Consider the following 72,089-nt stretch of genomic DNA (forward strand, 5'->3'; position numbering starts at 1 on the left):
CCCTTAAAGAAAGGCTTAGGCTTCAAGTCAAGCTTCAAGGAATTCCATGCTCAATGGAATTGGACACTGGATCAGCTCTGTCCATAGTTTCTCAAAGAACTTTTAACTACATTTGCAGTTACAGTGGCAAAAGAGTTAAACTCAAGCTGTCAAATCTAGTGTTAATGGATTTTCAAAATTCCCGCGTAGCAGTTAAAGGGGAAGCTACGCTTAAAGTACAATTCAAAGAGTTTGAGGGTTCCCTTGATGTCATGGTAGTCAAGGGTCAGCACACAAGCCTCATCAGGTTAGATTGGTTTGATGCCCTGGGCACACATGTGACTGGCATTAACTGAATGAAAACAGTGGACCTGATGACTGTCTGCCAGGAATATGCTGATGTTTTTAGCCCTAGCTTAGGAAAGTACAAGGGAGCTCCAATTGCCCTCCACCTTGATCCAACCATAACCCTAATCAGGATCAAGCCTCACAGAGTGTCTTTTGCCCTTAAACCTAAGATTGATGCAGAGCTAGATAAGTTGGTGCAGCAGGGTGTGTTGCAACCAGTAGATAGCAGTTTGTGGGAAACTTTCATAGTCACACCACTTAAACCCAATGGTGAGGTGTGCATCTGCGCAAACTATAAGTGCACTATAAATAAAGCACTTCAGCAGCATGCATATCTGGTACCTGTAGTAAGCCATATCTTGGCATCACTACAGGGAGGTCACATGTTTGCCAAGTTGGACTTGGCACAGGCGTACCAGCAACTGCCCATGGATGATGCCATGGTGGAAGCTCAAACAATAGTGACCCATAGGGGGTCATTTAGGTTTGTCGCCTGCAGTTTGGGGTCAGTGTGGCCCCAGGTCTTTTCCAGAGCATCATGGACTGCACACTCAAAAATATCCCAGGTGTGTGCCCTTATTTCAACGATGTTCTCATAGCTGGGGAGTCAGCAGAAATATTGGCCAAATGGCTCAGAGCCGTCCTTCAGTGTTTCTGCGAAGCAGGGCTGAAGCTAAAGAGGGACAAATGCCAAATAGGTGTAAACTCTAAAGAGTTCCTTGGATTTCACACTGATGCCACAGGCATCCACCCTGCTGAATCTAAGCTCAAAACTATTCAGCAGGCTCCCAGACCTAAGGCAAAAGGGGAGCGACAGGCATTTTTAGGGCTACTTAATTTCTACCATGCATTCCTTCCACATAAGACTGCATTGGCTGAACCTTTACACAGGTTCTTGGATAAAAGGGTACCATGTCAGTGGATGAGCATCCACAAGAAAAGTTTCAAAGCAGTCAAATCACTGCCATCGTCAAACTCCATGTTAACGCATTTTAATGAGAAACTGCCTATCAGTGTGAAGAAGAATTTAACAGCTAATCTAATTGAAGCTGATAAACAAGGAAGATATATTATAATTGAACTTTTAATAGAAGGCAAGAAAATACTTTTAGTTGGACTATATGCACCTAATCAACAACAAGGAGAATTTTATAACCTTTTACATAACAAAATAATTCAATGGGATTATAAATCATGCATTTTGATGGGAGATTGGAATGGAGTGCTGGACACACAGAAAGATAAAAAAAGGTCTTTTTAAAAGTACTCCAAATCATGCCAGATTGCCTAAATCTTTTTTTGAGATGAAAGATGATTTGGAACTGAGAGACGTTTGGAGAGAACGAAATTTGGAAGAAAAAGATTTTACCTTTTTTTCTGACAGACATCAATCCTTTTCTAGGATTGATTTTGTATTAACTACTAATGATTTTTTTCCTAGGGTTAGAAAGATTAAGGTATGTCCAAGAATTTTATCAGATCATAGTCCAGTATGGTTGGAATTGGATAAGGAGAGGGAAGATAGGAGGTCTTGGAGATTAAATGAAAATTTGTTTAAATATCAAGAAAATGTGGATGAATATAAAAAACAGATGAAAGAATTTTTAAATATAAATATGCATAAGGGTACTCCTATTGAAATGGTTTGGGATGCAAGTAAAGCCTATATGAGAGGAGTGTTAATATATTTGAATAATAAATATAGACGTAGATTGGAATATAAGCGTAAAGAGTTAGAGGAAGAAATTAAGAGGAAAGACAAGGCTCTAATTTTGAACCCATCTGATAAGAGGGTAAAAGAAGCAATTACTTTGTTAAGAGGTCAGTTTAATATGTTGATGGCAGATCAAGTGGCAACTAACCTACGGTATGTTAAACAAAGTCCAGTGCATATAAGGAGGATATATAATGCACTGATAGAAATAGATTCAGAAACGGAACTTGTTAAAGACTGTATGATAAAATGGGCCCAGAATTTTCAGGAGCCCATAACGATGGATATTTGGGAAAAGATATGGGTCAGAAATGTAAAATTTACACAGGCACAAAATTTAAGAGAGAATTTTTATAAAATGTTTTATAGATGGCATTTATCCCATATCCTAAAAAATTAGCATGTATGTATCTGAATTACCAGCCTAAATGTTGGAGGTGTGGTTGTGATGATGCAACATATTATCATATATGGTGGACTTGTAAAAAAGTTAAAGCTTTTTGGATTAAAATTTGGTGGAATATGCAGAACATATTTAAGAAAAAGATAAGGTTTTCTCCACAGTTATTTCTGTTGGGTATTATTACAGATTGTACTGTTATAGATACTAAATTGTTGTTGAATTTAACTATGGCAGCAAGACTTTTGGTAGCACAATATTGGAAGAAGGAGGAACTGTCTACTATAGAAGAGTGGACTTTAAAAGTTTCAAACCTGGCGGAAATGGCAAAGATTTCAGCATATTTGAAAGAACAATTGCAAAAGAGATATATTTTGGAATGGAGAAGATGGATCGGTTATATTCAGAATAAATATGGGACTAAAAAGTTTCATTTAGCATATGAATAAGTATTAGTATTATATGATGTATTATTAGTTACCGGTAGTTAATATTATTTAGTTCTTTAGTTATGTTTAAGAGGAGTTAAAGTGCGATAGAATTTAAAGTGTTTTTTTAGTTAGCATATTTTAGCTTAAGTTGGTAAAAGTTAATACCCTGTATTCAGCTCTGGGAAGTCGGGGGCAGGGGGAGGGAGGGAAAGTGGGGGGAGGGGGAGGGAGAGAGTTTATGTTTCTAAAATGTATTTTAAAACTTTTCAATAAAAAAAGAGAAACTGCCTATCAGTATTGCATGTGATGCTTCTTCATACGGGATAGGAGCCGTTTTGAGCCATTTAATGGCTGACGGGAGGCAAGCTCCCATAACATACTATTCAAGGACACTGTCACTGGTGGAAAGGAATTACGCCCAAATTGATAAGGAGGCATTGGCTATTGTGGCGGGCATAAAAAAATTTCATGATTTCCTTTATGGTCACTCATTCATGGTCTTTACTGACCACAAGCAACTTCTGGGTCTGTTCACTGCAGACAAGCAAACGCCTCAGATCCTCTTCCCAGGGATGCTGAGATGGTCAATCTTTATGGCAGCCTATAGTTACAGGCTAGTCCATAAGCTGGGTAAAGAAATGGGCCATGCTGACACACTCAGCAGGCTGCCCCTGCCTCACTCAGAACCAGATCCCGCACCTGCTGCACACATCCTGGCAATCCAGGGCCTGCCAGAGTCTCCCCTTCATGTAGGGGATGTGGCTGCTGAAACAGCCACTGACAAAACACTCAGTCATGTTTTGAACTGGGTGCTGAGTGGGTTTTACTCCAGCCGCAGAAGCATTTGCCATACGGGAGCTCACCACCCTATTAAGCCAAAGTTTAAACTTCAGGTGGAGCTGCAAGGGGTCCCCTACAAGATGGAGCTGGACACGGGTTCAGCCATATCAGCCATATCCATTATTTCACATTTAATTTTGTCTGCAACCACAGCAAGAGATGGGCCAGGTTGAGGCCATCTGACATTATACTAACTGATTTCCAGAATGCCAGTGTCGCAGTCAAGGGTAAGGCCACACTAGCCATTAAATTTAAGGGGTTTTCTGGGCACCTGGACATTGTCGTAGTAGGGGGTCAGCGAATGAGCCTGATTGGGCTCGACTGGTTTGATGCACTAGGCATCAAAATAACCGGAATCAACTGGACGCAAGTCATGAGTCTAGCGACAGTATGCGAGGAATTCGCAGATGTGTTTGACTTAGCCCGGGGGACATACACGGGCCCGCCAATAACATTTAAAGTAGATCCTACTGTAATGCTGGTCAGGATTAAACCTTGTAGAGTGCCATTTGCTCTCAAACACAAGACAGACGCTGAGTTAGATAAACTTGTAGAACAGGGAGTACTGCAGCCAGTAGTTGGGGATGAATGGGAGACCCCAATCATAACGCCACTAAAAGCCAACGGGGAGGTCAGAATCTGTGCCGATTATAAATGCACAATCAATCATGCACTCAAACAGCATGCATACCTGGTACCAGTAGTAAGCCACATCCTGGCATCCTTGCAAGGTGGTACAATTTTTGCAAAATTAGACTTGGCTCGGGCATACCAGCAGCTTCCTGTTGATGAGACCACAGCCATGGAACAGAAAATTGTAACCCACAGGGGGGTGTTTAAAGTGAAACGCCTGCAATTCAGGGTCAGCGTAGCCCCCGGCATTTTTCAAGGCATTATGGAGCGGACACTCAAGGGCATTCCGGGGGGTTGTCCCTATTTTTATGACGTGCTCATCACCAGTGAGTTCAAGGAGGCTCAGAGCCGTCCTTCAAAGGCTGTGCGAAGCAGGCCTCAAGCTTAAAAAGAATAAGTGTAGTATTGGAGTTCCCTCAACTGAGTTCCTGGGGTTCCATATAGATGCCAATGGCATCCACCCTGCTGAGTCAAAGGTTAAAGCCATTCAGATGGCACCCAGCCCCAAAACAAAGGGAGAGCTTCAGGCATTCCTAGGCCTCCTAAATTTTTACCATGTGTTCTTTCCTAACAAGGCCGCAGTGGCAGAGCCGTTACACCGGCTCTTGGACAAAAATACTGCATGAAAGTGGATTAGTGTTCACGAAAGAAGTTTTCAGGAATTGAAGGCTCTTCTGTTGGTCAGTTCCACGATCACTCACTTTAAGGAATTGATGCCGGTATGCCTTGCATGTGACGCGTCCCCATATGGGGTGGGGGCTGTCCTAAGTCACTTGGAGAGCAATGGAGCTCAAGTTCCAATTGCTTTTTATTCAAGGACACTGTCCTCTGCTGAGCGTAATTATGCACAAATTGACAAGGAGGCATTGGCAATAGTAGCTGGAATAAAAAAAATTCCATGACTACTTATACAGCAGGGACTTTACGGTCTTCACAGACCATAAACCGCTATTGTGGTTATTCACTACAGACAGACACCCCACATCTTATCCCCTAGAATGTTAAGATGGTCCATTTTTTTATCGGCTTAGAGTTTTAAGCTAATTCACAAACCCGACAAGGATATGGGCCATGTAGATGGCCTGAACAGGCTTCCACTGCCTCAAATCGAGCCAGATCCGGCTCCAGTGGCCTGTGTTTTGTCTATTCAGGACTTGCCAGAGTTTCCTCTCCATGCGGGGGACATAGCCACAGAAACGGCAGCAGACAAGACTCTAAGCAGAGTGCTATCTTGGGTCCACACGGGGTGGCTGGAGAAAAGCCCAGGTCCTGAGTTTCAGAGCTACTTCACAAGGAGGCATGAGCTCTCAGCTCATAAGGGCTGTATTCTTTGGGGGAACAGGGTCATTGTTCCCACCTCATTAAGGGACAGGGTATTGCAATCACTTCATGAATGTCATCTGGGTATTGTTCGCATGAAAGCTTTGGCATGAACCTATTTATGGTGGCCAGGATTAGATAAAGCCATTGAGGCTCAAGTACATGGGTGTTACACATGCCAGCAATCTAGGCGTGAAATGCCACATGCTCCCGTCCACAGGTGGGAGGAGACACCCCCCCCGGTCGAGGATTTATATAGACTTCACTGGGCCCTTTCAGGGACAGCTCTTTCTTATAATGGTTGACAGCCTCTCTAAATGGCTGGAAGTTATACCAGTCACAAATATGACTACTGCTAGGACCATCCAGGTGCTTAGGAAACTCTTTGCAATGCACAGGCTACCAGACATCTTAGTGTCCGATAACAGGGCCCAATTTACTGCGGCTGAATTTCAGGCTTTTCTGAGGGCAAACCTCATTAGGCATGCGACATCGGCTCCATTCCACCCATCTAGTAATGGTCAAGCTGAATGAATGGTTCGCACCATGAAAGAATAATTGAAACACATAGTGACCGGAGACTGGCACCACGACTGGCCAATTTTTTGCTCTGCCAACATTCCACACCATGCACGGCAACGGGCAAAAGCCCAGCAGAGCTGTGCTGGGGGAGGCGATTAATCACAAAACTGGACAGGTTGCACCCCAACCAGGTGGCAACTGGGGCCTCTTGCCCAAAACCCCAGAGGGGGCTGCAAGTGGGCGATGGGTTGTGGACCCAGAACTATGGGCATGGGAACTTGTGGGTGACAGTGAAAATCACCAAAACATTGGACCCTCTCTCATATGAAGTGGGCCTAGAGGACGGGCAAGTCGTCCATCGCCATATCGATCAGCTTAGAAAGCATTTTCCAGAACGACCACAAAGTGAGGACTTCATTCCAGGTCCCGGTCATGGACCGCAAACCGGCAGCCAGGCCGATCAATCCATATGCTCTGAAGTCCCAAGCAGTCAGAGCAACGGGGAGGTGGTCATAGGGGGGCAAAGCCCAGGAGTGCAATATGAGGCCCCTGATGGAGAAAGTCATCCAGAACACTACAGCCGCTGTGCTAACTCTGCAGAAGGATTGGATTCTGGGTGGGCAGACCTGGAATGTCCAGCCAGAGAATTCCAAGTCAGCCAGATTTATTTGAACTTATGGACCCTGGTTTACCCAGCCCGGTGGACAAGCTGGTATGCCAGGGAGTGCCTAGTTCTCCCAGGTGCTCCACGAGGTTTTGCAAGCCTCCTGCATATTTATAAGATTTTGTTCGAAAATAACGAACCTATAATGTTGTATGTGTCATTGATTTGCTGCTAGCCAGGAGAGCTTCTGTATTAGCAAGTACGGAAAATGTGTACATTTGCATACTACTTCTGTATCGCTGTAAAATTTGTAATTGCTGTAATTATTCCCTTTGTTGTTACAATGTGTGTACATTCTAGGGGGGAGGGGTGTAATGTATTGGGCTTTGTCTTGCTTTGGAATATCACCTGGGGTTAATTGCTGGAAGGTTGCTTAAAGCAGGGAAGCTGGCTAACGGCTCCCAGCTCCTCAGACAACCTGTCTCCAGCGGCACCATTGGCTACCTCTAGGGCGGCAATACTATTGGTTGCTTCAAACTTATTGGCCACTGCCTAAAGGCCAGGGTATAAATTGCTGCATTCACAGCCCTGTTCCCCAGTTCAGTTCCTGAACCAAATAAACAATAATCTTTGCTGAACTCACTCGCCTCGTCTCATCAATCAAGCAATGAACCCAGTATCTTAACAAAAAGAAGCTGGAGCAGTACCAGATCCTGAAGGAGGAACTAAAGAGGAAGTGGAAACTCAAAGGGAAAGTGGCCTCAGTGGAGCAGGAGCACTCACCGCTGTAATTGTTGGGAGAGTGGCTGCAACCTAGTTCAGGAATGAAAGCTCAGAATGAGCTTTCTGTTCAGCTGGCTGCGCAGAACCCTGAAACTCCCAGGACCCTAACAGAGGGCCTGAGATTGAGGTAAACACATCCAGCAATAGGGTAATATGGAAATTTGAGGTGAGAGAGAGAGAGAGAGAGAGAGAGAGAGAGAGAGAGAGAGAGCAGTTCTACTATTACGTATTTTATTGTATCAGGCCTTAGGATTGTAGTAACTGATTTGCATTTGAGTTTAAGCTTTCATGAGCAACAGCTGTGTTTCACAAAAAATGTATGCTTTTCTTTATTTTCTCATATGTTTCTAGAGCTATTATAATAGAAATGTTTGATAAGTGCAAAACATTGTAGTTTCAGATTTGTATTTCTGGTGAGTTAGTGCCTTATCAGTCTTTTTGCCTCTTGGGGACTTGCAGGCTCATAGATTACATCAAGAGGATGCTAATGCAATGTGCCTTATACAGAGAGAGACATATACTTTATCCCAAGCATGAGGTATTGTAGCTATTTTGTATGACCTCTATTTAAATTTAAATATGGTAGAATAGAAAATTTCTCAATAACATCTGGCCTAATTGATGAAAAAATTGGGCAAGTATTAATCTTATCTTGAACATGAAAGTTCCAGGTGATTTTGCTTGCTATAGACTAAACCCTATAATTTTCTACACTATGACTGCAAAACAGAAATTGACTAAAAGGGAATTTAATTCATTTCATATGAATAACACAGATGCACCCTATGCATGTGAGCAATATTGAGAGATTTGTGGGAAGTCATCCCCCCCGAGAAGGAAATATTAAAAGAACAGAATATTATATTTCCTCAAAGGATCTTAAAGAGGCAGAAAATCATGCCCAGTTCTTCTTAATAGCCCCAAGTCTCCCTCCCCCAAGCAGAAACCAGCTCTGTAAAAATGCAGATGTAATAATCCATTCAGGAAGGTTGGAGCCTAAAATCTACACACCCCACCCAAACTCTAAGACAGGACATAATAGGATTAACCCACAGATACCAAAGGGGCACAGTCAGACTCAGGTCAAAGTACATGACACAGGAAATACAAAGCCTCAAACAGGAACAGGAAACAACTCCAAACCAAAGCCCAGAGGGTATAAAAACCCACTCCCTACTACATGTGCTCTCTCTCTTTTCTTCCAGAGCCATCTTTCTGTCTGGCTCTTCTCTTCTTCAATAAACTGCAACCTTCTTTCTAAAGCATTCGCCATGTTATTTATTCCTGGCTTGGATTGGATCCTGATGAAGACTTTTCCTTCAACACATTCAAATGCAAAGATATCATCAGCTTTATGATTTATTTACATTTATATCTCATGTGCCTATTCAGAGAAACGAACAGCATACCTGGGAGAGAGGAACAGCAGACTCCTAATGAAATATTGAAAATACAATAGCATTTTAAACAGTTGCAAAACTAAAATGCTTAAAGGAATTGGATTCCATGTGGGTTGAGAAGGCCAAGATTAGCCAATTTTGTAACATAAAAAGAATGCCTTTGTGCATTCTTTAACCATTCATACTATTTTACATTAAGCGTGTTGCATTTTTTGTGTGTGGGGGTGGTAATGGAAAGATTAGTGCAAGCACAAGAACAATACACAACATATCCATTTCCTTGGCTGATCCAAAGGATTCACTAATTGGAAATCTGAGCCACAGCAATTTGACATAGATTTTATTCTTCCAGATTATTTTTTATACTTGTTGCAAAGACAGAATAAAGAACATTTTGTCAATGAATTGTGAACCTATTTGATTATGCCCATTTGAAAGGCAATAATAATAATAATAATAATAATAATAATAATAATAATAATAATAATAATGATAATGATAATAATAATAATAATAATAATAATAATAATAATAATGATGATGATGATGATGATGATGATGATGATGATGATGTTGGAAGGGACCTTTGAGGTCATCTAGTCCGGTCTCTTCTTAAAAACTTCTGGTGTTGGAGCATTCACAGCTCCTGGAGGCAGGTTGTTCCACTGATTAATTGTTCTAACTGTCAGAAATTTTCTCCTTAGTTCTAGGTTGCTTCTCTCCTTGGTTAGTTTCCATCTGTTGCTTCTTGTCCTACCTTCAGGCGCTTTGGAGAATAGCTTGATTCCCTCTTCTTTGTGGCAGCCCCTGAGATATTGGAACACTGCTATCATGTCCCCCCACATCCTTCTCGTCATTAAACTAGACATATCCAATTCCAGCAATTGTTGCTTATATGTTTTAGCCTCCAGTCCCCTGATCATCTTTGTTGCTCTTCTCTGTACTCTTTCTAGGGTCTCAACATCTTTTTTACTTTGTGGTGACCAAAACTGGATGCAGTATTCCAAGTGTGGCCTTACCAAGGCATTATAAAGGGGTATTAACACTTCATGTGATCTTGATTCTATCCCTAAGAAAACCTTTCTTAGGAAGTAAAGGCTTTCCTTTCCTTGGCATGCTACACTTCACTTGCATTCCGTATTTACTTGTATTAATAAACTTTTTGGTCTAATTTGACTTTGACAAAAGGGAAAACATTCTGCTGTATTTCAGATGTTAACAACTACAACTCCCATCAACTGTAGCTAGTTTAGCCAATTACAAGGATTTTGGGAGCTGTACTATGGTCTCTCTCATATGTCTCAGATTACCTATTCCTTCTTTTGATTATAGTATCCATATAATCCAAGTCATGATGGCTAGACTTTCAATATCAGGAACAGTCATATGCTCCCTGCATTGCAATTGTAATATTATAAGTTCTAACATACAATCTTTGCCATTATTTGATTTCCAAATACAGGCTTTATGAATATGCATTTCGTTCAAGTACATCTCAGGAATCTGATGTGCATAATAGTGGCGCCCTTTTCTGTCTCCTGAATTAAAACACCGTGTGTCCCAGTGCATTTCTTCTTTTACTGGTTATGAATCCATATGCTTTATTTTGCAACAGACAATTGACATATAGAAGCACCCAAGGATTCAGAACAAGCAGAATAAACACCCACACTGCCTGTTTGTTGTGGGGCTTGGCATGTTGATTATGCTGTGAAGGAAGAGACAGCTGGCTGTTTAGTCATGCCAATCATGTGGATCACACAGGTGTAGAAAGTACAAATGTATCTCAGTTTGAATTGCAAACAGAATAAAATCTGCTTTGATGGAAGTCAGAGCTTATTATGCATTCAAGATTTTCACACCTACTAAATTTGATTAATGAACTGTTTAAATTTGAGTTTTGAAAGCATCTGTCTTCATCAATAGAACACAATTGTATTGATGCTGTTAGCTAACATTACCTCCCTGTTCTCCAAAGATCTGTATCTCTGTTTTTGCAACTGGATACTTCGGCATTAATATTTGCAGGCAATAACATCTTTCCCTATATCAAAATGAAAGGCTTACATTTACTATGGATAGTTTATTATCTATAGAACATCTGCAAAGCTTAAGTAAGGATTTGGATAAGATTCCTGATCGAACGTTAGGGAATAAATAATTCTAAATGTAATCACTGAATTAAAACATGGTTTGTTAAACATCCTTACTTTGTTCACTCATACTGCTTTAGAACTTCTCCAACTGTGGGAACAATTTACAAAGCAGTTTCATTTATTTTTTTCAGCAGATCAGGTGTATGCAAAACCATTGCCAAACCCATCCCCATCTTGTCTAGGCAAGCCCAGGGCAGACTTACTCAGGTAAAGCAAGAAACAAAGCCTAGAGTGAGTTTTGTCACCGTTGCAATTTTACTTTGGCAAAACTGACCAAATATGTATAGGCAAAGCAGAAGCACTGTCAAAATTTGTCCTGGTTTGCCATATTCGTGTATTACACAAATTCTTTATTATTTTAGGGAGCTGTGGTATTACAAAATAAGGACTCCTGTATTAAGCCATAAGCTAAGCCAAAACTAAAAGAAAAAGAAAAAAGCACTAAACCAAATGAAAACAAAAACCTATACCATGATTGAGGGCACTGTGTGATCCAATGAAATAGCCTCTATATTCTCAGGACCATTTCTTCTATATTTTTCTGATCACTGTAGTTTCCATTTTCTCTCTTCCTGGTATGCAGTGGTAGCTGAAAATAATTGCTACCTAAAGCATGAGAACTTATTATAAGTTACCATCCCTGTAATGTATTGGGCCTAGTTTTGCTTGAACTGTACCAGGTGGGTTTTGAATGCTGTGAGATTGCTTAAGCAGGGAGTTGGGTAACGGTCGCTGGCTCCTCAGACAAGCCGTCTCCAGGACCACCATTGGTTGGCTCTAGGGCAGCAATAGGTTCCTTTAAATCTATTGGCTGCTGCCTAGTGGCCAGAGTATAAATAGCTGCATAGAAGCCTTGGTTAACAGTTCAGTTCCTGCATTCAATAAAGCATGTTCCTGCCTGAACTCTCGCCTCGTCTCCTGCTTCCTGCAAAGAACTCAGTACACAACAATCTCCTTTGGTTTCATCACATTCCAAGTTATAGCAGCTTCCTGGGGGCTGCTGGCGTCATAAGTTATGAAACTTTTCCTTGTAATTTGTCATCCATTTATAACCTTCATTTATAAATCTATTTATCACATTTATGTTTGTTCCTGGTAAAACCAGCCCAATAATTTTTCAAGAATTTTTCTCAACTGCCTGAGGTTTCAGCAGCAACACTCACTGATAATGACTTTATTTATAATAGAAGTACAAAAAAAAAGCAAGGTTAGTTGGGAACAGGATACCCTGTTCCCAGTTTAGTTGCTAGTTAAGCAGCAAATAAGTTTTGAGGCTTATATCTATTTCCTGGGAAACCATGATAGGGTTTGTTGTTTCTTTATATGAACCCAGATACCCTCTAAGGTCAGCTATGAGAGGCCCAATAAAAATAATTGCAGATGAGGGTGTTTTTTTCCACTGCTGGCTTTCATTCCCTGTAATTGTCATGGATAGGAGGGGCTGCGTGATTCAACCCTTCAGTTCAAGGTAAGCAGTCACTTGATTCATAAAAAAAATCCCTGATCTGGTATTTTGGAGTCCATCATCTATATAATTTAGTCATTAGCTTTTTGTATTTTGTTGGAATTACTACAAATGGTAATTTTAACATGCTTATTAGACCTTTAAATATCTTTGGGATTTAATAGTCGCTCCCAAAAAGAAATAAATGCAAATTAGCTGGGGAAGATCAGCAGAGTGGCCTCTGAGAATTTGAGATAAATGTTGCTGTTTCAGCCATTTCTACAGGTGTTGTATGCATGCAAAGTATACTGTTACTTCTACACTTTGTGCCAGCATAATTCTGATGCTAATGAACAAGCTGTGTGGAACAAATGTGAAACAGAACTCATACATATGGCTATATAAAAGTATGTAACTACTACTGCTATCAAATGTGCAGCTTCCTTCCCTTCTGATTGCTCACATGCAATAAATTCATAAGCATAGTACAGCCAAAGCCTGAAAGCTGCTTCAGACAAAAAGCTATTATGCCACAACACTATGAAATAAATGAATAATGGAATCATGAGAAATTATTTCACTATTTGCGGTTGATTGTGCAGCCAGCTGTTTAAAGATGTCAATGCTTCATTGGCACAACAGAAGGAAGTAAAGATAGAATTGTATACTATCTGCATAATAACAATTTTTTTATCCCAAATGTCCATGTGTCTTTTCTGATAAGTTTCATGAAGATAGTCATTTTAAAAACATGGAAAATTAAATAGAGTCATGCAGTACAAGTACCCTTGAGGACAGCTCAGATGTTGTCACCTTCTTGCTAGAAAAAACGACAACTGTCAAGCAGTCCTTCTAATATCTAATCATCACAATAGTAGAGAAATGCACCATACTTAAATCCTGCTCGCACCCCAGAAAAACTAATACAGTTTGGCTCACATATTGTGGTATGCCATAATGTGGTTTGCTTGGATTTTGTCTGAATATATTTTGTGAATAAAATCATCATGATTTCTAATGTTATATGATTTGACCAAGTGGTGGGATTCAGCCAGTTTGCACCACTTCAGCAGAACCGGTAGATAATTTTTTGTTGCCCAGGCCCAGAATGGACTTCTGGTAGTGGCATCCACACAGAGAAACTATGCCTTTCTATAATGTGAGAACCAGGCCATCATCTCGGAATGGTCCATAAACAAAGAAAGGAAAGGTGAGGACATCTCCATTGGCCATAATGTAGCCACTCTGTCTTTAATTATACTTTTCATTTCAAATATTTATGAATAGTACTGTGTTTTCAAATCTAAGTTATTTTTGAAGATCTTTTGAGTGAATTTCTTCAAATAACCATTTTCAGCTGCTGTATTAAATTCCTTATCTTTCATGATCCTAAATTATGCAATGAGACTGAATCATCTGCTTTAAAAGGAGCCTTTTTATAATGTCTCCATAGCCAAAAGTCACCAGGTAGGATCCAAATTAAAATGCCTGACAATTCACAGATTATTTTGCAATGAGTCAACATGGAAAAGACAATACTGCAAGCTCAATTTCTTCATGGTTGGTGTATCAAGTTAACTTATCTCAGATCATAAGGACCAGCTCAAGAATATTTGTTGCCTGAGGTCAGAAAAGCAAGTCACATACTAAATGTATATTCTACAGTCAAGGTGATTTGTACACAAGGGTGATCAAATTATTTTGATCCTAGAAAGCTAAGCAATTTCCCTCATCCTAGTAGTAAAAATTAGAGCTGTCATTATTTAACCAATAAAAATCTAGATGACCCACTAATGGAATTAGAGATTTCTGCATGTCTTATTTGCCCAGGTTTGGTGACCCAAGTAAAAATAGAATAGGTTAAATCCAAACCATTTCATACTTAGAGTAGACACAATTAGTTTTATTGAAAGTTTTTAAAACAAAGAAAATTGCATACAAATTAATAAAGAAGAAAAAATAAATAAATAAAAAACTAAGAGTGGAAAAAAGAAAAAGTAAAAGAAATAGAAAGATACAAAGAAGTAGCTTCTGACCCTTTACAGCAGTTATAAGTAAAATTATAAGTTTACCTTTTTCTCTAAAGTTACATCAAATCTATCTTCTTTTTATAATCTATCCTATCTAATTGTCAAAACCATAAATCATAAGTTTATTTTTTCTGTTTTAGGCAAAAGGTTCTTAAAGGATTTCCAGCTGGCAATAAATATTGTCGTCATCATCATCATCATCATCATCATCATCATCATCATCAAGTTGGAAGGGACCTTTGAGGTCTTTTAGTCCAACCCCACTGCTCAGGCAGGAAACTCTATACCATTTCAGACAAATGGCTGCCCAGTCTCTTCTTAAAAACGTCCAGTATTAGAGCATTCACAATTTCTGGAGGCAGGTTGTTCCACTGATTAATTGTTTTAACTGTCAGGAAGTTTCTCCTTAGTTCTAGGTTGCTTCTCTCCTTGACTAGTTTCCACCCATTGCTTCTTGTCCTGCCCTCAGGTGCTTTGGAAAATAGCTTGACTCCCTCTTCTTTGTGGCAGCCCCTGAGATATTGGAACATTGCTATCATGTCACCCCTCGTCTTTCTCTTCATTAAACAAGACATACCCAATTCCAGCATCCGTTTTATGTTTTAGCCTCCAGTCCCCTGATCATCTTTGTTGCACTTCTCTATACTCTTTCTAGAATCTTAACATCTTTTTTACATCGTGGTGACGAAAACTGAATGCAGTATTCCAAGTGTGGCCTTACCAAGGCATTGTAAAGTGGTATTAGTACTTCACGCGATCCTGATTCTATCCCTCTGTTAATGCAGCCTAGCACTGTGTTGGCTTTTTTGGAAGCTGAAGCACACTGCTGGCTCATATTTAAGTGATTGTCCACTAGGACTGCAAGATCCCTCTCAGAGTTACTACTATTGTGCAAGATACAACCTATATGTGCATTTGATTTTTCTTGCCTAAATATAGAACTTTACTTTTTTCATCACTGAATTTCATTTTGTTAGATAGCGCCCAATGTTCAAGTCTGTCAAGATCATTCTGTATCTTAAGCCTATCTCCTGGAGTGTTGGGTATTCCTGCCAGATTGGTGTTGTCTGAAAATTTGATGAGCTTCCCATCTATCCCCTCATCCAAATAATTGATGAAGAAGTTGAAGAACATTGGGCCCAAAACAGAGCCCTGGGACATCCCATTGCACACTTCCCTCTATGTAGATGCAGTTCCATTGAGGACCGCATGCTGAGAACAGCTGGTCAACCAGCTACGAATCCATCTGGTGGTGATGCTGTCTAACCCACATTTTTCTATCTTATCAAGTAGTAGGTTGTGATCTACTTTATCAAATGCCTTACCGAAGTCCAAGTAAATTATATCTACAGCATTCCTGTGGTCCGTTAATTTTGTCACTTGGTGAAAGAATGCAATAAAATTTGTCTGGCATGATCTGTTTTTGACAAACCCATGTTGGCTTTTTGTTATTGTAATGTACTGGGCTTAATTGTAACACCACGTGGTAAGTTGGAGCTAGCTAATGGCTCCCAGCATCTCAGACACCCCATCTCCAGGGCTGCTATTGGTTGCCCCTAGGCGGCAATAGGCTGCTTTAAACCTATTGGCTGCCACCTAGGGGCCAGGCTATAAATTGCTGCAAGCTACAGCCCAGTTCTGTAGTTCAGATCCTGCAAGCAAATAAACATGTTCATTGCTGAACTCACTCGCCTCGTCTTCATTCCTGTGCAACGAACTCACTACACAACAGTTATGACTTTATTTGCCCCTAGGTATTCACTGATTCATTGCTTGATTATCTTTTCCAGAATCTTCCAAGGTATTGAGGTCAGGCTGATAGGTTTGTAGTTTCCTGGATCTATTTTTTCCCCTTTTTTGAAGATGGGAACTACATCAGCTCTTTTCCAGTCCTCTGGTAGTTCACCAGTGCTCCAGGATCTTTGAAAGATATAGTTCAGTGGTTCTGAGACCATGTCTGCCAGTTTCTTCAAAACCTTGGGATATAATCCATCTGGTCCTGGTGATTTGAACTCGTCTAGAGTGGACAGGTACTCACTTATCATTTTCTTGCCTATTTTAATTTGTTAATTTGTGTTTCTAATCTGTTTTTATGGTATTGTTTTTGATAGGGTTTATTAAGGAATTTGTCGTGCAGAGGTCTCCTTGTGCTACCAAAGAGTTGCACAGACAAGGAATGGTACTGAGAGTAGAAAAAGTCACACAAGAATACACTGAGTTATAAAAACAAAAAGTAGTTTACTTTTGAGGTGGTGTAAGAACAAAAATGCACAGTCAAAAATAAACAGTTCAGGTCATAAACAATAGCAACAGTCCAAGCAACAAAGTCTTCTTACCGGTCCAGAGGTCAATACACAGTTCAGGTTTACAACAGTAGTAAACCAACAGCAGAGCAAAAACAGTAACAGTAGAGATCAGTGAATTCAGAGAGAGAGAGAAGCTATGTTCCTAGCTTCCTCTTATGGCCATGAGAACACTTACACACCCATTGGTCAATTAACTTCTTAAAGACATAGCATTATGGTTAATATATTTTCAACCCAACATTGTAGGCTAACACCATATGCCTAACATTCTCCCCTTTGGGTAGAATAATATATAACTCTTACAATCTTATGCACATTCTTTCACAATTAGCATTGTGTTTCACAGCACTTTGTACCTTCGTAAAATGGTCTGCAATATTTACATCAGATGGGCAATACTCTAGCTGTATTAATTTATCTTTAACACATTGTCTGACATTTAAATAACGAAGATCAGTATGTTTAGATCTTGTTCTTACTGCAGCATTATTAGCCATCTTTATCGCAGCTTGATTGTCCTCATACACAATAAATGGATCATTTACATCTAAACCCATATCTAACAATAATTGTTTGTACACTAGCAGTTCTGTACATAACACTGATAGACATGACTGCAAAGACTTTAACTCCCTGTTCATTGCAGCTTTCCATGATGCCTGTTCCTTTTCAGGATACATCCTGATCTCATCATAGTTAGATGGCTCTACACTAACTTGACATATACTAGCTTCATAGCGATCAGGTGGATGTCTGATACGCGTTGAACGCCAAGGAATTACAGGGCTTTGAATTCCTGACTCCTTTCCTTCCTCTGACTCTGATTCATCTTTAATCTCCCCTATCTCCTCTTCATCTTTTATAGGAGATGTATTATCATTGCTAGTTACGTTATCAGAGGAGTCCTCAAACACTAGAGGATCAGTATTAACAGTTTCTTGCTCTAACCTATCCCAACCAACGTGCTCAAGGAATTTTGCACTCGCACTATTATATACATTAGTTGTGCCCCATTCCCAGAAACGATAGGATATGTGGTTAGCTTCGTAACCTACGAAGTATAATTGCCTAGCCCTATGTTGGCCTTTACTCCTGAGTTGTGCAGGAATGTGGACCCAAGCTGGGGTGCCAAACGTGTGCAGGTAATCAAGGTTTGGTCTTCTACCATGCCATATTGTATATGGTATTTTACCAGTAGAAGTATTAACAACTATATTCAGAACATGGTTTGCACATTTTGCTGCCTCCCCCCATAGTCTATCTGTTAAGCCTGAATCTCTTAACATGGTTCTCATCATGGCTTGTAACGTTTGCCCACGTCTCTCAACAAAAGCATTATGTTGAGGCCTATATGGGGCTGAACGTTTATGCTCAATGCCAGCAGATTCTAACATATCAACAAAACGCTTGTTTGTAAATTCAGTACCATTATCAGTAATTATGCACTGAACCTTTCTCTTTGTTTTTCTCTCCACGAACTTCAGCCAGTTTGCAAATTGTTGGAAAGTGTCTGCCTTTGACTTAAGCAGATAACAAAAACCATAACGAGAGTAGTGGTCCAATATACTTAAAATATAACATGATCCTCCTAACTTGGTTTCATGGGTCCAATTAAGTCAGCAAACACAACTTCCAAAGGTACTGTTGTTTTGAAGCTGTTTATCCTGTTTGCAGGAGTTGCCTTGCTCTTTTCCTGATTACAGGCATTGCAATTCAAATACTTACTACATGGCTTCAGTTTAATTCCCTCTACTAACTCAACTGTTTTACGTAGTGAGTTAAAGTTTACATGCCCTAATCGCCTATGCAATAAATGTATACATTCATTATGTGGCTTCTTGTTCTCACATATTGAGTTAGCTTTAACTGAACTAACCTGGTTACTTGTGAGAACGAATAAACCATTTTTCAAATTAGCAGTTACACAGGTTCCATTCCTCTCAATAGTGCATTGCTCCCCTCTGAATGTTACCACAAACCCAACTTCAACCAATTCCCTTACAGATAACAGGTTGAATCTTAGTTTAGGTATATATAACATAGGTAACTGTTCATCAATGCATGGACAATAGGAATTACCTTCACCAGAGGCCTTCATCTTCCAACCGTTTGCCAGTGAAACATATTGGTTGCTGTTTTTCATAGTAATAAACCTCTTTTTCACTTTAGTAATGCATTGTGAAGCCCCACTATCAACAACCCACAATTCATTATTTCTGGATGTTGGTTCACCAGAAACAGCCAAACCAACGCCCTTCTTAGCCTTTCCACTGCTATTCACATTCTGTTTTCTACCCTTCCTACAGAATTTGGCTATATGCCCTCTAGCCCCACAAGAATAACATTTCTTGACGTTGTAAGCAGTGGTAAATGGCTGCTTCTCTCGTGGCTGTGTCTCTCTCAGCTGGTCTCTGTCACGCCTTCTTCTGGACTCTTCCAGCAGTCTCCCAGTAATGTTAGTTAATGTCAGTTCCTCTCTGGTCAGGACTTCCAAAGAAGAAACATACCCATCATAACTCTCATCCAAAGATGACAGAATAATGTAGACCTGATGCAACTCTGAAAAAATCAGCTCCTTTTCATGAAGCTCTTGAAAAGCTGCCTTCATGTAATTTAAATGGGTCAGCATATCTCCATTCTTCTGCAGACGAGCCCTAAACAGCTTACGTGTAAGGTGTATATGTGCACCCACACTGTCACGAACATAAAGCCTTCGCAAAACATCCCAACACCTAGCAGCAGACTCCTCACCACGAATATGGACAAGCTGCTGGTCATTCAGTGTTAGTCCAATAATGCAAAGTGCTTTCTCGTTGCTTCGTTTAAAGTTGTCTAACTTCTTTGCATCCTCTTCATCATCTGGATCCCAAGCAGTAGTATCTGGTGGGTTATTTACAACAGTCCATAGTCCTTCCTTGCGCAAAAGCAAGCAGCATTTCGTGGACCAGGAAACATAGTTTGTCCCATCCAACCGGGTTATCCAGGAGATGCCTGACAACAGTTCTTGTGCCATTTTACACCAAATATAACTAACACAAACTCAGCTAGGAATACTGTGTGTACTAACTCTCAGTACAGGCCTGGGCCCATAACCAATGTTAAGGAATTTTATTTGCAGAGGTCTCCTTGTGCTACCAAAGAGTTGCACAGACAAGGAATGGTACTGAGAGTAGAAAAAGTCACACAAGAATACACTGAGTTATAAAAACAAAAAGTAGTTTACTTTTGAGGTGGTGTAAGAACAAAAATGCACAGTCAAAAATAAACAGTTCAGGTCATAAACAATAGCAACAGTCCAAGCAACAAAGTCTTCTTACCGGTCCAGAGGTCAATACACAGTTCAGGTTTACAACAGTAGTAAACCAACAGCAGAGCAAAAACAGTAACAGTAGAGATCAGTGAATTCAGAGAGAGAGAGAAGCTATGTTCCTAGCTTCCTCTTATGGCCATGAGAACACTTACACACCCATTGGTCAATTAACTTCTTAAAGACATAGCATTATGGTTAATATATTTTCAACCCAACATGTTTCTTCCCATTGTGTAAAGACGGATGCAAAAAACAAATTCAGTAGTTCTACTTCCTCCCTGTTGCTTTATTGTTATTGTCTTTTCTCTAATCAAACAGGTCAATTTGTCTATTTCACAAATTATATCATCTTTCCCAACTATTCCCTCATTGTAGGTATTGCCAGCATAGACAAAATTAGTATGAAAAGTATGGAATCTATAGCAGTCTGCTTGATAATACAGTTGATTTGTGGACCATGTTAATGTCTTTTTTTTAGATGGAAAAAAATAGGAATAGAACTGGCAACACTGCATTCCATCAGATTTTATTGAGCAATGACTCCCAACCACAGCAATAAGGAAAACCAGTAATAAAAAGGTTGGCTGTCTTCTAACTTTTTTGAGAAAGGGGAATTTCGCTTCCCAGTTATAGTGAAGGCAATTGTACTAGAGGACTACTCTTTCCCTACTTCTGCTCTTCATTTTTAGTATGTCTTTAGTTTGGATCCCCTTTTTTGGGTCAATGGCTCCTGCTGTGTTCCAGCCCTGCCTCATTCCTCAGCTGTCTTAATTCCTGCAATACATTTCTTTTTTCAGTGAATTTATCCTCTGCCCAACCAGCTCATTCTGCTTAACTGTTTATTAGAGACTAGTGAAGGGATGCTGCACACATCATTCTTGTGATTGTTCTAATAACTGGTATTATGTAAGAACACTACATTCATTCCACAAATTCTCTAAATGGATATAATTACAAGAGGTTAAAATAGCTTACTATAAATTAGGGAGCAAGTGTGGTTAAAAAAATCAGTAGCCCATTTAAAGCCTTCCACAGTTTAATGCCCTTAAGATGTTGTTTGGTTGCTATTCTAATCTTCTTGATTTATCGACGCCAAGCATATATTAACTGAGGAATGATGGGGGTTGTAGTTCCACAAATCTGGAATATATTACCTTTTGTTGTTAGTTGCGAAGTCGTGTCCGACCCATCACGACCCTATGGACAATGTTCCTCCAGGCCTTCCTGTCCTCTACCATCTTCTGGAGTCCATTTAAGCTCATGCCTACTGCTTCAGTGACTCCATCCAGCCACCTCATTCTCTGTCGTCCCCTTCTTCTATTGCCCTCGATCTTTCCCAGCATTAGGCTCTTCTCCAGTGAGTCCTTCCTTCTCATTAGTTGGCCAAAGTATTTGAGTTTTAGCTTCAGGATCTGGCCTTCTAAAGAGCAGTCAGGGTTGATCTCCTCTAGGACTGACCGGTTTGATTGCCTTGCAGTCCAAGGGACTCGCAGGAGTCTTCTCCAGCACCATAGTTCAAAGGCTTCAATTCTTTGGCGCTCAGCCTTTCGTATGGTCCAGCTTTCACTGCCATACATTGCAACTGGGAAGACCATAGCCTTGACTATACGCACTTTTGTTGACAGGGTGATGTCTCTGCTTTTTAGCGTGCTGTCTAGATTTGCCATGGCTTTCCTCCCCAGGAGCAAGCGTCTTTTAATTTCTTGGCTACAGTCCCCATCTGCAGTGATCTTGGAGCCCAGGAAAATAAAATCTGTCACTACCTCCATTTCTTCCCCATCTATTTGCCAGGAATTGAGAGGGCCAGATGCCATGATCTTGGTTTTCTTAATGTTTAGTTTCAACCCAACTTTTGCACTCTCCTTCTTCACTTGCAACAAGAGGCTCTTTAGTTCCTCTTCACTTTCTGCCATTAGAGTGGTATCATCTGCATATCTTAGGTTGTTGATGTTTCTTCCGGCAATATTACCTTTAGAAGAGTGGAATTACGTAGAAGACTATGTAATCTGGAGCCGGAGTCCTGGAAGCAGTTCGTGACTGTCTACAACCACGTTCTGGTAACTCCTGCGATGCAGCTGGAACTAATTGTAGTGGCTTCGCCATTCCATTGGACTATTTTCAGTGATGTGGAGAGGGGGGATCTGCTGCTTAAGCTGGGCAGCCCTCAGCCAGTAAGGTGCTGCCCTGCCATGGTCTGTTAACCTCACAGGGTGTGTGGGGTATAGGGTCAAAGCCGACAAGCAGATCGACAACTCTGCATCATGCAACAATCATAAAAAAAAATTAGCCCTAAAGTTGGGCATTTGCAATGTTTGGACAATGACCCCTGGCCTTTTTGATGATTTGCAAGAAATAGATGACGTATGTAAGACAGCTGTCATCAACATGGAGCTGAGCAGACTTCAGATAGACATCGTTGCCCTTCAAGAGACAAGGCTGTCAGACTCGGGATCTGTTAAGAAGAGAAACTTCTAATTCTTCTGGCAGGGAAAACCATCGAATGAGACTAGGGAATATGGGGTTGGCTTTGCGATCAGAAACACCCTACTAGGATTCATTACTCCACCTGCCGCAGGAAGTGAAAGAATTCTGTCCTTGCAGCTCCACTCATCAGCAGGGCTGGTTACTCTTATTAGCACATATGCACTGACATTATCATCCTCAATAGATCCAAAGACAAATTCTACGACGATCTGGCTGCTACTATCAAGAAAACCCCTGAGAAAGAACTACTGTTTGTCCTTGGTGATTTTAATGCCAGAGTTGGGGCTGATTATAGCTCTTGGCCCACTTGTTTAGGTCAGTTTGGCATCGGGAAGATGAATGAAAATGGCCAACGCCTGCTGGACTTTTGCTGCTACTACGGTTTTTGTGTTAGCAATACATTCTTTAAAACAAAGCCTCAACACAGAGTCTCTTGGAGACATCCAAGATCATAGCATTGGCACCAGCTCAACTTGATTCTTACCAGGTGCTCCAACCTTTCCAGTATTACAATCACTCACAGCTATCAGGATGCTGATTGCAATACAGACCACTCCTTGCTGTGTAGCAAAATAAAACTAAAAACAAAGAGATTCCATCACTAGAAGAAGGAAGGAAGACCACAAATCGACATCAGCAAGACCTGTAATCAGGGCAAAGTAGAGGAAGTTGTACAAGCACTCAAGGAAACTCTCCCAGACCTGGCTGAAGCAAATGCATCTGAACGATGGGAATACTTCAAGAATGCTGTTTATAACACTGCCTTGTCAGTATTTGGTAAAGAGATCAGAAAGATAGCAGATTGGTTTGAAGCCCATTTGGAGGAGCTGATGCCAACCATTGAGGAAAAAAGGAGAGCTTTAATATTATATAAAGCCTGTTCCAGTGAGCGCAACCTACAGGTTCTGCAAGGTGCTCGTAGCAAAGTCCAACAGACCACTGGGAGATGTCCTAATGATTATTGGCTGCAGCTTTGCTCTCGGATCCAGATAACAGCTGACGCAGGCAATATCAAGGGGATGTATGATGGCATCAAGCAGGCCTTAGGTCCAACACAGAAGAAATCTGCCTCTCTGAAGTCTGCTACAGGTGAGGTTATCCAGGACCGAGCACAGCAGATGGCACGCTAGGTGCAGCACTACTCTGAGGTATATTCCAGAGAAAATGGGGTAAATGAAGAAGCATCAAATAATATTGAGTGCCTGCCTGTCTTGGGGGAGCTTGATAGTGAACCAACTTTTGAAGAACTAAACATAGCCCTGGATTCCCTTGCCTTTGGCAAGGCACCCGAGAAAGATAACATCCCTGCTGAAATTCTGAAGTGCTGCAAAGAGAACATCCTCAGTGAAGTGCATGAAATCTTCTGTCTTTGTTGGAGGGAAGGTGGAGCACCACAGGATGTGAAGGATGCAAATATCACACAGTATAAGAACAAAGGTGACAGGGGTGACTGTAACAACTACCACGGCATCTCTCTTAGTGTTGTAGGGAAGCTGCTTGCCCATGTCATACTGAAGAGACTCCAGGTGCTTGCAGAGAGAGTCTAACCAAAATCACAGTGTGGATTCCGAGCCAACAGGCCCACTACTGACATGGTATTTTCCTTTAGACATTGCAGGAGAAATGCAGGAACAAAGACAGCCACTTTTCGTAGCCTTCATAGATCTTACGAAGGCTTTTGACTTGGTTAGTAGGGACGACCTTTATAAAATTCTCCCCAAGATTGAATTTCCATCTCAGCTCCTCAACATCATCAGGTCCTTTCATAAGGAAATGAAGGGCACTGTAGTTTTTGATGGCTTAACATCAGATTCCTTTGACATTCGAAATGGAGTGAAGCAGGGCTGCGTTCTCACACCAACTTTATTTGGGATCTTTTTTGCTCTCATGCTGAAACACACTTTTGGAACCACAACAGAGGGTATCTATCTCCGGACCAGATCAGATGGAAAACTCTTTAATCTCTTCAGATTGAGAGCAAAGTCTAAAGTCCAGCTGAAATGCCTACAGGATTTCCTCTTCGCTGATGATGCTGCCATTACTGCTCACTCTGCCAAAGACCTTCAACAACTTATGGACTGTTTTGGCAAGGCCTGCCAAGACTTTGGATTAACAATCAGCCTGAAAAAAACACAAGTCATGGATCAGGACGTGGATTCACCTCCCTGTATTACAATATCTGCACAAAAACTGGAAGTCATCCATGACTTTGTTTACCTCGGCTCTTGCTCAACTATCTCCGACACTCTTTCTTTAGATACTAAGCTGAATAAACGTATTGGTAAAGCAGCCACCACATTTTCCAGACTTACAAAGAGAGTATGGCTTAATAAGAAGCTGACAGAACATACAAAGATCCAGGTCTATAGAGCCTGCGTCTTGAGCACACTCTTGTACTGCAGTGAGTCTTGGACTCTTCATGTACAGCAGGAGAGAAAGTTGAACATCTTTCATATGCGCTGTCTCTGATGTATTCTTGGTATCACCTGGCATGAAAAAGTTCCAAATAGTGCAGTCCTGGAATGTGCTGGAATTTCTAGTGTATACACTATTGAAACAATGTCTACGCTGGCTTGGGCATGTCATGAGAATGGCTGATGGTCGGATTCTGAAAGATCTCCTGTATGGAGAACTAGTGCAGGGAAAGTGCCCCAGGGGGAGACCAGAGTTGCGATATAAGGATATCTGCAAGAGGGATCTAAAGGCCTTGGGAATAGACATTAACAGCTGCAAAACCTTGATGTCTGATCATTTGGCTTAGAGGCTAAAGATGCAGCATGGCCTTCTCCAATTCGAAGAGACACTTGTGTGGCAGGCTGAGGCAAAGAGGCAGTCCCAGAACCAGCGAAATCTGGGGGCTGGACAGGGGACAGACTGTTTCTGCCCTCAGAGTGGAAAAGACTGCCACCCTCAAATTGGCCTTTCTAGCCACACCAGATGCTGCTTTAGGACCTCTTTCGAGAGCACGATATCATAGTCTCTCAAGATTGAAGGATGCCAAGAAGAATAATATAGTTTCCTAATACTCTTATCCAGGGCTTTTTTTCTCATAGAACGCTCAGAACGGCATTCTGGCACCTTTTTTTTGAACAAAAAAAAAAGCTTTTCCACGAGCTGTGCTACTCCCTCTATTGGCTTTCGAAAGCCAATAGGAATTGCTGCTGAGCATGCCAAAAGACAAAGGCAAGTTGTCTGCAGTGAAGGCGAGTTGGCAGGAACTTTCACCATCTCAACTAGGTAAGTAAGTGAGGACCAGGAGGCAGGGGTGGTGGTGCTGCTGCGGGCAGGGGTGCGGGCTGCCCCCCACGGTTGGAGCAGCTGGTGCTATGGGAGCCATGGGGCTCGCTCTACATGGCATCGTTGCTGGTGGGGCGGCTGCGGGCAGGCGCGCGGGGGTGGTGGCAGTGGACTGCCTCCCGAGGCCAGAGTCAGTGCTGGAGCAGCTAGTGTTGTGGCAGCCATGAGGCCCGCTCTACACGGGGTGGGCAGCGCTGTCGGTGCAGCTGTGAGAAGGGGCGCGGGGGGTGCTCTGATGTATTATGTACTCAAATTGGAGAAAGAAGCTCTTCTCCAGTCCCATCCTTTGAAATCTTTAATTTATGCTTTAGCAAGTCCTTACAGCAGCTTACAGAACTTAAAGACAATATAAACTATTAAGAGACAGATCATAAGTCACAATAAAATAAATACTAAAATCATCTCACAGTTATGAGCCGAACTGAAAAAGATGCATTTTTATGGGTTGCTTAAAACCCGAGAGTGTAGGGCACGGGTGTCAATCTCGAATGTGTTGCGTGACATATGATGTTTTTTGCCTTTGCAGAGCTGGGTGGGTGGCCTCTACGTGACACATCCGGTCCACAGGCCACCAGTTTGATACCCCTGGTGTAGGGGCTAAACATAACTCTCGAAGTATTATATCCACAATCTGAGACAATGAACAAAAAAGAAACCCCCCTCATTTGTTTTTTTTTACCAACCTCACTAGCACAGGGGTTATTTGTGAGAGACCAGCACTTGTGCTACTCTTGTCCTGTCTCTTTAAGTCCTCTTTCTAGCCACTACAGTAATTGTTGCCTATAAAAGCTGAGCAAGGAAGCAGCTGAGGGTGGGAGTGTTGATATGTGAGAGAGAGGGAAGGAGGTGTATGTGTTATAAAGCAGCATAAAGCAGATATACTGATTTCCAGAAGTACGACTTGTAAGTAGTAGTTGGAGCAGTAATGTAGTAGAAGTGGGAAGGAATGGAGTAGTGAGCAGTGAGGACTAGCCTTTGAGTGTTTATGTGTGTGTTGCCTAAGGACCTGTGTGGATGTGTTGGCTCTTTTGGATTTTGGAACCCACTGACTTGGGTATATGTAAAGGAACGCATGACAGTGTCCAAAGTTACCTAATCTTGTTTTACACTTCATCTGTAATTTGACATACTTTCCTAAATGCAGCTTTCTCAGGCACGACAATTTATGCAGAGTTTGATAAGTTTGTAATTTTCAAGGGATTCTTAGGTTCCAAGCAGCTAAATGTCAGATTTAAGAAGGGAGAATTAGTGCTGTAAATTGCTATGAAAGATTGCCACGATATTAGAAAGCAAGCCAGAAACCGCTGTACTGAATGTAACAGAGTATTTCATCCGGCATGTTTGTGGCTTTGTAGTACCAATGCAGAATTTGATGTTGGAGGTTTATATAAAACCTGCAAATGCATGAATACAAATCTGGAATTTATTGGTGAATCCCACATATACCATGTTCCCATTGTAAATGACAAACCTAATAAAACTATGTACTTCTCTGTTTATCAATGAGTAGCCAAATAGGATGGCTGCTCTTTGTTTATGCATTGAAGGGTACCTCTAGGTTCTACTGAGAGAGACAACATTCATCTAACCTGCAATTTGTTTTGTTAATGAGCTTTCTAAAGGAAGTGACCAAGATAATTTTGAAGTTACATAAATTCCTTTATCCCTTAGAGTACTCTCTTGGCAACTTTTAAGACATGTGGATTTCAACTTCCAGAATTCCCCAGCCAGCTTCCACACCAACTGGAAACTTCTGAGAGTTGAAGTCTACATATCTTGAAGTCGCTATAGTTGAGAAACACCGAGAGTAAGCTGCCAAATGCAGCCCAATAGGTGAAGGGCGAGGTTTAAAATGGAAGTAAATCAACATAGCCCTAAGGATTACCAGTTGTTGTTGCAGCTGTAGCTTCTCTGATTAGCCTACCCCACATATTTGTTGGAAAGATCAGTGCTTTTTTTGTAAAAGAAAAAGGTGCCGGAACTCACACATGTCATACAACTCACCTTGCCTACCCTACAAGGTTCCATCCAAAAAAGGTGCTGGAACTCCGTTCTGAGCGTTCTAGGAGAAAAAAAGCCCTGGGAAAGATAATATAAAAAGTTGGAATAAAAATCATTTTGTGCTCCTTAGAAGAATGGGCAGAAACCAAACTAGCAATACAAACCAAAATTCAAATCAAATGCTGAAGTATAATTTTCATAAAGAGACCCAAATTTGGGTCATGAAAATACAAGGAGAATATAGAGAAGTGATCTTGCCTATAAAAAGCTAGATAACCTGAAAGATAACCTGAAAGTCACATGGGAGTTTGAGAAATTCAAAGATCTAGAATTATTTTTTTGCTCCTCCTCTGGAAAAAAACCCCAAACCACTTACATGGAAGTTTATAATAAGAAACAAGATTAAAGAGATTATAGAAGAATCTTTATCCTATGGCTCAATCTTCTCCAACTTGGTTTTTGCAAGATTTGTTTGAACCAAAAAGACTATAATTGGAAAAGGCAAGGGGGAGTGTCAGCGCTGAAGCAGCTTGTGTTGTGGTAGTCGCAGGGACTGCTCTACACGGTGGGGCAGGCAGCACTGCCGCTGTGGGCGTGGGGGGAGGCAGTGGTGGGCTGCCCCCTGAGGTTGGAGCGCCGGAGCAACTAGTTGTGTGGTAGCCACGGGGCCTGCTCTACAGAGCGGGGTGGGCAGTGCTGAAAGGGTAGCTGCGTGAGCTGGGCGCAGAGGTGACTCATGGGATGCGGCAGGTGGCTGACCTTCCATGGGCCAGGCCAAATGGTGGCCTATCCGGTGTTGGATGCTTGCCACCACCTCCACTGCCTACCCCGTGCAGCCCCGCCGTGTAGAGTGGGCCTCGCGGCTGCCACACCACTAGCTGCTCTGGCACTGACTCTGGCCTTGGGGGGCTGCCCACTGCTGTCACCCCCTGGGCCCCCACCCCACCAGGTAGAGTGGGCCCCACGGCTGCCACAACAATAGCTGCTCTGGCGCTGACTCTGGCCTCGGGGGGCAGCCCACTGCTGCCCCAACCTGTACCCCTGCCTGCAGCTACCCTGGCAGCGATGCCGCCCACCCTCCACAGCCCTGTGTAGAGCAGGCCCCGCAGCTGCCACAGCATCAGCCGCTCCGGCTCCAGCCCCGGGGGACTCCGCCAGCGATGCCCAGCCCAGCCTCATCAGCAGGTTCGTCAGACATCAGAAAGCAAGACAAAAAAGGGTTCCCTTGCAAGCAGAAGGGGAGGATATTCTAAATAAGTTCACACATCATATTATTAGGCCATAGTTTCCTGAGTATGCCCCAAACTGACTTATTTAGGACATACACTGTGTCATAAATGTTGCTTTGCAATGACTGGATTCAAACATCACTTTAAGCAGCAAATGAATGATCCACTTTAGCATGTTTGCTGAATCCAGATTAGATGCATAATTTATGGTATATATAAAGTATGAATAAATATAGTATACCTAGACTGTGGGTCCATATGTATGAATCCTGCCAATAGTGATTTATTACAGTTAAACGATATGGCTCAGCATAATGTGTGAATCCATAAAAAACCAGCATTATTTCAGACAAGGATTTGCCTGTTTTCAAAAATAATCTACAGTATTCAGTTTCAGAATACAGTAATAATGCAATAAAAGTACCACAATACAAGCTTCCCCCTTTTGTTCTGGTGTTGTGATGTAAGGGGTGGAATTTGTGTCATATTTTAATACATCCCGCTTCCCAGTGATTGTGCAGCTAAGGCTGAGTGACAAAAATCCAGATAATCAGTAAATATATAATTTTTAATTATATAAATAAATATATAAATAAAATTATATAAATAAAAGTAACAAGATGAGAGTTCCAGCACCTTTTTTTTTTTTAGAAAAAAAGCACTGCTGTTATCTTAAATGATATGTTCTACTGCTAGGTTGAGACAGACAAACATCTTACAAGTTTGGTAAGGAAATTTTAGTAACAATTTTTGTGTGTGTTTGCTTTATTTTTCTTCTTCTTCCAGATTTAAGAATAGGATGTGGAGTAGAAGATGTCTCACTGAACCTCCCTGTTCTCATACCAGCCTTTTAGAACATTTTTCAAGGGTCATTCCTCACTGTGTTCCTAAAGGAAATTAGCAGATCACCTGAAACCTACTCCTTTTATCTTTGATAACAAAGATAAAAGGAGCCCACAGGAACACCATGCTAAGCCTATCGAAGATAGAAAATACATGCAGTAAAAGAATATAATTAATAGTGCAGAAGATGAGCAACCAATTTTTCCATAATACTATAAATGACCACCTTGGCAGGATGTTTCAAAGCATCAGAAAGCAAGGGGAAAATGTCATATGAATGTTGGGGTAAATGAATTTGAATCTACCTAAATTGCATGTAGTTGCCATGGTCACAGAAACAAAATGGCTTATTTGCTTAGTTTTATATCCATTTTGCATCTGATCCTGTCATTTCAGTATTTGTAATTGAAAGCCTCAAATATGGCTAAGGCTACATTAAGGACAAGGGGAATTTGTCTCTTCTCCCAAGGTCTGGTTGCTGCTGCCAGGAGCACAACCGCAAAAATATTAAACCCAAAGGGCAATGGAGGCAGGAAGGTGTACCCAAAGCAGTTCAGAATCATCCTGATTGCATAAATGAAGGCGAGTCATTAGAGGAGGAAGAGGGCAGAGTGGCTGGCTATTTTTTGCTTTGTTACTCCTCTCCCCCCACCCACTTTTGGTTCTTATATTTCCTCTTCAGATGATCTAGACTAAAGCATGTAACTACAACTAGTTCTTGACTTAACAACCATTCATTTACTGACCATTTGAAGTTACAAAGGCACTGGAAAAAGTGACTTATTACTGTTTCTCACACTTGCAACCGTTGTAGCAGCTTTACAATCACATGATCAAAATTTGGACGCTTGGCAACTGATTCATATTTATGATGGTCACATTGTCCTAGGGTCATGTGATCCCCTTTTGTAACCATCTGACAAGCAAAGTCAATGGGGAAGCCAGATTCACTTAACAACTGTGTTACTAATTTAACAATGCAGTGATTCACTTAACAACTGTGGCAGGAAAAGTTGTAAAAAGGGGGCAAAGCTCACTTCACCATTGTCTTGCTTAGCAGCAGAAATTCTGTGCTCAGTTGTGCTCATAAGTTGAGAACTACTTGTAGTCTTCATTGAACCTGAAAAGTAAGGTTGGATAGATTTTCATCCATCAGAAATAATCTAATGCTTTCTTCACTGACCAGGATATATGCTTGATAATCTCCAACTTCCCTTCCAATCTATGATTCAGGCAGGACTGGATCTGATTTTTGAGTATGAGATCCCTAAATTAGATTTTTTAAAAAGAAACATATCCACACAAACAGCCTGGGAGAAGACAATGGCTAACAGCTTTTGTGCTAATAAAGGAAAATATTTGTAGCTCAGGGTTGAAATAAGGGGTCTGTTGTGTAGTGAGTTATTTGGAGGCAGTAAAGCGAGACGAGAGGTTGCAAACAGGAACATTGCTTTACTGAGGCAAACAGGAACAGAACGGAACACAGAGGCTTCTGCGCAGTTACTTATATGGTTGACCACTAAGCGGCGGCCAATAGGTTTAAGGGAACCAATTCCCCCCCCCCCAAATCCTCCAATGATCTTCTTGGAGACAGCTTGTCTGGCAAGTCAGTGACCGTTACACAGACACTCCAATTGAGCAACCTTAAGCAGAAATCAAAAGACACGTAAAAGCAGTTCAAGTAAATCCCAATACATTACAGGGTCCTTGATACTCTCTGAGCTTGGTTGTTTTCTTGCAGGCATTTCATTACCCAAGCTATCACTGATGATGCTACCTAGTTTGGGTAATGAAATATCTGCAAAAAAAACAACCAAGCTCAGAGAGCACCAAGGACCCCTCAACTTTTATGCTATTGCCAAGAAAATTGCATGAATGTGTTTATGCATCATCAGAAGTTAAGTTGCACCTGAGATCATCTTTATTTTATGTATTCTTATACATAACGCTATTTATTGCTAACTAATATTCGTTTTCCTAAAAACTGTTAGAATGCAGAGAGACATGAGAGCTGTAGAATGTATCAAAGGAAAAGAAGCCTAACATTGTTCCATTCACATTGTAAATACTGGTAACACTTTTTAAAGCTGTAGGCGTCATTGTGAGACAGTAATAACAACAACAAAAAAAGAATAATGAAATTTTTCTATAGATTAAGGTCCGTGCTGTTTTAAAAAAAGAAAATTACTTTTTATGTAGCTTAATTTGTTACTTGCATTGTAGCTGTCAGAAGTATTTCCAGAAAGAAATTGTAGCAGGCTGTTGGCAGTTTAAAAATAGGATATTGTATCCGTTTTAGTATAATCCACCAGAAAGCAACCCATCTGTCCTACTGTAAGCTGTGTACTTAATTGTTCATTTTTATGAAAGGATACTTGGAATTATTGACTAAATGGTTATCAAGGGCTTGCTGGGATCTTTGGCCTGAAAGTGTCTGAGGCATTACTTTTTTTGTGACAGATTGTGTGTACTAAAACTCCTGAGTGGTGCTCACAGATCCACTAACAGTGCTTATTGTTGACTGTGAACAAAGAGCTGCCTTTTAATGCTGGTCCTTTGTAACATTCCTAGGAAAGAACAGCTGCTGCGACCTACTCCCATTTGAGCCAATCCTTTCTTGAGAAACCGTTGCTATTATCTTTCTTTGTTCTGTCTGAGGGCATGTGATTTTGATTCATTCAGACATGAAGGGGCTTGAAAGTTCACACCCTCAAGAAATCAACAAATCAACAAGGATCTAGAACAGGGTTCCCCATGGCTGGAGAATTCTAGGAGTTGAAGTCCACACACCTTAAGGTTGCTGAGGTTGAGAAACACTGAGGGCCAAACAGATTAGGTGGGAATAGCTACACTTGCTCTTGCTTCTTCAAAAGATATCCCATTTTGGCTTCCGGTTCCAGACCACGGCACGGCCAGACGTGTGAAGCGATTGCTCCTTACGCCGTCTGGATTTCTTTTGCCAGGGGACCCCTGTAAAGGGGTCAAAAGTCACCCTGGAGGGGTGACGAGTGGGGCAGAGGATCCTCCAATCGATGGTGGAAGGGTGGTAGCCATCCCGTTGACCTGAAGCAGCTCTTCAGACAGACAAAGAAAGGATCGGCCACTCCCATGGCCCATCACTTCAGCTGTTTCCTGCTGAGGCCAAATTAACGAATTAGCACTTGAAAGCATAGCAGAGGAACTGGGTAAGAACTGCCTTCTCTTTATTCCAACTTTTTACTTTGTTCCTGTGAAAAGCCTTTTGAATCTGTTTTCCCTTGTGAGGAGAAAGGGAAGGGAACTTTTTCCCACCCTCTTAAATAGCGGCTTTTGAACACACCTGAAAAAAACCTGAAAAAATATTATTAACTAATTGGACCCACATCCCTTTCATTTTTGGTGACCCAAAAACTCCTATTTTCAGAGAAACTGGCTATTCTATTTCTTTGACCAAAAAAAGGGAAAAAAGGGAAAAAACATGTAGAATAATTTAAACCTGATAAAATTTACTCTGTCTGAAAAGGATTTTAAATACTCTGGGGACATCTTGTGGTTAAGCTTTGTACAGCAAATGAATATTACTGGCAAATTTATTTGTTTATAATTTGCAACTTAGTTTAGTTTAGTTTTATTGGATTTTTATACCGCCCTTCTCCCGAAGGACTCAGGGCGGTGAACAGGGCATATAATAAAAATACAAAAGTACAAAAGTTAAAAAAAGAATTAAATTAATGCCCAAAATAAAACAATAGGAATATACAAATAATTAAAACCCTAAATTGACTCCCCATCAGGCCAGGCCAGCTTGTTCGAATAAGTGGGTCTTTAACCCGCGCCGGAAGGAGCGGAGATCCGGTGCCATCCGGAGCTCAACCGGCAGTTGATTCCACAGAGCCGGGGTGCCCACAGAGAAGGCCCTCCCCCTGGGGGCCACCAGCCGGCATTCTCTGACCGGAGGCACCCTGAGGAGGCCCTCTCTGTGGGAACGCACAGGGCAGAGGGGAGTTGACGCCGGCAGCAGGTGGTCGCCGAGGTATTCCGGACCCATACCATGTAAGGACTTAAAAACCATCACTAAGACCTTGAACCTCACCCGGAAGACAACTGGTAACCAATGCAGCTCGCAGAGCAAAGGTGTAACATGGGAGTACCGGGAAACTCCCAAGACAACTCTCGCGGCCGCATTCTGTACCAGTTGGAGCCTCCGAGTGGTCTTCAAGGGAAGCCCCATGTAGAGAGCATTGCAATAGTCAAGACGAGAGGTCACGAGCGCATGAGTGACCGTACACAGGGCATCCCGGTCTAGATAGGGCCGCAACTGACGCACCAGGCGAACCTGAGCGAAAGCCCCCCTAGTCACGGCTACTATATGATCTTCTAAGGTAAGCCGTGAATCTAGGAGGACTCCCAAGTTGTGCGCCCTATCCACGGGGGGTAAAGACTCACCCCCCATAAAAAGCGATGGAACATTTTGAATGTCCCGGGATGCCGGAATGTACAGCCACTCAGTCTTGTCAGGGTTGAGTTGAAGTCTGTTCCTCCCCATCCAGACCCGAACCGCCTCCAGGCAACGGGACATCACAGCGAGGGCATCACTGGGGTGGTTTGGGGTCGAAATAAAAAGTTGGGTATCATCAGCATATTGATGATACCCAACTCCAAAACCACGAATGATCTCACCCAGCGGTTTCATGTAGATGTTGAACAGGAGAGGCGAGAGAACCGACCCCTGAGGAACTCCACAAACGAGAGACCTAGGGGCCGATCTCTGCCCCCCTGTCAACACCGACTGCGAATGTCCCAGGAGATAGGAGGAGAACCACTGAAGAACCGTGCCTCCCACTCCCAATCCCCTGAGACGCCGCAGCAGGATACCATGGTCGATGGTATCGAAAGCCGCTGAGAGGTCTAATAGGACTAGGACAGAGGAACATCCCCTATCCCGGGCCCTCCAGAGATCATTCACCAGAGCGACCAATGCCGTCTCCGTGCTGTACCCGGGCCTGAAACCCGATTGGTACGGATCCAGATAATCCGCTTCATCCAGGACCAGAGGGAGCTGATGCGCCACCACACTCTCAACAACCTTCGCAAGAAAGCGAAGGTTGGAGACTGGACGAAAGTTGTTCAACACAGCTGGGTCCAAGGTGGGCTTCTTGAGGAGGGGTCTCACCACCGCCTCCTTCAAGACGGTGGGGAAATTACCCTCACTCAAAGAAGCAGATATAACCGCCTGGAACCAGCCTCGTGCATAAACCAGCCAGGAAGGGCACGGATCCAATAAACATGTGGTGGAGCTCAACCTCCCCATAATCCTGTCCACTTCATCAGGGGTCACAGAATCAAACTCCTCCCAGATAACATTGACAAGCCCGCCCGTGTCCTGATCGTCAGACTCTGCCCAGCTGGAGTCCAAACCGGTCCGAATCCGAGCGATTTTATCTGACAGATGTTGACCAAACTCCTCGGCGCGACCCTGCAAGGGATCCTCCCTCACCTCCTGATTAAGGAGAGAGCGAGTCACCCTGAACAGGGCGGCCGGGCGATTATCTGTGGACGCGATGAGGGCGGAGAAGTAATTACACCTCGCCGCCCTCATCGCTGCGAGATAAGACCTAATATAGGTTCTTAACCGCAACCGGTCAGATTCGGATCGGCTGGACCTCCAGCAGCTCTCTAGGCCCCGTTTCCGACGCTTCATCTCCCGGAGCTCTGCGGAAAACCATGGAGCTCGTTGGGATCTGCACCGGGTCAGGGGCCGCAAGGGTACAACTCGGTCCAGTGCCTCAGTGGCTGCCCTTTCCCAGGCTTCCACTAAGGCATCCGCCGAGTTGTGAGCGACGGAGGCAGGTGGGGATCCCAGTGCTGCCTGGAACCCGTCAGGGTCCATTAAGCGCCTGGGGCGGTACCATTTAATTGGTTCCGCATCCCCACGGCGGGGGGTGGCAAGACGGAAGACCAGCTGCAGGAGGTGATGATTGGTCCATGACAGGGGCATAATAAATGGAGAGCCCCCACCAAGATCATCCAACCATCGTCCAGATAAAAAAACCAGGTCAAGGGTGTGGCCTCCCTCATGAGTTGGTTCAGAAATTACCTGCGTCAGGTCCATGGCCGTCATGGAAGCCATGAACTCTCGAGCTAACTCAGATGACCCTCCCAGGGATGGTAGATTGAAGTCACCCGAAACTAAAAGTTTGGGGAACTCAATCACCAAACCGGAGAGGACATCGAGTAGCTCAGGCAGGGCTGCCGCTGTGTGACTAGGCGAAACGTACACCAGCAGCAAGCCCAACTGCGCCCCCCGACCAAACCTGAAAAAGAGAGACTCACACCCGACTATCTGAGGGACGGTGGTCTCCCGCGGACATAAGGTCTCCCTGATAACTACCGCCACTCCCCCGCCCCTACCTTGAGCCCGAGGCCGGTGTAACGCTCGGAAACCTGGTGGGCAAAGATCAACCAAAGGGACCCCCACCCTCTGGACCCAACCAGGTTTCGGTGATACAAGCCAGGTCCGCACGCTCACCCTCCACCAAATCCCGCACAAGGGGAGCCTTGTTAACCACGGACCTGGCATTCAGGTAAACCAGCCGGAGCTCAGGAGGCTGCACATCCTCGCTCCCGGCACCTCAGGGAAGAAACAGAGGGTCAGAGCGCCTCACCGCTTGTAGACAGCGGAGACGGCCCACCCGGTAATGATACGGCCCTCTGTCCATACGCCTGCTGCCATACCCCAGTGTCGTGGGAATCGGTAATCCCACGACACGCTCCCGAGCCCCAGATGTAACCACACCCCGCTCCCCCCGAACGCAGTCGGACCCAGGCCTGGCCTGCACCACGGTTGTATGGCCACCCCCCATAGTCAGACAACCATTACCCCCCGCCACTCTCCCTAACCCCCTAAAAAATTTGACTAAAAAATTAACCAGGGGCCTCCTATTAAATTTATATCGAGAGCCCCTGGCCTTACCCGGCAACTGTCCTTGACACTAGCTAAAAACCTGAAACAACTGGGAGGCGAATTTAGTCTTTAAGATTTGTGGAGGTGAACATTTGCTGACTTTTGTTTAAAAATTAGCCTCCACTAAAGCAGGGCTTTTTAACCGGTGGTACATGTACCACTGGTGGTATGCGAGCACCAGGCTGGTAGTACAGGGCATTGCCTTCCTCCCCCCCTGCATCGCACCCATGCACCAGCCTTGCTGCATCGACCCACCGGGAGCTCTCCGTGGACTGGAGCCTGTTGGCAGAGGTCGGGGCCGGCCGTACGCACTGATCAGCTGGCAACTCCATACGGCTGGCCCCAACCTCCACCAATGGGCTCCAGTCCACAGAGAGCTCTCAGCAGGTTGATGGCTTCCCAGCGGCAGCCCCAGCCAGTGGGGAGGCTGGGAGGGAGATGGCGGCCCAGTGCTGGGGTTGCCAGGGCTCAGCAAGGATCAGCGCCACTTTGCAGCTGATCAGCACTTCTTCAGGGCTGTCAGGGCTCAAGCACCAGGATCAGCAGCGCTTTGCAGCTGATCGGCGCTTTTTCGGGACTGCCAGGGCTCAGCGGAAGCACCAGGATCAGCGCCAGGCTCCAGGTGGAGCTGCTGAGCCCCGAATAAGCACCAATCACCTGGAAAGCAGCATTGATCCCTGCTCTCTCTCTCTCTCTCTCTCACACACACACACACACACACAAACACGTGCGAGCAGTTACAGCTGAAGGCATTTTAGCCTTCAACTACGGCTCCCAGTCCTCCAACATTTGCAGAGAGAGAGAGAGAGAGAGATGCTCTCTCTCTCTCTCTCTCTCTCTCTCTCTCTCTCTCTCTTCATGCTGGCATGCCTCCTAGCAGGGCTCCTGATTGGCCCTGCGCCCGCTCCTCCCCCATCACCCTTTGCAGGACGTGAAGCACCCAGGGAAGGAGCTGTGGAGGCAGATACCTCCCTATCTTGGACTTCAGAAAGCTGTTTTCCTAAACCGGGAGTGCCTGATAGCAAGAGGAAATAATGGGGAAAGGAGACGAGGTGGGGTGGGAGAGTTGGACTCGTTGAAAGCACAATTGCTCAGAGAATGGAGGAGAAAAGAAGAGAAGAATCGACCCATAAATCTTAGGGAGGAACTCGGAAAATAAAAAGGTGACAAAAGAAGAAGCCCAGAATTGTGAACTGCTGAGAAGGTTGGTGGAGGAATAAAAAGAACTTCTTCAAATACGATCAAGTTAAAAGAAAGAAAAAAACAAGGAAGGAAGGAAAGAAGAAAACGAGGGAGAGTGGGAGAGAGGGAGGGAAGGAAGAAAGGAAGGAAAGAAGAAAGGTAGAGATATTTGTCCTTCAGAATATAAACAGTAACATGCCTACTGAAAAGTTTTGTTTCCCTCCTGCCCACTCACAATAGTAACCCATGGATTCCCCCCCCACACACACAGGCACCCTGCAACCTGAGGGAGGGAGGGAGGGAGGAAGGGACAAAGAAGGAGGAAAGAAAGTAAGGAAAGAAGGAAGGAAGGGACAATGGGAGAGAGAGAGGGAGGAAGGAGGGCACCCACCCCAGTCCCACCCCCCTCCACCAGAGACCCATGGATTCCCCCCACACAGGCACCCTGCAACCTGAGTGATGAGCTGCCCTCCCTGGCCATTGACTTTGCTTGTCAAAAAGTTGCAAAAGGTGATCACATGACCCTGGGATACTGTGACTGTCATAAGTATGAATCAGTTGCCAAGCATCCGAATGTAAATCACATGACCCTGGGGATGCTGCAACAGTCATAAGTGTGAAAAATGGTCATAAGTCACTTTTTCAGTGCTGTCGTAACTTCGAACAGTCACTAAGCAAATTGTTGTAAGTCAAGGACTACCTGTACTTTATCATTTTTCCCCCTAATTTTTTGGTCAAGTTTTTGACACCTTGCTAGGCGACTGGTGGTACTCGGACATTGCCTTATCCTAAAAGTGGTACAATGAGTGAAAAGGTTGAAAAGCCCTGCACTAAAGGACTATTTATAACTACTCTAGAAATGGAGGCAGACTAGCCACAAACCTTGCTTGAATATAAGCTCATACTTGAAAAAATCCATGAAGCCACTGAGATATTTTTTTTCGCCTGTTACTCATCCCAGCTTCTGCCAACCTAGCAGTTCGAAAGCACATAAAAATGCAAGTAGAAAAATAGGGACCACTACGGTGGGAAGGTAACAGCGTTCTGTGCTAGTCATGCCGGCCACATGACCATGGAGATGTCCTTGGACAAGCGCTGGCTCTTCGGCTTTGAAACAGAGATGAGCACCAGACCCTAGAGTTGGAAATGACTAACACACATGTGCGGGGGAACCTTTACCTTTTTAAGTATGAGGAGATTCTGCCTAAGAAGTTATTATTATTCAGACAGGTGATCATCATATGAAAATGGTCACAAGAGCTTATAATTTATCAATTGGGGCTTATCAGTTGATGAGATTACAGTATGTTTTAAATGTTGCTAAATAGGTTATAAGGAAAAGATGTGAGTGATTCTATAGATATTTACAGGAAATACCTTTTCTTATCCAACTACATTTCATTATGGGAAACAATAAAGTAAATTTAAGCTTTTCTTGTGGTTTGTCTTTTCATATAATCTACTAGGTTTTGCAAAATTTCATGTCTCTGTACAAATCAATTTGTGAGATAAATAAATGGAGTTGATATGGGCAAGTCATTCATTGTGAACCACTGACTCAGTTCAAAATATATCTCACTGAATAAATCAAGTCATCAGGAAAATTCAATCTGATTTTGAATCAGATATCCAGTTTGAATGGGGTTGAATCAATTTAGATTTGAGAATGGATTCGGGAAAGGTCTTTTTTTGTGCAGACATACAAAAACACTGAAATCATATGAAGCAATTTAGAGATGTTAAATTCAACTATTAGAATTTATTTCCTTATTCATAATTCAATTTAACTGAAAAATGTGATTGAACTGCTTACTAATTGGTTCTCCAAACTGAATATTTCCCAGTCCTCATGTGGAAGACCCATTTCACTGTAAAGTTCAAGATATGGATTCATTTGAATATTGTGGCTGAGAGGGAAATAAGAGAGAGGTCTTTGTATGTTCACATATATTTATAGAATCAATTATTTGCATAAAATGGACTTTTATTATATATCATCCCCAATGTAATATATATCAGGAGTGAGAAGAAAGTAATTAAGGATTTATTACTAAAACATAAATCAACATAGAGTTCTGACTTTCAGTTGCTTAATAAGCAATGCTTGAGCAGAGTCCGCAAGATTGCCTGGGACACTACACATCCACTTCACAACATGTTTTCCTTGTTACCTTCTAGGAGGAGGCTTTGTGGTATCCAAAGCAGAACATACAGAGTCAGTCACAGTTTTGATCCATATAGTATTAATCTTGTGAACTCTAAAGCTTCCTCTTTCCACTATGTATTCAACTGAACAGTAATTAATATTTATATGTTATTTATATGTAAAGATGTAGGTTTATACATATGTTTTATATAGCATGTTGAAATGTGAGTTATGTATGTGTATATTTTTGAGAGCAAGCAACAAAATTTAATGTTTAATGTGTGCCAATGTGCCCATGGTAACAAATGGCAATAAAGTTTATATAATATTAAGGGACGCAGTGGCTCAGTGGGCTAGGACGCTGAGCTTGTCGATCTGAAGGTCGGCAGTTTGGCGGGTCGAATCCCGAGTGCCGTGTAGCAGAGTGAGCGCCTGTTATTGTCCCAGCTTCTGCCAACCTAGCAGTTCGAAAGCACGTAAAAATGCAAGTAGAAAAATAGGGACCACTACAGTGGGAAGGTAACAGCGTTCTGTGCGCCCTTGGCGTCTAGTCATGCCGGCCACATGACCACGGAGACGTCCTCGGACAAGCGCTGGCTCTTCGGCTTTGAAACGGAGGTGAGCACCGGCCCCTAGAGTCGGAAACAACTAGCACACATGTGCGGGGGAACCTTTACCTTTACCTTATATAATATTAAGACAGGCCTGGAGGAACGTTGTCCATGGGGTCGCGATGGGTCGGACACGACTTTGCAGCTAACAGCAACATATAATATTAATAAAATAGCATACTATGCATGCACATAGTCAATTGTCATTTATACCTCTAAACAGTAGAAAGCTTAGGATAAGAAAGATTGCATTGGAAACATTATGCATGTTTTTAATCTCTTTAGTTCTGGAATACATAATTCTTTAATAATTACTGTGGGTTTCAAAATCTGGGTTTAAACCCCTTCCCGAATAGTATCTGTAAGCTTGAAATTTGTCTATCCTCATTACATCCCACATCTTGAAACTGTGAAAAAGTGTGTATGTGTCTGTGTGTCTGTGAATGTATATGTATATATAAAAACAAAGGTCTTTCTTTTCTGCTCTGTTGTTTTCAGCTTCATAGCTGCTGGTTTCTTCATGAATGTCTCTCTTGTTGAATGCAGAACACAAACATAGCAGAAGTCTCCCCATAAGTGGTGTCTATTGTTACCTAACTCCTAAGATTCTTGCCAGCAGCATCTTAAATATGCCTGTGTGGGAATGGAATATGGCTAATTAATATATAGAAAATTTAATCTTATACAGATCAGATGAGTTACTAAACAAAATGAAAAGATTATTTTTTTCTAAAAAATAAAATAAAATTAAAGCAGTTGTGGTGTTTCAGCCAGGTAGTGATCCAATTATCATTAAAAAAAATACCTCTAGAAAGGTACATTCTCTCTCTTTACATTTACAGAACAGGTCAATCTATGTACACAGAATGCCTCAATAAAAATAATCTTCTTACTTCTTCTATATGAAAACATATGCAACAACTGTTTGTGCCTCCTCCTTCACCTGGCATTTTCTGAATTTAATTATATAGCATTAAGACACAGTGACGCAGTGGCTCAGTGGGTTAGGACGCTGAGCTTGTCAATCAGAAGATCGGCAGTTTGGCGGGTCGAATCCCGAGTGCCGCGTAGCAGAGTGAGCGCCTGTTACTCATCCCAGCTTCTGCCAACCTAGCAGTTTGAAAGCACGTAAAAATGCAAGTAGAAAAATAGGGACCACTATGGTGGGAAGGTAACAGCGTTCCGTGCGCCTTTGACGTCTAGTCATGCCGGCCACGTGACCATGGAGACGTCCTCGGACAAGCGCTGGCTCTTCGGCTTTGAAACGGAGATGAGCACCGGCCCCTAGAGTTGGAAACGACTAGCACACATGTGCGGGGGAACCTTTACCTTTACCTTTAGACACAGTACAGAGGGGATATCATTACCAATGAGAAGATGAGAGTTGTTAATTTATCTCTACTCTCTCTACTCTATTTCTGTTGTGCTAAAGGTTGTTGTTTTGTTGAACAGACCACAGGTTTTTGATTCCACGACATGCTAAACTATTGAAAAATAGTTTATGAACACAATGGCTAGAGTCATATAACTAGGATTATGAGATCTGTACAATCATTAGATTGCAGCAAGGAGTTATGGAAAAGTTTACCCTTTGCTGTCATCCAATGGTTGTCTTAGCTTTAGCCCTTCCGCCTGAAACCAAAGCATTACAGCTTAGTATGATGTATGGATTCAATTTCTATTTAAGTGAATACAATTAAATATAGGAAATTAAATGGTGGAAAGTTATGAAGAGGAAGAAACACGGAGCAATCAATTGGGGCAGTTCTTGAATGACTAACAGGAACAATATAAAGAATGCCTTCCAAGATCAGTCCAAGATGTATCAAGGCCAGTGTTTTGTCTCCAAAAGTGCTGTCTTGAGAAGGGCAAGCAAGTTGAATATTTTTAGAAAAGCTATTAGACTAAGAAGAGGACTATAGCCCAGAGATGCAGCATGTGCTTTAAATGCAGATGCTATAATCCATAATCCAAGACCTGACATTGCCACATCAGAAGCTCAAGCACCAAGTGGTGGGAATGAATAAGAACAACCTCTACAGTTTTGGAGAACCACTATCTGCCAAGAAAATAACCTCATTACTTGAGGAACTAATGGTTTGATAGGACAGTTTCTAATAATTGAATGCGATACCCCAAGAATACTTACCTGTCCTACCAGACCAGATAAGATGGGCATGCTCCTAGTTCTGTGGTGGTAAACCTATGGCACGTGTGCCATAGGTGGCACACAGAGCCCTCTGTGTGGGCACACACGCCATCGCTCCAGTACTAGGCCTTCAGCTGGATTTTATAAAACCTTTTCGCTTTAGGCCTCCGCCGCCAGGTACAAAAAAAAAGTTTCAATCAATCAATCAATTTCAACCTTGCAAGAAAAAGATCTCGCAAAGTTGGAATTGATTGATTGAACTTTTTAGTCCTGCCCAGTCTGCCATTACCACCACAGCCATGCCCACCCAGTTGGCCACACCCACCCAATGGGCCATGCCCACCTGGCACCCGACGATACATAAGTGGGTTTTGCGTTGCAGTTTGGGCACTCGGTCTCTAAAAGGTTCGCTAGAACTGTCCTAGTTCCTTCCCTTAAACACTGTCTTCTTATGGGATCTAGAAAATGTGTCTTTTTTGTTGCATGCCCTCTCCTATGGAGCACCCTTCCTCTGAAATTTGGCAGCCCTCTATCCTCCTAGCTTCTGAAAAGTACTTAAACCTGGCTTTTCCCACAAGCACTAGGATAGAATGAGATTGATTGACTGCGTGTGAAAGTTTACTCAGTGCCAGGTTTTAATGTTGCTGGTATTAAGAGATATATGTAAGCATTGATGATATATTATGTTGTTTTTAGCACTTGGTTGGGAGCTGCCAAAGGTTTGATATAAGATAGGTGGCTATATAAATGTTCTAAACAAACAGTACAAGGCACTAGAGGTATGAAAATTGTTATACTGTATCTGCCATGGTTAATGCCACTATTAGACCCCCTCCTACATTCTCATTGTCCAAAACTAATTTAAGTTTATGGCTTTCAAGATATGGGTTCCATAATAAATGCTATTAATTTTTCATGTATTTATCCTGATTCCCCTATTCAATAACTTTATTTAATAAAAGAAATGTTTCTTAGTTCATGTCTTTTTATAATTTATTATACATAAATTAAAATTCCCATCTCATTTCTGCTTTCTGTCCCCAAACCAAAAATAAAATAAATCAAAATATCTGGTGACAACTTTCAAAACCATAAATCAGAGTGAGAAATCTATGAGTCCCCAAATGTTACTGAGCCAGAAGTTCAGGTCACTGTAGCCTAAATGTAAAATTTCAACAATGAATGCTGCAAATTGTAATAAAACAACATTGGTTACCATCTGTCTGACTTGATTATTTGAAAATTTGTTTGCATATGAGGCTACAGTCTCAGTACTCTTTCAAGATGAACCCCTCAACAAAGATTTCAGGTGGAAGCAACAGAGTCTGTTGGCATGGATAGCCATAATAAGTTTAATGAACTAAATAAATATTTTTATATATTGCTAGTCCATTGTATCACTCCTTGTGCATTGGAATTTCATTTTAATGTATGCCATTGTGTATACGGGAAAATGCTAATATAGGTTACCTAATCTAATCTTTGCTTGAAGGTGTGGACAAAGAAATAGCTACAAAGTAGTGGTTGTTTGTTAATCTGATTGTACAAGATATCCCCCTCCTTCCTGGGCTCACTGGACTTCTTCTTTCTCTATTTTGCTTCTTCTTGTACTTTTGTATTCATGAGTTCAGATCTCATCTCTTTCTTTTTTACATCCTCCAGAACAAGATGGCAATTAAGCAAGAAGAGACAATCCTGTGATCGGGATGGTACCAGGTGTTTTCACCCCTTCTTCATTTATATAGAACAGTGCTTTTTTTGTAAAAGAATAAAGGTGCCGGAACTCACACGTGTCATACAACCCGCCTTGCCTACCCTGCAAGGTTCCATCCAAAAAAGGTGCCGGAACTCCATTCTGAGCGTTCTATGAGAAAAAAAGCCCTGATATAGAAGGAGAGTGAGATGTATCTAGTATCCAGGCACACTTGCACCAAAAAACCTTAAATGTTCTCTGTTGTCCACCCCAGCTTACTCTTTTTCTCTATCTGTTTTTTTTTCTTTGCTGCTACTTTGCTAACCAGCATCTGTAGAATATCAAAAGAATGTTCTTGAGATGTTGAAGGTAACTTTTGATCAGGGCTCTCACAGACTTCTCTGAGTAACTTAAAGGAGAAGTTTACTAAATCGAATCTGTGCTACAAATCCATTGCAAATGCTCTGTGGTTTTTTTATATATTACTTAATATTTTTTCTTAAGAAAAATAAAAATCTGTGGGTTTTAAGAAAAAATAGAATATTTTTTATTAAATATTTTATTTAAAATATTCTGCTGATATTTTTACGTGGGTTCCAATACAAGAGTTTTGTATCAATTTGTAGTCCTCAGCATTATTTTTGTACTGTTGGTTTTTAATAGGATTGTAAATTAAAACATTCAGAGTACAAATATCTCTGCCAGCAGCACTTAGAAAGACATCCCAAAAGAAAACTATCAGACTAATGCTGTGAGAAATGCATTTCACCACTTTTCTATTGCCTTTGTAGAGAATATTGGCAAATAATTTTGTAAATAAATATCTTGATTTGTATTTGGCAGTAACGAGATCCAAGATTGTCCAACAAGATATTTGCAACTCTTTGTATGATCCTTGCCTGTCTATAAAGAGATCTGTCAAAGATCTGGCTTCTGTTAAATACTCTCTGAACAGCATTATATTGCAAGTTATGCTTTGATCCATTAGAAATAATGCAAAATTCATTATATTTGTGTATCCGAAATGTCATATATCAATAAGCAGGAATGAGCTTTGGAGTTTGGTAAAACTCTTCCAAATTCTGTCCTACATTTTATCTTTGATCTGGAAGACAATCTGCAGATCACCCAGGAGTACAAATGAAGCACATCACTGGATTCATTAAAGTAGCTGCTTTCCTTCATGTGATGTTGTAATTAGGGGTGACTGCTTTAACAAGGCACATTCTGATACATAGTATACAAACAAATGCAAAGCATTGCAGAAGTCCATTGTGCATGTTTCTGTGAAATTCATCCAATGTTGTTTTAAATGATATGGGAGATGGTTTGATATTGGGCCCCAACATTTGGCATATGAATTTGTCATCAAAACTTGCTGGATGAATATTTTAGAGAGCCCCAAAGGTCTATAATATGATGCTGGAACCCAGAAGTCTGTAATCTGAAAGAATTTCATTGCATTGCAGAGGACTTTAAGCAGATTTGCAACACATACTGTAAATATCTCACAAGGAGTGACTCTTGTTGAGCTTAATGGGTGCTACTTATTGTTGAATGTGTACATTATGCTGGGAAATTAGTAACCTACTAGATTATTCTTGGACAATTTTTCTGTTTGTTCCATGGTGAAAATTGCAATCCAGGCAACAGTTGAAAGGCAACTTATTCTCTATCATTCATCTATTGTACAAGTTTGGAGATTTAGGTTTAATGGGGTTTATTTCTAAGGAGATACTTTATGCATCAAGTTATGCTGTTGAATTAGAACCCCACTGTAAATTCTAATTTACTTATTAGATATTAAATTGTAGTGATAGCCATTGGGATGCTATAACAAAAACTGTCCTAATTCTTTAATTTTAGCTATATAAAACCATTAGGTAGCACTTCTAGATAAGAGCTTTTCTGCAGTGTCACTATAAAAAATAGCCTGTCAGCCTGAAAATTAGATGAAAATTGGGATACTTTTTCAGAAAGGCTGTGCTGTGGAACAACAGTTATTGTTACAAAAATTATATGAATAAGTCATTCTGAAGCTAATCCAATATTTTCAAGTCTGGACTTGCCATCAGATTTTTTTTTAAGTTAATGTTTGTTATCAGAATTGCTTATTGCTTTTTTGCAGCTTTTTGCCATAATGCATTAATGGTCTTTGGAGACTAGAATGTAGCTTTATTCTACTTGGGCAATTCATTTTTATGCAGGGTGCAAAATTAAGACAATTAAGACACATTTAGAATACACCATTTTGTGCTTTGCCAAAGAAATCTTATAAATGAAGAACAACTTCATGCTTTGTCCTTTTAGTTAATCAGATTCAATTCTTTCAAGTCGCATATATGAGCATGCGTACATATCACTGATTTACATGGGAATGTTGTTAAGGAATTTGTTGTGCTACCAAAGAGTTGCACAGACAAGAAAGGGTACTGAGAGCAGCAAGAGTCACACAAGAGTACACTGAGTTGTAAAAGCAAAAAGTAGTTTACTTTTGAGGTGGTGTAAGAACAAAAATGCACAATCAAAAATAAACAGTCCAAGTAGCAATCTAAAATACAAAGTCTTCTTACCGATCCAGAGGTCAATACACAGTTCAGGTTTACAATAGAAGTAAACCAACAGCAGAGCAAAAACAGTAATAGTAGAGATCAGTGAATTCAGAGAGAGAGAGAATTTACGTTCCTAGCTTCCTCTTATGGCCATGAGAACACTTACACACCCATTGGCCAATTAACTTCTTTTTTTTTTATTGAAAAGTTTTAACATACAATTTTTTCCTTAAAAATCCCCCCTCCCCCTCCCTTCTCCCTCCCCCCCTACCTCTCCCCCCTCCCCCCCGACTTCGCAGAGCTAAATACAAGGTATATATAAAAAAAACAATCATAAACAACCATATACTAGCAACCATAAACTCTAAAATCTATCACTCTCTAGCTTATATAGGATAAAACAAACCTTAGTAATATTAAATATATATAGAAAAACTGAGATAGAAAAAGAAAAAAAGAAAGAAGACTTATTCAAATGCTACATGAAACTTCTTAAGGCCAATTAACTTCTTAAAGTCATAACATTATGGTTAATATATTTTCAACCCAACATTGTAGGCTAACACCATATGCCTAACAAATGTGGTGGGAGAGAAGAGAAGGAGAGGAAAAGGACTCCTAAGGTCACTGCTTGCTGAAAATATATCAGGAGCTTCTTCCTCCAGGGTGCTGTTGCTTTATAACACTGTGACCAAACACCTACACTGCCTGCCAGTATTTAACTGCTTTTCAAAAGAATAAAAACAAGGAAAGGAGAAGTGCCAAGTTCTGCTCATAGCTAAACTCAGGGCTTTTTTTGTCATAGAACGCTCAGAACGGAGTTCCGGCACCTTTTTTGGATGGAACCTTGTAGGGTAGGCAAGGCGGGTTGAATGACAAGTGTGAGTTCCGGCACCTTTTTCTTTTACAAAAAAAGCACTGGCTAAACTGAACAGTTAGTTAAATGGGAAAAATTCTAGAATATATCACTGCAATTAATTAAGGAGCTCTCACTAAAGCTAAAAACACTGTATATGGTTTCTGGTGTTTTATTTATTACTAATTATGTTTTAGTCTTTGATGCAATTACTATCAAACTGGAGTTTGAGGAGTCCATAAAAAATATGAATGGCCAGGGTTGTTTGCCATGGTGGAGTGAGATTGATTAGTTAAGATGTGATTGCAGCCACAAGAACAAGATTACCCCTTTTCTAGTAGAGAATGCATGCACCACACATAAAAAAGGTTTTTGATCAATTGGTGGTAACTGCCATGTTGATTTTTTTTTTATCTGCCTGATGCCTATCCAATGGTCTCTGGAGCCCTGCATTTTGAATAAGATCACACTAGCTGCAATAAATATGTTAGACCTAAGATTGAAATTTTAGCTCAAGAATTAATATCTGCCTGAGACTGTTTTCAGAGTGCATTGGTTTATACATCCAGTACATTTGTTCCAACTATTTGCCCTATTATTGTACTTCGTATTTTTTTAAATGCCTAGAAATCCTTTATTTTGTTTTTCTGAGTTATATGACACTCACTACCAGAAAAGAATAATTTCCTCCAGAATATGGGCATATCTTGTTTTATTGTGCATTGCTTTACTGCATTTCACAGACATTGCAAGTTTTTTACACAACCCTCCACCAGCAAAAAGATTACAACTCTCTGAAAACTCAGATAATAATTAGCATTTTTTGCAATAAATTATTTTTAATTAAAGTATATATTTTGGGGGTTTTCTAAGCATAATGCTAGCACACACTTAATAGACTACAATATAGTTTAAACATAACTTTTATATGTGCTGCAAACCAACAAAAAATAATAATGGGTCTCTCTTTATTGAAATATTGCTTTATTGTGCTAATTTGGAATCTCTGAGGTATGCCTGTGCTACCTTTTGTATTCCACAACCACAACATACACATTTGTGTAGCATGCTTAGAAATATATTTCAAAACTGAGAACAAAGCACAACATGTCAAATAACTGTGGCTCTGGGTTAAATTAGCAAAAATGAATGATCTCACTTCACCTAAATAAACGGAGCAAATGAAAATTTCTACCATATTAATTTGAGGATATACATCAACATCTTTTTTTTAACCAAACAGTGATCTAAGAATGCAGCAACAAGTACCGTATATTAGACTGCAATTCCTACAGTTCTTCACCATCGGCAGTGCTAATGTCAGACCGTTGAAGTAGAGCAGACTAGAAATCCAAAGTTATGAACGCTAAGAGTATATTTATTATAAGGTTACAGTAACAGAATCTTGCATATGTATTTTCTTCTTCCCTCCTTTATCTTTATGAGAACTAAAGAGCATCAAGTCTGAGACGATTTCTCAAATTACATTTCTGACTTGGACTCAATTTTATTTTTTATCTCACAGTTCTCTTGGTTGCAGCTGTTCCTTCTGTTCATCAAGGTTGCTCCTATTTCCCATTACTGTTATTTAAGGAGGATGCAGGTTAAGCCAAATCTGGCCTATACTCCTGTAATCAGAAATCACCAATTTCATCATTTGAAGATGTGTCAATCTGTAATTCATTTACTTTTAACAAACAGCCAACTCTGCCCAACGATATAACAATACCAAAATGATTTCAAGATAAATATCAGGTCAGAGTTGGCCCTATTAATTATTCTATAGAAAACTAAGTAGAAGGGTGCATTCACGAACTTTTCCAGACCACATTCCACTATAATAAGCTATCTGCTGGCAATATTCCCCAAGTCAGAGCATCACCACTAATCTCCCAGTTATGCTGGTTATGGAATTGAAGGAATTAGACTCTAATAGAGAATGTTTGTAGCTCGGGGTTGATATGAGGGGTCCTTGGTGCTCTCTGAGCTTGCTTGTTTTCTTGCAAATGTTTCATTACACAAATTAGGTAACATTAGTGCTAGAATTAGACCCTGACAAATCTGTAGGGCACAAGATGGTTAAGGACTGGCCAGTGGTCACTCTAAGTGTGGATGATAAATGCAAACCCAACACATCTGGAGAGCTACAGTGGGAGTGAGCAATTTGACTTTCCAAGTCTTGCACAAATTTAACTTCCTATAACACCAGATAGCTTGGCCACAACATGCAATGTTGGAGAGCCACGGTTCTTTGCTGCTGTCAGTAAAATTCCAAACATAAGCCAGGAGAAAAACCCTTGAAAGAGTTAAAATTGTATGAGGAATAATATGTTCAAAGGAGCAGATGCTCATTGTTATGGAAGCATAGATTAATTATTGCATTTGGTTCCAATTTAGTTCCATGTTCAGCTCATTTTAATTATTATTTTCAGATCATTGATTATGGGTTGGTTATTCTCATTACTTGGAATAATGCTCTTCTTAATCTCTGTTTTTCAGAACTGCCTAAATTCTCTTGTAAGATTTGAGCTCTGTTGCTCCTGATTCCAAATTATATCCTAATGTAGTTTTGCTTAATTTGTTTTAATTACAGTTGGTAGAACCAAGGAAAGCCTAACTATGAAACCTATAGTTAATTATTGTGACTATTATAAAAATACTTTATATAACCATTCAAATGTTTTAATTATTTTTACTTAATTAAAGGGATAATCATCATATCACATTCTTTATTCCTTTGGCTGATACAGAGGTAGGCAAAGTGGGGGAAGTATGGAACTGTGAGTTTTAAAATGTTGACAAAGGATAATTCCTAATATCCCTCACCACTGGGTACTCTAGCTGGGATCTTGGGAATTTCAGTTTTCAAAACTTGAAGGGCCACACATTTCCCATCCTTGAACAAGAGCAAATCAAAAGGTTATTTGCAATGTATTACCTATATGGGAGAGGTGGAACCTCCACTACATGATTTCTAATACTTTAGCTTAATTTAGTCTTTACTAAATTATACTCAAGATAGGTTCCCCAAGGCAGGCTCAAAGTAAGCTAATGTTTCAAAAGACCTGAACACATAAGTAGGAACAATTGTATGCAACTAATCAGTATGAGAATGTGTTTCTTTATCCTACTTATATTCCAGCCAATGGCAGTTAACAAAAACAATGTACATATTACACCACAAATAACCAACATCATAAAACTTGTGAAATAATAAATGATGAAACCCAACAACATACTGTATATCCATATGCAGTGCTTTTTTTGTAAAAGAAAAAGGTGCCGGAACTCACACATGTCATACAACCCGCCTTGCCTACCCAATATAGAACCTAACAGCAAAGGCACTCAAAGGCTGCCCAGCTTTACGCTGCAATTTCAGGGTTGGAAAGTGGAGGAGCAGCGCTGCGTTTGCAGGCCTGGAGGCACCTGCTGAAAAACCTCTTGCTCCCTCCCCGCAGCTACCTCCTTCAGAGCCATCCTGATGCAGATGGGCCTGCTGGCATACATCTGCCAGCTTCGTCCTGCAAAGCATGGCTCACCTGGCACTCTCACCCACCACCATGCAAGGAGTTTGTAGGGCCCCAAGTTGTCCCCGCACTGAGTTAGCCAGTGCAACTTTTTCCATTCTGACCCAAATGTCAAGTAAGCTGTGTCCGGTGAGTGGCGTCAAGCAGGCCACGCCCACCTGCTAGGCGACTGGTGGTACTCGAATATTGCCATATCCTAAAAGTGGTACAGTCTCTGAAAAGGTTGAAAAGTCCTGCCCTATACAACCCATTATATGCAATTTCTGAAACCTAATCTAGAGAAACATGACTCTAAAATCAATTCTCTCTATATGAAAGCTTGATGTTTAAATTTTTACTTCATAAATGACTTACAGTAAGACCTGGTTTTTCTACCCACTCTCATATTCTCATTCATCATTAGTTTTAAGTTCTGTTTCATTTTAATTTAGATATGTATGGGTGTGGTTTTGTCACTGGACATTGCTTTAAATGCATATGGATTTGGGGCTTGTTTTGCTTTAGCATTATTACATGTACAGAATTGGCTGTTAAGCTGTGAACTAATTGTATTAATGGAAACTTGTAATTATTGTGGGTGTTTTTTCCTATGTTTTATTTCACTTTAGTAAAGGCATGTAAATCACATGGCAATTATAATAATTCTTGTTATTATTGCCAGATAGCTTTCAGAAAATATTTATTGAGTTACTACCCTTAATTAACGTCACTGGGAATGTCCCACAGAGCAAAAATGAAGCCCTCCTTTATTGCTCTATCTATTGGTTGGGGAAACAAAAGTGCCCCAGGAACATAACCTGTACCCAGGGCTTTTTTTGTCATAGAACGGAGATCCAGCACCTTTTTTGGATGGGACTTTGTAGGATAGGCAAGGCAGGTTGTATGACATGTGTGAGTTCTGGCACCTTTTTCTTTTACAAAAAAAGCACTGCCTGTACCTAACCATTCCCCAAAAGAGCATCAAGGTCAGAAGAGAGGCTGGATTGGCCTCCTCCATTAACCAGAAAAGGAACAGCTGCTAAGACAGACTACTTCTTTCTTCTCCCTACATTGGTCAGAACTCAAAGGCTCTCAGTGAATATTCGTAGGTTTCATTTTATTTTGTTTTAATCTGTCATATATCTTCTGGCAATTGTTCAGTTGAAAGATATGATGTAATAAATCTGATGTCTACATTTCTGGAAAAAAACCACTCCAGGATACTGAATGACTTTTGAATTCCAGGCATTTCTTCCATGGATTTCTTCACATTATACAGTTACATTTATGATTTACTTAGTCAGAGGAATATTTTCTTCTTTAATATACTGATAGATGTAATTAATGGATTCTTAGGGAGAACTCAGCAGAAAGGATAATATGACTTAGATAAAATGAATTTAATGCCTTGTCAAGAACATCACTAGAGTTAGCATAATGTCATTTTGGCAGAGAATTACACATCTTGGACAGCAGCCTACATACCACATTATCAGCATTCAACTAATTAAGTGGAACAGAATAAAGCTACTTTGAAGGACCAAACACTGTGTTCAATCTGCTGGCTTTGTTTTAAGTGCTGAACCTGCATGGCTTTTCTCTTGAAAATATTTCATGTGAATTGAAAACACTCCAAGGGAGGGAGGGAGCGAGGGAGGAAGACAACTATGTTCAAGCAACCTTGAAGTTCAGTTTTCTCTTGCAGAGCATTAACCAGTGCAAATTCCTGAGAACATAACTGAATCTAAACTACCCTTAAAGCTTATCATTTTTTTTTGCTTTTAGATAATACATAGCTAACAGGGAACAATAAAGTTGCCAGTTGGTTCTTCCAGCCTGCTCTTATGCAGTGTTCCAAGTAAATATGTTTCCACATAATGGCTGGTTCAGCATTCCAGCCCAGGGAACTTCAAAAGAGTTTTGACAAGCTTTATCCATAATAAGCAGTTCATTCACTGAAATAAGCCTTTGAACTTATGTTCTTCCATCTTTTGATATCAATTTGCCTTTGAATTGTAAATTTTACCAAGTTGAATTCTCAGCCATTTCTGACAAAACCCCCCAAAATGTTACCCATTTTCCAACAAGCTACTGTTGACATAAGAAATTAAATATGACCCACAGTAAAATAAATGACTACATTCTGTTTTCTTTACTACTTTAAGCCTCATTATTGTTCTTGGCAGCAAAGATGTTTTCCTCCTGCAGTAAGCACAATGGGCAATTTTTTAAAAAAGAAAGTAGCAAGCATTCTTCAAATGACCAATGGAACCCTCTTAATTGTGGAAGAGTGGACATGCATGCTAATTTGGATCAGAACTTCACAAGTGCTGTTCACAGACTTGCTCATAAGCTGATTTTGCTAGGAAAAATTTCTGTTTATGATAGTTTAGCATAATCAGCTATTAAAGTACAGTGGAAGGAAGCATTGCTATGTAGATTCTATGGTACTAGAATGATTTTTTTTCAGCTACTGGTTATGTAGATATTGGACAGATGTCAAAAATCTGGTTCAAAGTGCTTATCCAAAAGACATCTCCCATCCAATTGCAACAATGGTGCTGTTTACAAAAAGTTAATTCATTATTCTATTTGCCTCTGAAGACTAAAATGCAATAAAAATACATATAACAACTTCTAAAAGATGAAGAATATATATATTTTCAAAGATAGAACAATCCTGGTACAGTGATACCATATAGCTGAGAAAAAAATAAAAAATAAAGCTTTTTAAAAGATTGATCTGCAAAGATGAAATTTGGTTCTCATACGTAACCTGGCAAACTGCTGAATATTGTTACTCTATTTGACTTAAATCTAAGGGATAATTTTCATTGATATTTACTTGCAATATCTAATGCAAACATCCCTTTTCAGTCTCTATATTCCAAAGACAATTCAAACTGGTTGCGGATTGAAGTAACAGATGGGAACTGATTTCATATAAACACATCATGCAAGAAGCTCCATGTATTACTCCCCACCCCCTCAAATTTTCCCTCAATTTCAAAAGCAACGTTGTTTCCAAAATAAAGGATCCTAATATATAGTACCTATTAAATTGGTTAATTTCTATATTAACAATCATGACATCATTTTCAAGGGATAAGGTAAAGGTGCCCCCACACATGTGTGTTAGTCATTTCCGACTCTAGGGGCCGGTACTCATCTCCATTTCAAAGCCGAAGAGCCAGTGCTTGTCTGAGGACGTCTCTGTGGTCATGTGGTCATGACGTCTCTGTGGTCATGTGGCTGGCAAAGGCGCACAGAACGCTGTTACCTTCCCACCGTAGTGGTCCCTAGTTTTCTACTTGCATTTTTACGTGCTTTCGAACTGCTAGGTTGGCAGAAGCTGGGACGAGTAACAGGCGCTCACTCTGCTATGCGGCACTCGGGATTCGACCCGCCAAACTGCCAACCTTCTGATCGACAAGCTCAGCATCCTAACCCACTGAGCCACCACATCAAGGGATATAAACAACAAAAAAGATAGCAAAAACCAAAATGATTAAAATAATCCATTAAAATGAAGGCAGGAGTTGGGTGATGTGGATTGCTTCTTAAAAGAATGAAACATCTAATCATTGGGATCTAAAGTACCACAGAGAAAAGATAATTACACAATACAGATTCTGCTGCAGAAAAGCATCTATTTCATTATTATTCCCTGATAGCAGTGATATTGTAATAATTACTCAAGACACAATCTAAAGAATAATATATTGCTTTAAGTAGTCAGCCATATGTCATAGATTTAAAAGGACAATGACTTCTTCTTCTTCTGGGGGACTTTTCCTAATGGTGTGTTTCTCCTGAAAACAAATTTTTGCCTTTAGGTAGTATAGGACAGTATTTCCCATTCTTGGAAATGTTAAGATGTGTGGGGAATTCTGGGAGTTGAAGTCTACATATCTTAAAGTTTGAAAAATGCTGCCCTAGGCTGAGCAACTGCTTGGAGATTATATTCCTTGGCAGAGACTGATACCTTGATATACTGTATTGCCAGGTAGATGTCCTCCACAGAGATTTCAACAACTTTTCTCCTGGATGGTGGGGTTGCTACTGAAAGGCAACTAAAAGGGGAATGTAGCTTTGGAAGCCCTTAGGGTAGTTTCTTAATATAGACCAATCTGCTTGTCCTAATGAATGAACATGGAGTAAGAGTTGAGCCTTTATACAGAGAAATAACTTTTTTCCCCATCAATTTTCATTCATAGCTGCTTGGCATTGTAGAGTTAAGGAAATGGTAGAAGAATAGAGGAAAGAGAGTTTGACCTGGAAATAAAGCAGTAAAGCAGGGAAGATACTGTTGTAAGCAAGGAAGAATTGGTGACAATGATGGCATATCGAAGATAAACCACTATGATACTATTAGGGATTCATTCTAGTAGGGACTGTAGGAGCTCACAATATAGGATGAGTTATCTATGGCCTAATGGTAGCATGTAATTCTCATAGGTTCATTTTTTGCAGCCTTCTCTGCCATGACTGCTGTAAAACTATTGGCACAGCTCCCAACCAGTTTAAGATGGGAACCTGATAGAAACGGCAATGTAAGTTCTAAAATATAAATATCTCAATTTAAAAGGAAACTCTGTTTGATGTAGTGGTTAAGACACCAGGCTAGAAACTGGGAGGCAGTGAGTTCTAGTCCTGTCTTAGAGATAAAGCCATCTGGTTGAACTTGGCCAATCAGCTCTAGAAAGGAGGAAATGGCAAACCATTGTGAAATCTTGCCAAGAAAAACACATGGACTTGTCTAGATAGTCCTTAGAAGTCAAGATTGATTTGATGACACACACGGAGACACAAAGACATACAAACAGGGAGGGAGGGAGGAAGGGAGAGAGAGAGTGTGTTTTAAAATATAATTCTTCACTATACAAGTAGTCCTTGACTTACAATAGTTCATTTAGTGACCATTCAAAGTTATTTATGACCATTTTTCACCCTTACGACCATTCAGCATCACCATCATCATGTGATCAAAATTTAAATACTTGGCAACTGACTAATATTTCTTTCTTTCTTTCTTTCTTTCTTTCTTTCTTTCTTTCTTTCTTTCTTTCTTTCTTTCTTTCTTTTCTTTTCTTTTCTTTTCTTTCCTTTTTCTCTCTCTCTCTTTTCTTTATTCCTTCCTTCCTTGCTTTCTTCTATAATATCTCAAGACTTAAAATGAACACTTAAAATAAAAAATGTTATCAAAAAAGTACAAAGAATGTTCTTCCTGCGCCAACACAGAAAGCTCAGACTGCCCAAGGAGCTGCTGACACAGTTCTACAAAGGAATTACTGAGTCTGTCATTTGCCCCTCTATAACTGTCTGGTTTGGCAGTGCAACCAAACAAGACAGACACAGACTTCAACCGCTAGATAGAACAGCAGAAAAAAACAATTGCTACCAGCCTGCCATCCACTGAGGACCTGTATACTGCACGAGCCAGAAAGAGGGCTGTGAAAATATCTACAGATCCCTCACATCCTGGACATAAACTGCTTCAATTTCTTCCCTCAAGATGACGCTATATAGGGCATTGCACACCAGAACTAGACATAAGGACAGTTTTTCCCCCATGCTATCAATCTGCTAAAGAGCTAATTCCCATAACACTGTCAAGCTATCTAGTAAGGCTCTATTGCTATTCTTCTTCTCATCTTTCCAATTATCTATCTCCTTATCTTCTTATGACTATAACTTAGTTGCTTGAATCTTATGATTGTTTTATGTAGTATCCTAATATGATTTATGTTGTTTGCTTATTTAATATCCTATGACTATCACTAAGTATTGTATCTTATGATTTATGATGAATGTGTTTTCATCATGATTATTGTTTGTCACTTGTTGCTTGTATCTACACTGAGATCTTAAGCACCGGAGATAAATTCCTTTGTGTCCAATCACACTTGGCCAATAAAGAATTCTATTCTATTCCTATTCCTATTCCTATTCTATATCTTTTCTTTCTTTCTTTCTTTCTTTCTTTCTTTCTTTCTTTCTTTCTTTCTTTCTTTCTTTCTTTCTTTCTTTTCTTTTCTTTCTTTTTTCTTTTTTATCTTTCTACATTCACATTCAATACACGTGCATGCAAATCTCCATGTGACCTCAAACATATGACATTCTTTTTAGCTCAAATTTCTACAGAGGTTTTATTACAAAGCAAGATCAACACAACATTTTATTCTGCAGTTTCCCTATATGACTAGCCATTTAAAAAAATAATTTAACATTCATTCATTTGCTGTGGTATTTCTTCCTTTTTCAAAATAAATTATGTACTCCCTCTAGAGTTAGTAAAGGTGCATAATCTTTCCCAGTTTTATCAAATTGTACTTTAAATGCAAATATTACTTTCAAATATTGTGGTTGGGACATTAATGGATATTCTGCTCTTCAGTGAATTCTGGGGTGAGATATGAAGGACAATCAAACACATTTAGAGACTTTAAAAAAACAAACCTTGATCAATGAATAAGAAATGTATTACAGAGGGTGGTGAGCACAGCACAAAACATTGTGGGCTGTCTCCTGACACCACTGGATGACATTGCCAAGGCTCGCTGCCTTAGAAGAGTGGGGAAAATTCTCAGGGACAACTCACACCCTGCTTGGTACCTCTTTAGTCTCCTACCATTGGGTAGGAGATACAGGAGTATAGCCAGCCGTACCAACAGGCTTAAGAACAGCTTCTATCCATGGGCTGTCAGGCTCCTGAACGGGACATAACTCTATGTATGATTGACTTGAGTTGTGCAATTAGCTCACATGATGTAACAAGATGGTGGGTTTGTTGTCACTGTGAGTTGTTGGGGGGGCATGGAGGAAGGCTCAGCCAATCTCACTGCACACATGTTGTACTTTGATAATAAAGGTTCATTCATTCATGTATATGTGAGGTTATACAAATTAAATGGATCTGGAAGGAACCGAGTATGATCCTCAGTGATGTCTCTTGATACCATTAAACTTAAATGGCACAAAAGGACATTGAGAAAAGAGGAAGCAGGAAATATGTCAGAAGGAGAACAAGAAATAGCTGGGCTTCACACATCAGCTCAGCATATTGTTTGAACCTTATCAATTATGGCTCATTCAGAATGGTGTAGTGGTTAGGGTGCTGGACTAGGACTGAAGAAAGCCCAAGTCCATCCAGAGTCAAGCCCATTCTCAACCATGGGGACTTACTGGATAACTTGGGCCAGTCATTGCCTCTCGGACCAAACTACATCAGAGGGTGGCTGCGGAGAGAACCACAGAAGTGCTCTGTGTACTTCCTTCAGCCTCAGGAGAAAAGATCAGATGTAAAGTAACACAAGGGACGCAGTGGCTCAGTGGGTTAGGATGCTGAGCTTGTCGATCAGAAGGTCGGCAGTTTGGCGGGTCGAATCCCGAGTGCCGCGTAACAGAGTGAGCACCTGTTACTCATCCCAGCTTCTGCCCACCTAGCAGTTCGAAAGCATGTAAAAATGCAAGTAGAAAAATAGGGACCACTACGGTGGGAAGGTAACAGCGTTCTGTGCTAGTCATGCCGGCCACATGACCACAGAGACGTCCTCGGACAAGCGCTGGCTCTTCGGCTTTGAAACGGAGATGAGCACCGGCCCCTAGAGTTGGAAATGACTAGCATGCATGTGCGGGGGAACCTTTACCTTTTAAAGTAACACAAATAAAGTAATAAATTCACTGAGCAATAGTTACACAAATCATGTGCAAACCCAACTGTAAAAAAAAAAGAGGGAAAAATGGGAAAGAACCATAAGGAGCTAAAGCTGAAACAGAACAGAGCTCCCATATAATATAATGGTCAAAATGCTGGACTGAGTTCATGGAGAACCAGGTTTGAGTTCCAACTCAGGATTGAAGCTCATTGGATAACTTTGGACCAGTTAATATCTTTCGAAGATGCAACTATGACAAATATTTATTTACAAAAGATGAAAGAAAGTTTCTACTGTTGCATTGCTTTCCTGCACTGAATTCTCAGAGGAAAGATAGAAGAAAAATATTGTAACTGATGCAGTCCAACAGCATTTAGTTGCATACAATCTCTTTCCGTCTGTGCAGAAAGGAAACTAACCAAACAGCAGAGGAACAAAAGATCAGTTCCTAATTGACAAAATGGTTTTGGAAAGCTGCAACATGAGGGAGATTAACTTAAAGGTAGCTTGGGTTAATTACAAGAAGGCGTTTGATTCCATGTCACATCACTGGATAATCAATTCCATGGAAATAACAGGAGTCAAAAGCATTGGAAGATAGATGTCTATGGAAGTTCTCAATCATCCAGGTCATAATTATCCCAAAGATGCTTTTTTCGCAAGACAACTGGACTTTCTTGGGGGGTTTTTTGAAGACGTTTTGCTTCTCATCCAAGAAGCTTCTTCAGCTCTGACTGAATGTCTGCAGAAGTATAAATCTTCCCATTCCCCACCATCCAGTCAGAGTTGAAGAAGCTTCTTGGATGAGAAGCAAAACATCTTCAAAGAAAAAACAAGAAAGTTCAGTTGCCTCATGGAAAAGCATATTTGGGATAATGGAAGATAGAATTGCTGGTCAATGATGATAGACTGGGAGAGGTTAATATCAAGAGAGGAGAGTCACTATCACTGCTATTTTTTGGTCATTGTATTGATTGCTCTATCAATAATACTGAACAAGTCAGGCCAAAACTATCAAACATTACAGGCATATGCCAAGCTATTCTACCTCTTTTACACTGACAATCTAGAGCTCTATGGGGGAAAAAACCTTGTATGGCTAAAATGTGTGCATTGATTAAAATACTGATTATTACAATAGCATCTATTAAAAATCTGACCAACATATTATTAATAGCTATACTTGTGTTTCATTGATCTTGTTGGCCAGTGGATCATTATTGTTGTCTTTGTAAGAAAATCAGAATGTGTCCTGGTGTAGGATTGCAGTCCTTGTGGGATTATTTATCTTTTTTCTTCTAAGAGTCAAAAAGAAAATATGAGTGAGGGATATGATAAAACAGAAAATCATTCTAAGATGAAACTGAAGAAACCAATTCAAAAGCTCCTTTGCTGTCTAGGCTCCATGGGCCCTAATAGGCCTAACTATGGTACTAAGGATTTTGGGAAGTCCATGTTTGTGGGCATGGTTTCTGACCTGTCTCCAAATGCACCTTGACAAATTATAGAAGTTTATTAACTTGGATTAAAAAGGGAAAGAGTTTCCTTTCATCTCATCCTGGTTGAAAAGGCTGGGTGCATTTGATATAGGAGCTCTGCCATAGAATTCCTACACCATGTTCAAGAATGGTCTGAAAATTTATTTTGATAAATGCTACTATTTGCTAAACTAGGTATCTGCTGTTAGTCTTCTGTTATTCCACTAGAGGGTGCTTCAGCAATATGAATGCATATATTTCCAAGAAACTGCTTTAGGTTTATGATCACAAAAAGCTTGCATGACCAGCTTTCTGTATTACATCCACTATATCATGGTAGATCTAATACTCTGTAAAAAAGATAAGGCAGAGGCCACAGTGCAGGCTTTGACAACTTGGACATTTTAAGGACACTTGAATGCCATATAGGTATTATGCAACCTGGAGTCACTTTGGGAAAGTGAAAACAGAAAGCAAGGGAGGAAATTGCTGGTCATTCAGATACCCGGGAGGCTGAAGGGAGAACTAATTTTGCCAGGATACAAAAGGAAATGAGAAAAGACTTCTTTATATCGAACAGCAATAAAACCAAGCATGTGTCCATGAATATTATCTAGAGTCCTACTATTCCCCCTGGATTCACACACTAGTAACTTGTCTGAGTGAAGTTCTGTTTCTCCAGAGTTCACAGAGGCCAATATATTCATTAATTTCATTGCTGACAAAGGGAAGATACAGAAAAGAAATTGTGTAAAAATGGCTGTTTGTAACAAATAATATTCTCGTATCATTAATTATAAGTGGTAATGCTATCCTCTGATTAAGATGAGATGATGATTTATAAAAAAAGCAACTTCACTCCTCATTAAGACAAGTATAAACATTTTCAATAACTTACCACTTGCTCTGATATTTCAAACCCCTTCTATAATCCATCAACATTTTTCAGTGTGTTCCAGGGCAGAGTTGCTCAACCTTTCCGGCTTTGGAGAGCAGTGGGGAGGGGGAAGAGGGGATGGTTTCGTGTACACGCTTGCCTGAGTGCTGGGCAAGCGTGTACACACACAGCTCCATTTTCATGAGCCACTTCCATAGCCCAGTACTTCAAGGCCCAATAGTGGGCCACAGCCGAGGGATTGGGGATCCCTGTTCTTGCTGTTTTTGAATGTGACTTGTACATTTGACATTTCTTGTTTCAGATACTGCTAAACGTTGAATTGCAAAAACCTGAGCATTATTTTACACACATATGAGACAAATGCGAATGTTTGGTTGTTTGAGCATTCTTCAGCAGTGCCCCTTTGATATTAGAGTACAACTCAACTTTTCCAGTACCTTGGTCATTGATTTCATACCTGATTACTAACCACATGAATCACTTTACCTACATCATAAGGTTTTTGACAGTTTTGTTGATATTTCATCAGCTCCTGCAGTTATTAATAATATTTTTAGGGGCTATTTAGCATCACTTTCCAGAATGTTAGGTTTCCTTCAAGAAATATCATCAATATATGGCTCACTAATCACCTGTCCTGCAATGATTTATAGTTGCATTGATGCTGAATGAGTGGCTTTATGACTGGTCCTCAAAGTTGCAGACATCCCACCAGTCCCAGTCACATAATCACAATTTGGGCTCTTGATAACCGGGTCACACTTATGAGAGTTGCATGATCACCATTTGCAACCTTCCCTGCCAGCTTCTCACAAACAAAGTCAATGGGGAAGTTGATAGCGAAGGTCACAAATTGCTACTATAGATTCCCCCAACCTCCTCGTACTCTTATGGCACCACACTCTGCTTTCCCTGGCCTTCCTCTGTTTGTGCAGCCTCAAAGATGGCCAGTGATGAAAGCCTGATCTCTGGGGGATGCTATTCCTAAGGGCATCCCCCAGATGCCTAGCAGAGACATCTGCTTTGCCTAGCAGAGACATCACCCTGTCAACAAAGGTGCGTATAGTCAAGGCTATGGTCTTCCCAGTTGCAATGTATGGCAGTGAAAGCTGGACCATAAGAAAGGCTGAGCGCCAAAGAATTGAGGCCTTTGAACTATGGTGCTGGAGAAGACTCCTGCGAGTCCCTTGGACTGCAAGGCGATCAAACCGGTCAGTCCTAGAGGAGATCAACCCTGACTGCTCTTTAGAAGGCCAGATCCTGAAGCTAAAACTCAAATACTTTGGCCACCTAATGAGAAGGAAGGACTCACTGGAGAAGAGCCTAATGCTGGGAAAGATTGAGGGCAATAGAAGAAGGGGACGACAGAGAATGAGGTGGCTGGATGGAGTCACTGAAGCAGTAGGCGTGAGCTTAAATGGACTCCAGAAGATGGTAGAGGACAGGAAGGCCTGGAGGAACATTGTCCATAGGGTCGCGATGGGTCGGACACGACTTCGCAACTAACAACAACAACATTCCTAAGGGCAGCTGCCCTGCAGAAAAGGCTTCTTGGTTTCTGCCAGCTAACAGTTCTAAGCAGACTCTTCTGTCAGATCTAATGGGATGGGTAAAAATAATTGAGGAGATTGTGTTATTCTTATTTTCTTTGCATTGCATATTTAAAGCAACGATTTGCCTCTTGTTCTTTTCTGGAACTTGGCATATAGGTATTGCTGTTAACGTTAGCCTCTTTCCAAGTCTCTGGTGATTTGTTTTTTAAAAATCCCTTTTGTTTTTTATCTTTCTACAATCCTTTTCAGTGTATTAGCTAACGTGTATTTTCCCTGGTTTGTTTTTGTTGTTGTTATTTTCATTTGTTTCATCTTTAATGAGGTCACAAATTTCAGCCCAGAATTCTTCAGGAATTCAGTTTATAAAATCTAATCCATTAAATCCAGTGGTTTGCTGGCAAATGTTTAAAAACCAGCAATGCCAGTTCCAGTTCCATTGCCATGCTGTTACTCGAGGAGAACCTGATCAGCATGCTAGGTGCAGTGGCTCAGCTCTGCCTTCAACAGACTCAAAAATTCCTGAAATTTTTGCCTAGCATGAGCCAGTCCCACCTACCATTGATTAAATCTCTTCTTTATCTTCACTGCACAAAATGAAATATTACTAAGGCTATATTTTATTTGTCAGATGATATTATTGGTCTTCTTTGGTTTAAATTGTAATTTTGCATGAAATTTGTCACTTGAACGGCACCCAACACCAAATTTGTTCATTTATGGAATTTATAAGAACACCTTATTCATAATTTGTGTGGAACCCATCCAAATAATTTAATGCCCTTCAAAACCAATAGAACTAAACACAATCAAAATATAGTTTATTGTGGTGAATATAGTTCATAGTTAACTGACTAGAGCTTAATACACACACACACACACACACACACATACACACACACACCACCCCATCCTTATACAGTATATACCTGTGATTGTATGTTTAGAGTAATCTTTTTCATTGCAGGTGTAATCACTGAATTTTCTAGATTGGTCTCTTCCTGTGTTTCATAAAAGGTAAAGGTTCCCCCACACATGCGTGCTAGTCGTTTCCGACTCTAGGGGCCGGTGCTCATCTCTGTTTCAAAGCCGAAGAGCCAGCGCTTGTCCGAGGACGTCTCCATGGTCATGTGGCCAGCATGACTAGCAAGGAATGCTGTTACCTTCCCACGGTAGTGGTCCCTATTTTTCTACTTGCATTTTTACGTGCTTTCGAACTGCTAGGTGGGCAGAAGCTGGGACGAGTAACAGGCGCTTACTCTGCTACGCGGCACTCAGGATTTGATCCACCAAACTGCCGACCTTCTGATCGACAAGCTCAGCGTCCTAACCCACTGAGCCACCGCGTACACCCAAATAATTTTCCCTTTATTCCAGAGAATGTTTTATTTTATATTTCCATCTCCTATCACTAGCATCTTTCTTTTTAGTGTTGTGTTGATAAGGACTTGCAAGTTTTCATACAATTGTTCAGCTTCAGCCTCCTTTTCCATCTATTATCAGAGCACAGATTTGGATCATTGTAATATTGATTAGTTTGCTTAGATTTAACTGTTTGATGTTATTATTGTACGCAAGCACTGACTCTGACATCCTTTGTTAATAAGGATAACAATGATTTTTTTTCCTGTGATTTCTCTTGTCTACAATAGAAAATTTGATATTATTCTGATTTGGAGTAATTCATTCCAGTCCATTTCAGTTGCTCATTCTCAGAGTATCAGTGCTCAGCCTTGACATTTTTCCTCAGTTTGCCTTGTTCACAGACCTGAAATGCCACATGACTTTTGCCTCTGGCTACAGCAGCAATTGGATCTTTTGTCTTTACCCAGCCATATCATAAATATGAGTACTTCTTGTGCTTGTCCTGTTCTCTTTCCTGATAGCTTGTTAGATGCCTTCCAACCTGGAACAGCATCTTGATTATGAATGTCCATCTGGTTTCTTGACAGAATACTGGAGTGGCTGCCATTTCCTTCTCATGTGGATTATGTTTGGTTTGATCCCTCATCTATATTATGCCCAGCAAAACTGACGCTTCTGAGTGTTTAGATTCACTCAGGAACAAGAATGGCAATTCTACCAAAAAATTATTAAGATAGCAATTGTCAGTTGCTACAGTTGTTGCTTATGAATAAATGACAGAAAATTCTCCAAATACATTCATTACTGGGTACTTTTAATAAGATTGTATATGCAGACAAATCAAACTTTGGATTAAGTGTGAAATTTGGAACTGCAAATATATTGATCACCTTTCTATACAGATTACCCTCAGTTAACAACTGTATTTGAGATCAGGAATTCCATTGCTGCACGACACAATTGTAAAGTGAAACATCGTATCACTGTGTGGACTTACAACGGCAGTTGTGGTAGTTCTAGTTGTGGTCATTAAGTATGATGTCCCGTGACCACAACTTGCGACTTCTTGCCAACTTCCTCATTGACTTTGTTGAGAGCCAGTAGTGAAAATCACAAATGATCAATCACAGCTTCATGCAGGGAAACCGTGATTGCCACAGCAACTTCAAGGAGCACCATAATTCTCATTCAGCATTGTAATTTTGAACAGCTACTACTGAATGACTGGTTGCTAAGCAAGGACTACCTGTATTATGATTCTGCTTCATTTGATATTTACCTATGGTCCATTGTTGCTATAATACATATATTAAAATTCACATGCAGGAGAACAATGAGATAGTTATAATAAATTTACAATTTTTCTGAGCTGTCACCATGAAAGTCCCCTTGAAAAAAAATTCCCAGAATTATTGTATTACCACTGCAAATATCCTGGAAAGTTTTAATAGACTTCTTTTACTAATCATTTTCTTTTTGAAATACCTAATAGCTGAAGCCATTAAAGGACTGATGTCCAAACATCTATCTGCTTGATAGTATAAATCTTGACTTTTATTTATGAGAATGTTTGAGCACCCCATGGATATTCTTGCTAAAGCTGCTCTCAATGGGATGAACACTGGCACATCTGAAAAATTAATCCCAAAAAGCCAGTTCTGCATTTAAGTATTCAGTATGAGTATTTTTGCATTATTGGAAGTGAATTTGTCTGGTAAGTGCATAATACAAGCCAGATTTTTCTTTTAAAACTGATTTTTTAATAAGCCATTGTATTTTGGTTATCTTTTTTATTGATATTTAATTCTTCTCTCTATAACTGCCAAAAATATTAATGGAAATATTAAAGTGTATTAATTCACAGCTGGGTTCTAATGACATTTAGGCATGGCACATACTCATCAAACAATTGTTCCTATTGTGACTTTTTACCAAGTTGGCAAATTATCTTTCAGTTTTTCATTGTAGTTGATGTGTCTATTAAATTCCCAATTTTAAAGCATAAATGCTTGGTAGTTATTTTCTCTCATCCCTCTAAAAATTAAAAGCTGTGAAATTAATGCCAACCATGCAAGCTATACAAATGTGATCTCTGAGAATAAGTGAGAATTGCAGGTCACTGTAATATAGCAACATTATCATTCACATGTAACTTATAGAAAGCATTTGCCATTATATATATATATATATATATATATATATATATATATATATATATATATATATATATATATATATATATATATATATATGTGTGTGTGTGTGTGTGTGTGTGTGTGTGTGTGTGTGTGTGTGTGTGTGTGTGTGTATACTGACTCCCTTATCATTCAGCCCTTGCTCTCATGATGTCAATAGCTTGTTGACGAAAGCTCAGCAATAAAGAAGAATTTTCTCTTATATCCCGGAGTTCATCGTTTTTATTTTTACTAACTTCAAATGTCTACACCCGGGATTCCAGTTTTTAAATTTATTATATATATGTGTGTGTATATGTATATGTATATGAATATGTATATGTATATGTATGTGTGTGTGTGTGTGTGTGTGTGTGTGTGTGTGTGTCATACTAACTGTTATGCCAATTTATACAGTATCTGCATTAGCTGTCTCTCAATCAACATAGCTCACATCTATATCTTGTACTTGTACCAGATATAAAAATTTATCTGGTCAAATAATACACAGGAGATCTACAATAGAAACTGGCACAGAAGACTTTATCTTCCCATTCACTAATGTTTTGTATGTAATGTCATGCAGTTCCTAATGATAGTGTTCTACAGTTAAATCAGCTCCAGAAACCATATTTTTGCCCTAGTCTACTGGAGAATTAATTAGGGCTGGACCAATAAGATGAGTATACCAAAAAGGCATAGACATGGCCACAATCTGGACTGTCAGGGAGGGCCACAAGCCACCTCCCTTGAGGGAAAAAATAGACATGGCAAAGGCATAAATAACAGTGATGCTAACTACTCATGAAGTTTGGTGTCCACTATCATCTTGAAACGGCCAAGACATTGATGTGGCGTTTACCTACTGAAACTTTTGTTAAATGAGAGGAAATGCAAAGTAAAAACAGAAATGTACATATAGAAGCATTAAGATTATGGGGGTTAAAAAGCAGTAGGCATAGGTTGCTTGAAGAGCTGAGGAACTCTAAGCACCTGAGGCAGTGGCCCTTAGTGGGCAAACCTATTATCGACCTGAGGCAGTAGCCCTTAGTGGGCAAACCTATTATTAACTGGATGAAGTCAAGGACTAAAGCAGCCCAGAGCCTACCTATGCAGTTCCTGCAATATTAGTTATAACCTATCAGGGAGTCCTGTAATCTGTTCACAGGATAGGATAGGATAGGATAGGATAGGATAGGATAGGATAGGATAGGATAGGATAGGATAGGATAGGATAACAAAGTTGGAAGGTCTTCTAGTCCAAGGCTTTTCAACCGGTGGTATGCGTACCACCTGTGGTACATTGGCACATGGCAGATGATATGCGGCCCTGCGCAGCCCAGCCCAGGGTAGCGGGGGAGGGAACGAGCCAAAGTGGCACAGTGCAGGACTTGCCATGAGCGAGTCTTCGGGAGCTGCAAGGCTGCTTGGGGAGAGGCAAACGCCCCAGGATCAGCACTTCCGCCACCCCTGGAAAAGAAAGGAGGAAGAGGGAATGGAGATATGTAAAAGGTGGCAGTTTGGGTGGGAGAGCGAGAGAAAAAAAAGACGCAGCCTTGGGAGGAGGAGGAAGAGTCAGCTGGAGCTACACCGAAGGTAAAAGAAGGAGGAGGAGGAGGAGGGGCGAGAGAGGAGAGGACAAAAAACAGGCCAGATGCACACATGGGTGGCAGTGACAAACAGGTAAGAAACGCAGCTGGGGAAGGGTCACGTATGAGAGTCCTTCCTTCCTTCCTTCCTTCCCTCCCTCCCTCTCATTGTCCCTCCCTCCCTCCCTAACCTCCCTCCCTCCCTTCCTTCCTTCCTTCCTTCCTTCCTTCCTTCCTTCCTTCCTTCCTTCCTTCCCTCCATGCCTAGGAAGGGACAAGGGGAGGGGGACAGGCTGCCAGTGTGGTTGGTGGCTGTCCTACCAGTGGCCCTGGCTTGAAAGGCCACTGTAAATTGCGTTAAGAGCAGAGTGGCGGGAAGATACTTCTAATGAGGGAGGGAGAAAAACAGGCATCCCCTGAAAGTGACCAGCAAATGGCCCTCACCATTGTAACTTTTAACAGTTACTAAGTGAATTGTCGTAAGTCAAAGACTACCTGTACTTTATCATTTTTTTCATTTCTTTTGTTTTGGTCATCAAGTTTTGGACACCTTGCAGGCAACTGGTGGTACTCAGATATTGCCTTATCCTAAAAGTGGTACAATGGGTGAAAAGGTTGAAAACTCTGTTATAGTCCAATCCCCTGCTTAGGGGAGGAAACCCTATCCCATTTCAGACAAATGGTTGTCCAATAACTCCATTGTTGGAGTATTCAAAACTTCTGGAGGCAAGTTGTTCCACTGATTAATTGTTCTAACTATCAGGAATTTTCTTCTTAATTCTAGGTTGCTTCTCTCTTTGATTAGTTTCCATCCATTGCTTCTTGTTCTGCCCTCAGGTACTTTGGAGAACAGATTGAGTCCCTCTTCTTTGAGGCAACCCCTGAAATATTGGAGCACTGCTATCATGTCACCCCTAGTCCTTCTCTTCATTAAACTACACATACCCAATTCCAGCAACCGTTCCTTATATGTTTTAGCCTCCAGTCCCCTGATCATCTTTGTTACTCTTCTTTGCACTTTTTCCTAGAGTCTCAACATCTTTTTTATATCATTGTGACCAAAATTGGATGCACTATTCCAAGAAAGGGTACAGAGAAGAGCAACAAAGATGATTAGGGGGCTGGAGGCTAAAACATATAGGGAACGGTTGCTGGAATTGGGTATGTGTAGTTTAATGAAGAGAAGGGTGAGGGGTGATATGATAGCAGTGTTCCAATATCTCAGGGGCTACCACAAAGAAGAGGGAGTCAAGCTATTCTCCAAAGCACCTGAAAGCAGGACAAGAAGCAATGGATGGAAACTAGTCAAGGAGAGAAGCAACCTAGAACTAAGGAGAAACTTCCTGACAGTTAGAACAATTAACTAGTGGAACAACCTGCCTCCAGAAGTTTTGAAATGGTATAAGGTTTCCTCCGTGAGCAGGGGGTTGGACTAGATGACCTCCAAGGTCCCTTCCAACTTTATTATTATTATTATTATTATTATTATTATTATTATTATTATTATTATTATTATTATGTGTAGCATTACCAACGCATTATAAAGTGGTGTAAACACTTCATGTGATCTTGAATCTATCCCTCTGTTAATGCAGCCTAAAACTGTGTCGGGTTTTTTGGCAGCTGTAGCACATTGCTGGCTCATATTTAAGTGATTGTCCACTAGGACTCCGAGATCCCTCTCACAATTACTACTATTTTTTTATTAAAGAGTTTTACAAAAAAAAAAGAATTTACAATACATATCCCCAAAACCCACCCACCCCAAACTACCCCTCTTCCCCCCCACTTCCCAGAGCTAAATACAGGGTTATAGATATAATAATCATATTCTAACTAAAAATTATCTGTAATATAAAATTAACCAAATTCATAATGTGCTTTAACTCCCCTTTAACATAGATACATACAAAGTACTAACACTAAAATTAATAACAATATCCCTCTAAAATCTACTCATAAGCTAAATGGAACTTTTTAGTCCCATATTTATTCTGAATATAATCTATCCATCTCTTCCAAACTGAAATATATCTTTCTTGTGAATGATCCTTCAAATAAGCAGAAATCTTAGACATTTCTGCAAGATTCGATACTTTAAACACCCATTCTTCTATAGTAGGCAAACTATCCTTCTTCCAGTATTGTCCCACCAGTAACCGTGCTGCTGTTATCAAATTCAACATCAAATTGGTTTCTTTAACATCACAATCTACAACAATGCCCAATAAAAACAATTGAAGAGAGAACTTTATCTTTCTCTTAAAAATCTTTGGAATGTTCCACCAAATTTTAACCCAAAAAGCTTTTATATTTCTGCAAGTCCACCACATATGAAAATAGGTAGCTTCTAAACTACCACATCTCCAGCATTTATTTATTTATTTATTTATTTATTTATTTATTTATTTATTTATTTATTTATTTATTTTATTAGATTTATATACCGCCCTTTCTCGGAGGACTCAGGGCGGTTTACAGGGCATTTTAAAATCATACCAATACAAAATGCAAGTTAAAAGACAAATAAAAGATTAAATTATCCCTGAAAATAAAACCCCAGTTAAAATTCTCAGCCTGGGTCAGAGACCTCAAAGAGCCAAGTCTTCAGGTCTCGGCGGAATGAACGTAGGTCAGGGGCAGTTCTGAGCTCCACGGGCAGCTGGTTCCAGAGGGCAGGCGCACCCACAGAAAAGGCTCTCCCTCTGGGTGTTATCCACCGGCAATCTTTTATCGGCGGCACCCTGAGAAGACCCTCCCTCTGCAAGCACACTGGATGAAGGGAACTTGATGCTGGCAGCAGGTGTTCCCTTAAATATCCGGGACCCAAGCCATTTAGGGCTTTATAGGTCATCATCAGCACCTTGAATCTCACCCGGAGGGCAACCGGAAGCCAGTGCAGCTCACGGAGTAGAGGTGTTACATGGGAGTATCGGGAAATCCCCATCACAACTCGTGCGGCCGCATTCTGTACCAGTTGAAGCCTCCTAGTGGTCCTCAAGGGCAGCCCCATGTAAAGAGCGTTGCAGTAGTCTAAGCGGGAGGTCACGAGTGCATGAGTGACTGTGTGTAGGGCATCTCGGTCCAGGTAGGGTCGCAACTGGTGTACCAGGCAAACCTGGGCAAAAGCTCCCCTGGTCACGGCTCCTATATGATCTTCAAAATTGAGCTGTGAGTCCAGGAGGACGCCCAAGTTGCGAGCCCTATTTAGATTTAGACTGTAAATTAGGATACATGTTAGACAGCTTTTTGGGATCCAAATGCCATCTATAAAACATTTTGTAAAAGTTTTCTCTTAAATTTTGAGCCTGAGTAAATTTAACATTTCTAACCCAAATTACCTCCCAAGTATCCAACGGAATTGGTTCCTGAATATTTTGTGCCCACTTTATCATACAATCTTTAACTACGGTAATTCCGTTTCTGAATCCAATTCAATTAAAACATTATATATCCTCTTTATATGTGCAGAATTTAAATCTCTAATTTGTTTTACTAAATTTTCATCTGTAATTGTGATGCCAACCTTCTGATCCAACTTCCACCTAGCTTTCAATTGGGTATATTGAAACCAAGAGTAACTTATGTTTTCTTGTCTTAACTCATCTAATGATTTAAGTTGCCAATCATTCCCTTCCAATCTAAGTAATTCCTTATAGGAG

The sequence above is a fragment of the Vipera ursinii genome (assembly GCF_947247035.1).
Source record: "Vipera ursinii genome assembly, chromosome: Z".
Lineage (NCBI taxonomy): Eukaryota > Metazoa > Chordata > Lepidosauria > Squamata > Viperidae > Vipera > Vipera ursinii.